Source organism: Mus musculus, chromosome 7 (assembly GCF_000001635.26).
Source record: "Mus musculus strain C57BL/6J chromosome 7, GRCm38.p6 C57BL/6J".
In the NCBI taxonomy this organism is placed as follows: Eukaryota; Metazoa; Chordata; class Mammalia; order Rodentia; family Muridae; genus Mus; species Mus musculus.
Genome location: NC_000073.6, coordinates 32,796,855 through 32,868,943, shown reverse-complemented (window position 1 = coordinate 32,868,943; position 72,089 = coordinate 32,796,855). Strand labels below are relative to the sequence as shown.

Below are 72,089 nucleotides of genomic sequence, written 5' to 3'. Positions count from 1 at the left end.
AACATGTTTTATTTAATGAAGGGCTTGGAGCCTCAAAAAGATGTTCCTATCAGTGAGTTGGAATAACTCCAGGGAGGGCCCACTCAACACCAAGGGAATTGAGGTACCATCAGAATCTCAAAAGAGAACAGGTTAAAATGGTAGGGGTCTTAAGGGCTCAGAACTGGGCCAGGGGAAAAGGAACCTCCCAGTCAGTGCCAGTCTCCAAGGACAATTTATTCATCACACAAATAGTTCAACCCTGCCAGGAGCAGAGACAGTCCAAGTCCAAGAACACAGAGCAAGACAATCAACTCAGTTTTCCCCTCCATGTGTGCAGAAAACAGGTTATAGGGTTTCAAATACTGGGTCAGTTGCAGCTGATACTGTGTCTGGCCAATTCCAGAAGGAGCAGAGTCCTTTAGACTCACTAGGATTAGTACCCAGCATCTTTTTCCACTGAGAAAACTTTATAATTTTGATATTTTCTTTCCCATGGTCTTTCACTTTTCAAGTTTCACATTTCCTTTTCCGTGGTCTTTCACTCTCTTTTTACATGTCTTACCTTCCCTATGAACATACAAGTACTGTCCAGAGTTCCTGTAATTGTACAGTGGAGGAAGAGCAGATGTTATATGGAACAGAAGAAGATGGACATGCACAGAGCCTGTCTTTGGTGATTTGTAATTAAAGTGGTTGACTGTGTTGTAATGCTACCAGAAACCTTTCCAGTGACTTTGCGGTTTTAATGGAAAAGCAAAGGTGGGGCCATAAGTCGTTTTGCACCTTCAAACCTCATTTGAAGAAGATACTTGGAGCACGGGGGTCTGCCCGGCCTGAGAGGTTTGTGGCACAGGCGCCGTCGGGAGCCTTCTTGGCTCCGGGACTCCGCGGAGGGCAGGCTGCACGGGTGACCGTGTGGAATACAGAGTGCCAGCCGTTTCTGGGACGGGCGAGAGTCGCAGAGCTTCTGGGCGGCGCCATCTTCAGCTCCAGACAGCCGGCCACCTTCCCGGTGAGAGCACGGGGGTCTGCCCGGCCTGAGAGGTTTGTGGCACAGGCGCCGGCGGGAGCCTTCTTGGCTCCGGGACTCCGCGGAGGGCAGGCTGCACGGGTGACCGTGTGGAATACAGAGTGCCAGCCGTTTCTGGGACGGGCGAGAGTCGCAGAGCTTCTGGGCAGCGCCATCTTCAGCTCCAGACAACCAGCCACCTTCCCGGCAAGAGCCACAGAGCTTCTGAGGCAGCGCCATCCTCAGCTCCAGACGGCCGGCCTCCTTCTGGACAAAAGCCACAGAGCTTCTCAGGCGGCGACATCTTCGACTCCAGACAACTGGCCACCTTCCTGGCCAAAGCAACACAGCTTCTGGGAAAGATCCTGTTTTGGGCCTTCACCTTCAGCCAGGAGGATGTCCAAACACCAGATAACTGTACACCTTCCCTGAAAGAGGAGAGCTTGCCTACAGAGACTGCTCTGACCACTGAAACTCAGAGAAGAGAGCTTGTCTCCCACGCCTGCTCATAGAGGGTAACAAAATCAACAGAGGAACAATCTCTTAACAAAGACAACTATAACAACTAACTCCAGAGATTTCCAGATGGCGAAAGGTAAACGTAAGAATCCTACTAACAGAAGCCAGGACCACTCACCATCATCAGAACCCAGAACGCCCACTTCGCCCAATCCAGGACACCCTAACACACCTGAAAAGGTAGACCTGGATTTAAAAGCATATCTCATGATGATGGTAGAGGACATAAAGAAGGAATTCAATAACTCACTTAAAGAAATACAGGAGAACACTGCTAAAGAGTTACAAGTCCTTAAAGAAAAACAGGAAAACACAACCAAACAGGTGATGGAAATGAACAAAACCATACTAGACCTAAAAAGGGAAGAAGACACAATAAAGAAAACACAAAGTGAGGCAACGCTGGAGATAGAAACCCTAGGAAAGAAATCTGGAACCATAGATGTGAGCATCAGCAACAGAATACAAGAGATGGAAGAGAGAATCTCAGGTGCAGAAGATTCCATAGAGAACATCGGCACAACAATAAAAAAAAATGGAAAATGCAAAAAGATCCTAACTCAAAACATCCAGGAAATCCAGGACACAATGAGAAGACCAAACCTACGGATAATAGGAGTGGATGAGAATGAAGATTTTCAACTCAAAGGACCAGTAAACATCTTCAACAAAATTATTGAAGAAAACTTCCCAAATCTAAAGAAAGAGATGCCCATGTACATACAAGAAGCCTACAGAAACTCCAAATAGACTGGACCAGAAAAGAAATTCCTCCCGACACATAATAATCAGAACATCAAATGCACTAAATAAAGATAGAATACTAAAAGCAGTAAGGGAAAAAGGTCAAGTAACATATAAAGGCAAGCCTATCAGAATTATATCAGATTTTTCACCAGAGACTATGAAAGCCAGAAGAGCCTGGACAGATGTTATACAGACACTAAGAGAACACAAATGCCAGCCCAGGCTACTATTCCCAGCCAAACTCTCAATTACCATAGATGGAGAAACCAAAGTATTCCACGACAAAACTAAATTCACCCATTATCTCTCCACGAATCCAGCCCTTCAAAGGATAATAAAAGAAAAAAACCAATACAAAAACAGGAACCACGCCCTAGAAAAAAAACAAGAAGATAATCCCTCAACAAAACTAAAAGAAGACAGCCACAAGAACAGAACGCCAAATTTAACAACAAAAATAACAGAAAGCAACAATTACTTTTCCTTAATATCAATGGTCTCAACACCCCAATAAAAAGACATAGACTAACAAACTGGCTACACAAACAAGACCCAAAATTTGCTGCTTACAGGAAACTCATCTCAGAGAAAAAGATAGACACTACCTCAGAATGAAGGGCTGGAAAACAATTTTTCGAGCAAATATGAAGAAACAAGCTGGAGTAGCCATCCTAATATCTGATAAGATTGACTTCCAACCCAAAGTCATCAAAAAAGACAAGGAGGGGCACTTGATAGTCATCAAAGGTAAAATCCTCCAAGAGGAACTCTCAATTCTGAATATCTATGCTCCAAATACAAGGGCAGCCACATTCATTAAAGAAACTTTAGTAAAGCTCAAAGCACACATTGCACCTCACACAATAATATTGGGAGACTTCAACACACCACTTTCACCAATGGACAGATCATGGAAACAGAAACTAAACAGGGACACAGTGAAAGTAACAGAAATGATGAAACAAATGGACTTAACAGATATCTACAGAACATTTTATTTTAAAACAAAAGGATATACCTTCTTCTCAGCACGTCATGGTACCTTCTCCAAAATTGACCACATAATTGGTCACAAAACAAGCCTCAACAGATACAAAAATATTGAAATTGTCCCAAACATCCTATCAGATCACCATGGACTAAGGCTGATATTCAATAACAAAATAAATAATAGAAAGCCAACATTCATGTGGAAACTGAACAACATTCTTCTCAATGATACCTTGGTCAAGGAAGGAATAAAGAAAGAAATTTAAGACTTTTTGGAATTTAATGAAAATAAAGCCACAACATACCCAAACTTATGGGACACAATGAAAGCATTCCTAAGAGGAAAACTCATAACGCTGAGTGCCTCCAAAAAGAAACTAGAGAGAGCACACATTAGCAGCTTGACAACACACCTAAAAGGTCTAGAAGAAAAGGAAGCAAATTCACCCAAGAGGAGTAGAAGGCAGGAAATAATCAAACTCAGGGGTGAAATCAACCAAGTAGAAACAAGAAGAACTATTCAAAGAATTAACCAAACGAGGAGTTGGTTCTTTGAGAAAATCAACAAGATAGATAAACCCTTAGCTAGACTCACTAGAGGGCACAGGGACAAAATCCTAATTAACAAAATCAGAAATGAAAAGGGAGACATAACAACAGATCCTGAAGAAATCCAAAACACCATCAGATCCTACCACAAAGGCTATACTCAACAAAACTGGAAAACCTGGACGAAATGGACAAATTTCTGGACAGATACCAGGTACCAAAGTTGAATCAGGATCAAGTTGACCATCTAAACAGTCCCATATCCCCTAAAGAAATAGAAGCAGTTATTAATAGTCTCCCAGCCAAAAAAAAAAAAAAAAGCCCAGGACCAGATGGGTTTAGTGCAGAGTTCTATCAGACCTTCAAAGAAGACCTAATTCCAGTTCTTCACAAACTATTCGACAAAATAGAAACGGAAGGTACTCTACCGAACTCATTCTATGAAGCCACAATTACTCTGATACCTAAACCACAAAAAGACCCAACAAAGATAGAGAGCTTCAGACCAATTTCCCTTATGAATATCGATGCAAAAATCCTCAATAAAGTTCTTGCTAACTGAATCCAAGAACACATCAAAACAATCATCCATCATGACCAAGTAGGTTTCATCCCAGGGATGCAGGGATGGTTTAATATATGGAAATCCATCAATGTAATCCATTATATAAACAAACTCACAGACAAAAACCACATGATCATCTCGTTAGATGCTGAGAAATCATTTGACAAAATCCAACACCCATTCATGATAAAAGTCTTGGAAAGATCAGGAATTCAAGGCCCATACCTAAACATATTAAAAGCAATCTACAGCAAACTAGTAGCCAACATCAAAGTAAATGGTGAGAAGCTGGAAGCAATCCCACTAAAATCAGGGACTAGACAAGGCTGTCCACTCTCGCCCTACCTATTCAACATTGTACTTGAACTCCTAGCCAGAGCAATTCGACAACAAATGGAGATCAAGGGGATACAAATTGGAAAAGATGAAGTCAAAATATCACTTTTTGAAGGTGATATGATAGTATATATAAGTGACCCTAAAAATTCCACTAGAGAACTCCTAAGCCTGATAAACAGCTTCAATGAAGTAGCTGGATATAAAATTAACTTACACAAGTCAATGGCCTTTCTGTATACAAAGGATAAACAGGCTGAGAAAGAAATTAGGGAAACACCATTCTCAATAGTCACAAATAATATAAAATATCTTGGCGTGACTCTAACTAAGGAAGTGAAAGATCTGTATGATAAGAACTTCAAGTCTCTAAAGAAAGAAATTAAAGAAGATCTCAGAAGATGGAAAGATCTCCTATGCTCATGGATTGGCAGGATCAACATTGTAAAAATGGCTATCTTGCCAAAAGCAATCTACAGATTCAATGCAATCCCCATCAAAATTCCAACTCAATTCTTCAATGAATTAGAAAGGGCAATCGTCAGATTCATCTGGAATAACAAAAAACCGAGGATAGCAAAAACTCTTCTCAAGGATAAAAGAACCTCTGGTGGAATCACCATGCCGGATGTAAAACTGTACTACAGAGCAATTGTGATCAAAACTGCATAGTACTGGTATAGTGACAGACAAGTAGACCAATGGAACAGAACTGAAGACCCAGAGATGAACCCACACACCTATGGTCACTTGATCTTTGACAAGGGAGCTAAAACCATCCAGTGGAAAAATGACAGCATTTTCAACAAATGGTGCTGGCACAACTGGCGGTTATCATATAGAAGAATGCGAATTGATCCATTTCTATCTCCTTGTACTAAGGTCAAATCTAAGTGGATTAAGGAACTTCACATAAAACCAGAGACACTGAAACTTATAGAGGAGAAAGTAGGGAAAAGCCTCGAAGATATGGGTAAAGGGGAAAAATTCCTGAATAGAACAGCAATGGCTTGTGCTGTATGATCAAGAATCGATAAATGGGACCTCATAAAATTGCAAAGCTTCTGCAAAGCAAAAGACACCGTCAATAAGACAAAAAGGCCACCAACAGATTGGGAAAGGATCTTTACCTATCCCAAATCGGATAGGAGACTAATATCCAATATATATAAAGAACTCAAGAAGGTGGACTCCAGAAAATCAAATAACCCCATTTAAAAATGGGGCTCAGAGCTGAACAAAGAATTCTCACCTGAGGAATACCGAATGGCAGAGAAACACCTGAAAAAATATTCAACATCCTTAATCATCAGGGAAATGCAAATCAAAACAATACTGAGATTCCACTTCACTCCAGTCAGAATGGCTAAGATCAAAAACTCAGGTGACAGCAGATGCTGGCGAGGATGTGGAGAAAGGGGAACACTCCTCCATTGTTGGTGGGATTGCAAGCTTGTACAACCACTCTGGAAATCAGTCTGGCGGTTCCTCAGAAAATTGGACATAGTACTACCGGAGGATCCAGCAATACCTCTCCTGGGCATATATCCAGAAGATGGCCCAACCGGTAAGCAGAACACATGCTCCATTATGTTCATAGCAGCCTTGTTTATAATAGCCAGAAGCTGGAAAGGACCCACATGCCCCTCAACAGAGGAATGGATACAGAAAATGTGGTACATTTACACAATGGAATACTACTCAGCTATTAAAAAGAATGAATTTATGAAATTCCTAGGCAAATGGATGGACCTGGAGGGCATCATCCTGAGTGAGGTAACACATTCACAAAGGAACTCACACAATATGTACTCACTGATAAGTGGATATTAGCCCCAAACCTAGGATACCCAATTTATAAGATACAATTTGCTAAACACATGAAACTCAAGAAGAATGAAGACTGAAGTGTGGACATTATGCCCCTCCTTAGAATTGGGAACAAAACACCCATGGAAGGAGTTACAAAGACAAAGTTTGGAGCTGAGATGAAAGGATGGAACATGTAGAGACTGCCATATCCAGGGATCCACCCCATAATCAGCATCCAAACGCTGACACCATTGCATATACTAGCAAGATTTTATCGAAAGGACCCAGATGTAGCTGTCTCTTGTGAGACTATGCCGGGGCCTAGCAAACACAGAAGTGGATTCTCACAGTCAGCTAATGGATGGATCACAGGGCTCCCAATGGAGGAGCTAGAGAAAGTACCCAAGGAGCTAAAGGGATCTGCAACCCTATAGGTGGAACAACATTATGAACTAACCAGTACCCCGGAGCTCTTGACTCTAGCTGCATATGTATCCAAAGATGGCCTAGTCGGCCATCACTGGAAAGAGAGGCCCATTGGACACGCAAACTTTATATGCCCCAGTACAGGGGAACGCCAGGGCCAAATAGGGGGAGTGGGTGGGTACGGGAGTGGGGGTGGATGGGTAGCAATGAAAATGTAAATGAGGAAAATACCTAATTAAAAAAAAGAGTTAGACTGAAAAAAAAACAGACACAATGAATCTTATAGAGGAGAAAGTGGGGAAAAGCCTCGAAGATATGGGTACAGAAGAAATACTCCTGAATAGAACAGCAATGGCTTGTGCTGTAAGATCAAGAATTGACAAATGGGACCTCATGAAACTCCAAAGCTTCTGCAAGGCAAAAGACACCATCAGTAACACAAAAAGAGCACCAATAGATTGGGAAAGGATCTTTACCTATCTTAAACCAGATAGGGGACTAATATCCAATATATATAAAGAACTCAAGAGGGTGGACTCCAGAAAATCAAATAACCCCCTTAAAAGATGGGGCTCAGAGCTGAACAAAGAATTCTCACCTGAGGAATACCGAAAAGCTGAGAAACACCTGAAAAAATGTTCAACATCCTTAATCATCAGAGAAATGCAAATCAAAACAACCCTGAGATTCCATCTCACACCAGTCAGAAGGGCTAAGATCAAAAATTCAGGTGACATCAGATGCTGGCGAGGATGTGGAGAAAGATGAGCATTCCTCCATTGTTGGTGGAATTGCCAGCTTGTACAACCACTTTGGAAATCAGTCTGGCGGTTCCTCAGTTAATTAGACATTATAATACCAAAGGATCCAGCAATATCTCCTCTGGGCAAATACCCACAAGATGGTCCAATGGATGATAGGAACACATGCTCCAATAAGTTCAAAGCAGCCTTATTTATAATACCAGAAGCTGGAAAGAACCCAGATGTCCCTCCATAGAGGAATGGATACAGAAAATGTTGAAAATTTACACAGTGTAGTACTACTCAGCTATTAAAACAGTGAATTCATGAAATTCCTATGGAAATGGATGGATCTGAAGGGTATCATCCTGAATGTGTTAACCCATTCACAAAAGAACTCAAATGATATGCACTCACTGATAAATGGATTTTTGTCCAGAAATTTAGAATATCCAAGATACAATTTGCAAAACACATGAAACTCAAGAAGAAGGAAACCAATATGTGGATGCTTCATCCCCCCCCCCCTTATAATGGGGAACAAAATACTCATGGAAGGAGTTAGAGAGCCAAAGTTTGTAGGTGAGACCAAAGGATGGGCCATCAAGAGACTTCCCCAACCGGGAATCCATCTCATAATCAGCAACCAAACACAGACTCTATTATAAATGCCAGCAAGATTTTGCTGAAAGACCCCTGATATAGCTGTCTCTTGATAGGCTATGCCAGAGCCTTGCTAATACAGAAGTGATTGTTCACAGTCGTGTATTGGATGGAACAGTGGGCCCCCAATGAAGGAGCTAGAGAAAATACCCAAGGAGATGAAGGAGTCTGCAACCCTATAGGAGAAAAACGATATAAAGTATCCAGTACCCCCAGAGCTTGTGGTTCTAGCTGCATATGTAGCAGAAGGTGGCCTAGTCAGCCATCATTGGGATGAGAGGCCCTTTGGTCTTACAAACTTTATATGTACAGCAGAACACCAGGACTAAGAAGAGGGACTGAAAGGGTAGGAGAGGAGGGTCAGGGAAGGGTATAGGGAACGTTTGGGATAGCATTGGAGATGTAAATAATGAAAATATCTATAAAAATTCGAATCAATATACAAGCTTAGGTTCCAGCTTTCAAGAAACACCACTGCAGGAGCTCTATGTACTACAGGAGCTGTATAACGTGGCATAACCTTCAGTTCAGCCTCTCCGTCCCTCTACCCTTTCAAAGCTATGTGGTTCTTGACCTCCCATGTTTCAGGATACCTTTCCACTGGATACATTTTCCCTATGGCTCCTAGGCTTCCCAATGCCAGGATACCCACCTATGCTAACAGAAACACTTATCACTCCCTCTACCATGGCAACTTTCATTTACACTCAACAATCCCACATGTTTGGAAAATATTTACATATTGTCATTCTGGGTCTGATTTATGCACTGTTAAAACATGGCATTCATATACAATAGACTTCTGTAAACCATGAATGAGAAAATTATCTCATTTGCAGAAAATGAGTGAAACTACAGATCACACTGAATCTGGTAAGCTGTTTTATCTGTCTAATAAATTTCCTTAAAAATAAAAAAAAGAAATTAACTCATTTCTAAAGTATGCATTGGAATATTTCTTTATTATTTTTTATTAATTTATTTTCGTGTACAGGTGTTTCCCCATCATGTATGTATGTGCACAGTTTGATGCTTATGGACTGTGGAATAAAAGAGAGGCCATCAGATTCAGTGGAACTGGAGCTATAATTGGATTGGTATATGTTGCTTTGCTAAATAAGAACAAAGTGTACCAATTTTGTGCTAGCTTTCTGGGGCTCAGTGCAAGATGGAGGACTCCCTTCATTGGAGTGGCTTTTCATTTTCTGACCTTTGTCTTGGAAATTCAAACTTCACCCAAATATCTACTTGCATGGCTAATTCCACATAGCCATGGTTAAGATTGTAAGTTCAACTTCCTTCTGATAAGAATCCATTCACGTAGCACCTGAGATTCCTGAAATTACTCCCCATGCTATGAGGTATTTCAGTGCCTTCAGCCTTCTGCCAATGATATTTGCCCATGCTGGATGTTTTTGCCCCCTCTCTTCTAAAACTATGGAATCCATAAATCACCCCAAGTAATATTGATTTATTACCTGGAAGTTGGTCCTGGTATGTTTCTACTACCAAACACACTCACTGGTCTTCTGAACACCTCAGTTTGTCACATCTGCACCATTTGCCCTCATGGACCAATAGCAGCCTACATCCCCATGGACAGACAGAGTCAAAATTGTGTATTATTGATTATTGTTTATTATGATATATTATATCAACTTTTTCACAGCAGGTTGTAAGCTGCCATATAGGAGCTGGGAATCAACCTGAGTCCTCTGAATGATAAGCCTGTTCCCTTAACCACGAACCCATCTCCTTAAATTCACGGACTGAGCTTTCTAAGAATTACTTTTTTTTTTTTAAGACAAGTTGCTCCATCACAGGGTGGCCTCAAAATTACTATGTGGCTTAGGATGACTTTGAATTTCCTATCTTCCTTTTTCCACCGCTAAGTGCTGATTATTCTGGTGTGTACCACCAACATCATAGTTTTGTGCTCTGCAGAGCATCAAATCAAGGGTCTCAAAAATGCTAAGCAAATTTTTTATCTGTCTAGCTACATTTCCATCCCAAGAGTTAAATAACTTCTGATGTTAAATATATGTATATAGTAAAATATATTATAATTTGTCTAATATTTGAATATAATATCGTTATATTTAAAACAAATAATAAGAGTTAAATCATATATTTATACACATACATATACACATGCACAAACACATAAATACACACAAATGTGTGTGTGTTTGTGTGTTTGTTTGTGTGTGTTTGTGTGTGTGTGTGTAATATCAGGCTTATCTCCACCAAAACATAAAGTAATTTGAATGTCCATAGGCAGATAATATGGTTTCCTTCATTTAAGGCCACCAAGAAATTCAAGAGATTTTAGTTCAACTGCTGTCAATATCCATCAATATACAAGTATCATTTGCTATTTTCTACTGCTTCCTGAAGGTTCTTTACCATTTGTATAACTCAGTATCATGGTTGATTTTGCAAAGGTGGACAAGGATACACAGGGCTAAATTGAACTGTATTTAGGAGGAAATTATGAACACAGATTTTTTCCAATGAAATACATTTTTTTTGGTTTAGTGCCCAAGGTTTTCAGGAGACCTCCAATGCACAGTTCCCATCTTTATGAGTTTTGCTGGCATCCACATCTTTTCATTTCCCGAAGAAATATAAAGAGATCTGTGTCCCTGATGCAAAAATTTTGAGGAATTTCATTCTGATGTTAACACATCTTTATAGCATATAAAATGATTCAATTCCACCATTTTTATTATAACTCATTGTCTCTTGGTTACTGTTGTTTCTTTGTCATTACTATTGAAAACTTTATATTTGAGAAATCAGTATATGTACTGTCTCTGAGGGACTTTATTCTTCCCTTTTGTTTGATAATCATTCATTAAGATGTGATTAGATCTTTCTACAGCTGCTTGTCCTCTATGATTGTATGGTGAACCACCAATTATGCTTTATATTTTAATAAGCAAAGAATTGCTTCATCTTATTGGGGATATTTTTCAGTCTTTCTTGTACAGGTACTTTCACAATAGCCTTACATGCTGTAATGTGCAATTAAAGAATCAACCTTCTCAGAACCCAAAGCAGTTACTCATTGAAACCCTGAATATGCATCAATGGTACCCAACAGCATAATTTAGTTTTTCAAATTCTGAAAAATAAAATACATCCATGTGCCAGATTTTATTTTATTTTATTTTATATGGAACCTCTATGGTTATTCCTGGCAGGACCTCTGCTGATGTCCACCCTCCTTAGGTGATTCTACATTGTATCAAATTGACACCTGAAGCTGACTATGACACCACACTCCAATGCAATTTCATCAGGCACAAAGGCACCCCACCTCATTTTGCTGTGGTCAAGTAATTTCTTCCATAATAAACACATTGGTTATGTTGGCAGCAGCTTTAGAGATGGTGGTGGCAGCAGCTATTGCCAGTTAATTTCTTCTCTAATTGACCCAATACAGTGCAACAGAAACAGGATTTATTTGCTACCTTTCCCAATGTTCTGGATTCCCTAATGCAACACACACACACACACACACACAGGACCTTCTATTTTAATATGCCTTAAACTGCTCAATGGCTGGACGAGTTCCAAACCTCTGCATGGCTAACACACTCCTCCTATATTATCAATTTATTAGTAAAATCTATATTTCATTTCTGTTTCTGTAGACCCAGTTGGTTAGACACCTGGGCTGCTCTTCCCAAGCCCTTTTATGTTGGCTGACTCTCTGTCCTTTATGTCTCTGCTATAACAGCTACACTTTTCCGGGCATGAGGGCTAACTCCTGCTTCTCTTTAGCTGTCAAGCATCCATGGATTAGCTGGGTTACATGAAAGGGTGAATATATATGAAAAAGAACTGGTGTGAGAGAAAGATAAAGCCAAGGCAAAATTTATGATCAAGGCAAAGTTTAATTTTCAACTCTGTGTTTATATAGGGAAAGCCTACAGATCCCATCCTTTCTTTCATCTGGATTGAGTTGTAAAGCAAGCTCAGTGGGCAGTCAACTCCTCAAAGCTCCTGTAAGAAATTGCAAATGTGGCAAGGCCAGATGACTCCAGCTAAGTTGTAAAACCATCCTGGATTTCTTTAGCCTACTCAAGACTGGGGGAAGAGCATAATTCCCCTGTTTTGTTCATTAAAGATGAGCAGTGATCACTAGCTGGACAGAGTCACAAGATTTACTTATTTTCCATAATCCCGAATAGGCTATAGAGTGGTTAAGTGAATATGCCTCCCTTAGATCTGTGTCCTTATTGCTCCTTCTTACCCATAATGGATAACAAACATAGATTTTGATGTATGTCTTTGGTTTAAGTTGCTAGAAACACAAGAAAACTCCTACTCTTCGCTGGCTACCAGCCTTCAAAAGCACACTCTTTCACATTTACACCAAACCCACAAAGGACATATGAATATGCATTCAATGCATTTCATCTTAGAGAAGATTAACTGCTATGGTGAACAGTGAGCTTGCTAACAGTGATCCTGTCTGAAGGCAAGCAATGTGTTTTCAAAAGTTAAAAGCAACAATATTAAAGTTGTCTACAGGAATATCCCAGGTACTCAATTCAGCTGCCAAGTAGAAATTATGAAACACAAAGTCTGGTCATGAGTCATATGGGGAGTAGCTTTGAGAATTGATAGAATATACTTACTCACCAGTAAGAGTTGACACTACACTCTAGGTTAACTCAGCTGGCTGATAGGGTTTTTGAGCTGTCTTGATTATTGGTATCATAATCAATAGAAGGCTCAGGATTAGAGGAGAGGTGACTGCCCAGGAGGGCTCTGACTAAGACAGCAGGTGAGGGAGCCATCTTGGGTCCCGAGTCCCTCAGAGAATATTCTGTGAGGTGAGAGTGCTGAGTACAGCAGCAAGTCAGATTCTGGGACAGGCAGTTGTGGGGAGCGGGTGTGGCGGCAGTCCCAAAGGCGCCAGGGACTGCAGCTAAGTCATATGACTTGCACCTGACTTCCTCATATAAGACACAAACATCTTGAGTGCTGCGCAGGTGTACCAGGATACAGGTGAATCCAATTTGGTGGAGATTTGCCCCTGCTGCCCTGATTAGCTGAAGCCTCGTGACTGGCGAGGGGGCGTGGCCTGCAGTGCGTGGGTGAGAGAGAGTATAAAAGGAGTGAGAGGCCCAGGGTTCGGGGGAGATATAAAAACAAGGGAGATATAAAAACAAGGGAGATATAAACAGGGGAGATATAAACAAGGGAGATATATGGAGAAAGAAGAAACAGGACTGAATAAATGTGTGCAGAAGGATCCTGTAGCAGCGTCGTTCTTCCTGGCCTGTTGAGCGCGCACAACAGTTGGTGCCGAAACCCGGGAAAAGAAACATCTTCAGGCATGAGCGAAGACCCCCTGCTACAGGGAGGATTCAGAACTGCATCACGGGGAAGAAGCGGTTAATAAAGTGTTCCCGTAAAACAGACTGTTGAGAAGGATCCGGCGTGGATTCAGAACTCTTCAGCTGGGGAACGGTACTGATGAAGAGAAAGAAGAAAGATGAAGACTGAATAAACTGCTGTTAGAAGGACTGGTGGTCGCATCGTTCTTGCTGGTCGAGAGCAGGCGCGACAATTGGTGGCCCGTACGGGGAACCGACTCCCCCACCGAGTTCAGAACTTTCAGCAGTCAGTGGTTGCTGGCAGGGTAAGTTCACGGTGAGTGAAACTTGCGACCCCAGGAGTTTGGAAAGGACCTCGGATAAAATAGAGGTGAGCATAAAGTTGCCAGGAAGTAGGCACAAAGTAACCCAGGAGTTTGGGAAGGACCTCGGATAAAATAGAGGTGAGCATAAAGTTGCCAGCAAGCAGGCACAAGGTAACAAAAGGTTCCCGGCTTTGGGACAAGTTAAGGTTCCTGGTTTCAGGACAGATTAAGGAACTATGATAACCTCAGTGTAGTGATCAATAGATCCTCGCTGTGTAGTTATGCTTTTTTCTCCCATTGACCCTTTGTGGGTAGGTCTGATAGTTTTGGTCTTGTTTGTTCTGATATATGGACTCTGTTACTGTTTGAATGGAGAGGCAGTCAAGACAGGTCAGAAAATCCTTACAGAGCAACAAGAAAGTATGTCGGAAGAAAAGAAGGGCTTAAAAAGAAAAAGGAAAAAGAAAGGAGACACAGTGTTATCAGGTGGTCAGGAAGGATGAAACAAAAGAGCCGAGGCGGAGGAGGAAGGCGAATTAGCTTCTATGCCTCCTCCCTATGCCTCCTCAGCAGCCACCTATAGGTGGACCTTCTGTCCAGAGATTTGGCGTATTGACTCCCCAGATGGACACAAGGTGATTGAGGTTATGGTCTCATCACCACGAGGTATTGTGTCCATCTCCCCTGGGATCGACCAGATCAGGTGTTGATGTGGGCGAGAGGGTCTGTTTGTGTGTTTCCACAGGACCAGACGGAACCTCTTTGGGTGCCAGAGAGATTGGTGAGACGCTGCAAGAATGAGGCTCCTGATCCAGTTGCCCCTGTGGATGTGGTGGATGATCCCACAAGCACAAAGGATGGGAGCTGAGATGAGAGATCCTTTCGGTATTCCAGAAGCCGATACCAGCTCGACATGATATTCTTTCCACGCTTTTTGATCCCTGAATTTCCCTTAAAGAGATAGCCCCTCTGGCTATCTATCCCTTGCTTCAGGGAAGATGAGCGGGGATGAGAGCCCTGGGATGTATGCTTGTTATAGTGTGTGTGTGTTTTGTGTTTGGCACATGTGTTAGGTGCAGAGTGTGCGGCCTGCACTTTCGCCATGGTAGCGTAGGCTTTTGCTGCAGTGGAGGCGGGACAATCTCCTCAGATTTGGTTTGCCGCTCTAAAAGAAATTATGCTGCGTTATGCCGTGGGGTGCGAGGCTAAGCACTGCACAGAGGATAGCTTGCTGTTGGCATCCTGTGGAAGGCACGTCTGATTGCATGAAGGTTCAGTGTCCTAGTTCCCTTCCCCCAGGAAAAACGACACGGGAGCTGGCCAAGACCTCTCTGGGTGATGAGCCTAAGGGATGGTTTTGTGTAGGGCCCCTATGCTTGCACACTGGGGATCAGACCTCTACCTTCACCCATGAGGCTTGCTTGCAGCAATTAAGATCTGGCCATAGATTAATTAACATCCTGGCCTTTTGATGCACCTGCCACAAGCAAAACACAATCTCCCCAGGTGTGGCTTGGCATGATAGAGAGGTAGTCAGTGATAAGACTCCCTGGGCATGTCACCAACCTAAGACAGGGATCAAACCAATGCTGTTTGTCACCCAAGGACGGGTAAGGGGCATGGCTGCGGGGGGCTATCTACAGACATTCTCTCTGCCAAAAAAGAAAAAAGGGGGAATTGTGGGGAGCGGGTGTGGCGGCAGTCCCAAAGGCGCCAGGGACTGCAGCTAAGTCATATGACTTGCACCTGACTTCCTCATATAAGACACAAACATCTTGAGTGCTGCGCAGGTGTACCAGGATACAGGTGAATCCAATTTGGTGGAGATTTGCCCCTGCTGCCCTGATTAGCTGAAGCCTCGTGACTGGCGAGGGGGCGTGGCCTGCAGTGCGTGGATGAGAGAGAGTATAAAAGGAGTGAGAGGCCCAGGGTTCGGGGGAGATATAAAAACAAGGGAGATATAAAAACAAGGGAGATATAAACAGGGGAGATATAAACAAGGGAGATATATGGAGAAAGAAAAAACAGGACTGAATAAATGTGTGCAGAAGGATCCTGTAGCAGCGTCGTTCTTCCTGGCCTGTTGAGCGCGCGCAACAGGCAGTAGTCACACAGCTTCTTGGACACACCCCTCTTCCAGCTCCAGACATCCAGGCACTTTCCCTGCCAGAGGAGAGGTTTCCTCCCGGAAGGACTCTGACTGCAGGAGCAAATGAGTGAGCCATCATGGGTTCCAGGTCCCTCAGAGACCAGTCTGTGCAGGTCAGTTCTTCGGAGGCTGTGCGAGCGGACTACAGACGGGACACAGCTTCTGGGACAGGCAGAAGAAACACAGCTTGTGGGAGAGACCCCATTTTGGGCACCAAACATCCAGCTGCCTTCCCTGCTATAGAAGAGGTGTCCACCCAGGAGGGCTCTGACTGCCAGAGCAGGTGAGGGAGTCATCTTGGTTCCTGGATCCTTCAGAGACTAGTCTGCGGAGGTGAGCATGTGAACTACAAAAACTACATAGCTTCTGAGAAAGGCAGAAGTGACATAGGTTCTGCTAGAGACCCCATTTCAGGCTCTAGAAATCCAAGCACGTTCCCTGCCAGGGGAGAGGTGCCCTCCCAAGGAGGACTCTGAATGCCAGCGAAGGTTAGGGAACCATCATGTGTCCTGGGTGCCTCAGAGACCAATCTGCATAGGTCAGTTCTGCAGAGGGTGAGTAAGGAGACACCAGAAGCAACACAGCTTCTGGGACAGACACTATTTTGGGCTCAAGATATCTGAGCACTTTCCATGACAGAAGAGAGTTGTCCACCATGGAGGGCTCTGAATTTCAGAAATGGTGAGAGAGCCATCTTGCGTCCTACGTTCCTCAGAGAGCAGTCTGAGCAGATGAGCACGCAGACTGCAGAGGAAACACATCTTCTGGGACAGGCCATGCTTTGAGAATTCATCATCACCAAGAAGGCAGACATCTGTGCACCTTCCATGCAAGGGGAGAGCTTGTCTGCAGAGAGTACTCTGACCACTGAGAGTCAGGAGATAGAGCTGGGATCCCAGGACTGCTGACAGAGTCTAACAGAATCATAGGAGGAACAAGATTCAACCAGAGACATCTCTAACAAATAATGCCAGAGATAAACAGATGGTGAAAGACAAATTTATGAATGTAACTAACAGAAACCAACACCAATCACCATCATCAGAACCCAGCACTCTCACCTCAGCCATTCCTGGATAGCACAACACACCGAAAAATAAGACTCGGATTTAAAATCATATCTCATGATGCTGGTAGAGGACATCAAGAAGGGCAGTAATAACTCACTTGAAGAAATACAGGAGAACAGTGCTAAAGAGGTAGAAGCCCTTAAAGAGGAAACAAAACATCCCTTAAAGTGCTACAGGAAAACACAACCAAACAGGTAATGGATTTGAACAAACCATCCAAGACCTAAAAAGGGAAGTAGAAACAACAAAGAAAAGCCAAAGTGGGACAGCTCTGGAGATAGAAAACCTAGAAAAGAAATCATGAACCATAGATGAGAGCATAAGCAACAGAATACAAGAGATAGAAGAGAGAATCTCAGGTGCAGAAGATTCCATAGAGACCTTGGGCACAACAAACAAAGAAAATGCAAAATGCAAAAAGATCCTAACTCAAAACATCCAGGAAATCCAGGACACAATGATACGACCAAACCTAAGGATAATAGGAGTAAATGAGAATGAAGATTTTCAACCCAAGGAGGACTCTGAATGCCAGCGAAGTTTAGGGAACCATCATGGGTCCTGGGTGCCTCAGAGACCAATCTAGAAAACTTGGATGAAATCGACAACTTCCTAGATAGATACCAGGTACCAAAGTTAAATCAGGATCAGATTAACGATCTAAACAGTTCCATTTCCCCTAAAGTAATAGAAGCAGTCATCAATAGTCTCCCAACCAAAAAAGCCCAGGACCAGATGGGTTTATTGCAGAATTCTGTCAGACCTTCAAAGCAGACCTAATTCCAACACTCCTTAAACTATTTCACAAAATAGAAAGAGATGTTACTCTACCCAGTTCATTCTATGAAGCCACAATTACTTTGATACCTAAACCAAACAAAGAACCAACAAAGAAAGAGAACTTCAGATCAATTTCCCTTATGAATATCAATGCAAAATTACTGAATAAAATCATCGCACACCAAATCCAAGAACACAACAAAATGATCATCTATCATAACTAAAGAGGCTTCATCCAAGGGATGCATGGATGGTTTAATATATGGAAATCCATCAACTTAATTTACTATAAAAAAAAAACCTTAAAGACAAAAACTACATGATCATCTCATTAGATGCTGAAAAACATTTGACAAAATCCACACACATTCATGATAAAAAGTCTTGTAGAGATCAAGAATTCAAGGTCCATATCTACACATAATAAAAGCAATATACAGCAAATGAGTAGCCAACATCAATAAAGAGAGATACTCAAAGCAATCCCACGAAAATCAGAGACTAGACAAGGCTGCCCACTTTCTCTTTATCTATTCAATATAGTACTTGAAGTCCTAGCCACAGCAATTTGACAATAAATGTTTATCAAGGGGATACAAATTGGAAAGGAAGTTGTCAAAATATCACTATTTGCAAATGATTTGATAGTATATGTAATTGGCCCTAAGAATTCCACCAGAGAACTCCTACACCTGATAAACACCTTCAGGGAAGGTAGCTGGATATAAAATTAACTCAAACAAATCAATGGCTTTTCTCTACACAAAGGATAAACTGACTGAGAAAAAAATTAGGGAAACAACACCCTTCTCAATACTCACAAATAATATAAAATACCTTGGGTTGAGTCTAACTAAGGAAGTGAAAGATCTCTATGATAAGAATTTCAAGTCTCTGAAGAAAGAATGCAAAGAAGATCTCAAAAGATGGAAAAATCTCCCATGCTCATGGAATGGCAGGATTAATATAGTCAAAATGGCTATCCTTTGAAAGTAGGATAGCAAAAACTATTGTCAACAATAAAAGAACCTCTGGTGGAATCACCAGGTCTAAACTTAAGCTGTACTACAGAGAAATTGTGATAAAAATTGCATGGTACTGATACAGAGACAGACAGGTAGATCAATGGAATAGAATGGAAGACCCAGAAATGAATCCACACACCTATGGTCAGTTGATCTTTGATAATGGAGTTAAACCATGCAGTTTGAAAAGGATAGCATTTTCAAAAAATGGTGCTGGCACGACTGGTAGTTATCATGTAGAAGAATGTGAATTCATCCATTCTTATCTCACTGTACAAAGCTCAGGTCTAAATGGAAGAAAGACCATCACATAAAACCAGAGACACAGAAATTTATAGAGGGTAAAGTGGGGAAAAGCCTCGAAAATATGGGCAGAGTGGAATAATTCCTAAACAGAACAGCAATGGTTTGTGCTGTAAGATCATGAATCGTCAAATGGGACCCAATGAAATTGCAAAGCTTCTGTAAGGCAAATGACACAGTCAATATGACAAAAAGGCCACAAACAGATTGGGAAAGGATTTTTACCAATACTAATTCTGATAGGGGACTAATATCCACTATATACAAAGAGTTCAAGAAACTGGACTCCAGATATTCAAATAACCCCATTAAAATAGGGGTATAGAGCTAAACAAAGAATTCTCAGCTGAGGAACATCGGAGGGGCTGAGAAGCACCAGAAAAGAATTTTCAACATCCTTAATCATAAGGGAAATGCAGATAGAAACAACCTTGAGATTCCACCTCAGACAAGTCAAAATGGCTAGGATTAAAAACTCAGGTGACAGGAGATGCTGGCAAGGATGTGGAGAAAGAAGAGCACTCCACCATTGCTAGTGGGACTGCAAGCTGGTACAACCACTCTGGAAATCATTTTGGCAGAACCTCAGAAAATTGGACATAGCTCAACCAGAAGACGCAGCAATACCACTCATGATACTATAATTAGATGATGTTCCACCATGTAGTAAGGACACAAGTTCCACTATGTACATAGCACTCTAATTTATAAAGACCAGGAACTGGGAAGAACTCAAATGTCCCACAACAGAGGAATGGACACAGAAAATGTGGTACATATATAAAATGGAGTACTACTCAGCTATTAAAAAACATGAATTTATGAAATTCTTAGACAAATGGATGGATCTGGGGGATACCATCCTGAGTGAGGTAACCCAATCATAAAACTCAATAACATATGATATGCACTAACTGAAAAGTGGATATTATCCAAGAAGCTCACAATCCTTCTTAGAAGGAGGAACAACATACCCATGGAAGGAGTTACAGAGAAAAAGTTAAGAGCAGAAACTAAAGGAACGACCATTCAGAAACTGACCCACTTGTGGAACCACACATTAGTAACCAACAAATCTAGACACTATGGCAGGTGCCAACAAGATCCTGCTAACAGTAGCCTGATATAGATGTCTCCTGAAGTGCTCTGCCAGTTCCTAGCAAATACATAACTGGATGTCCACAATCATCCATTGAACAGAGCACAAGGCACCAATGAAGGAGCTAGAAAAAGTACCAAAAGAGCTAAAGGGGTCTGAAGGCCCATAGAAACATTAATTTGAAATACCCAGTACTTCCAGATCTCTTAGGAACTAAGGCACCAATCAAAGAAAACACATGGTGGAAATTGTGGTTCTAGCTGTATATGTTGCAGAGTGTACTGGCTGGTTTTATGTGTCAATTTGATACAGGCTGGGGTTATCACAGAGAAAGGAGCTTCAGTTGGGCAAGTGCCTCCATGAGATCCAGCTGTGGGGAATTTTCTTAATTAGTGATCAAGGGGGAAAGGCTCCTTGTGGGTGGGACCATCTCTGAGCTAGCAGTCTTGGGTTCTATTAGAGAGCAGGCTGAGCAAGCCAGTAGAAGCAGGTCAGTAAGTACCATCCCTCCGTGGACTCTGAATGAGCTCCTGCTTCCTGGCCTGCCTGAGTTACAGTCCTGACTTCCTTTGGTGATCAACAGCAATGTAGAAATTGTAAGCTGAATGAATCCTTTCCTTCTCAACTTGCTTCGTGTTCATGATGTTTGTGCAGGAATAGAAACGCTGATGAAGACACAGAGGATGACCTAGTCAGTCATCAATGGCAGCAGAGGCCCTAGGTCTTATGAAGGTTATATCCCTCAGTATAGGGCATGCCAGGTTTGTTAATGGGTGTAGTTTGGCTGGGTGGAATGGGGGAGCAGGGGGAAGGGGGCAGAGATAAGGGATTTTTGGAGGGGAAGCTGGGAATGGGCATAACTTTTGAAATGTAAATAAAGAAATAATAAAAATATTTTTAAAATGTAAATGATTCTAAAAATTTTTTTTGTTCTAAAGCTCTTGAAATCAAGTTTTTTTTCATCTCTTTAAATCTTCAAAGATATCTTTTGTGTACATATAAAAGCATATTATATTATAAATAAAAAATTAGCTGATTTAATATTCTTTTAAAATAAAAACTGAAAATATTGCCATTAAAGAAAAGAAATGAAGAAAGATGAATTCACATTAATGTTCCCTTTTGCCAAAGAACTGCTATGGGTGCATGAGAAGAAGCAAGAACACAAACACCCAACTCATCATAGTCTATATAATGTATCTGTTGTTGTCTAATAGCTTCATCTACTTTCTGGAAAGGTATTCATCCAGCATTGCTTAATTGTTGAAGAAAATTAAAAATTGCATCCCTTTTACGAATACCAAACAGAGGTTTAAGTTCTCCTGAGGTAAGGTTAAGATAATATATTAGCCAATTAACTTTCCCTAACAGGTTTTGAAAAGCATTTAAAGTAAGTAAATTATGTTTTCTTAAATGAATATTCTGTACCAAAATTTGCTTAGGATATAACTGATGTCCCAAGTATTGAAAGGGATATGGATTTCTAATCTTTTCTGGAGAAGCTTTAAATCACCAAGCTTTCAAAGTTTGTTGTATAAGAGCAAAGGATTATAGTACAATGACTTCAGAGAAATCAGCTAATATAATACCAACCATATAGTGAATAATATACACTGAAAGATTCAAAGTCCTAACTTCTTTTATTGAAGCAACAAAAATTTTTTGACATAATGTAGGGCTATTGGCCATTCTTTGAGGCAAAACTTTCTAATGTTATCACTTCATGGGTTCTGTAAAATTACAATCAAGCTCACGAAATGTGAATCTACCACACTCAACAGAATGCAAAGGAATAGTATAAAAACAATCCTCAAAATCCATAATAATTCTATATGCATTTCCTTAAAGGCAACTGGAGTAGGCAAGTTAGGCTCTAATGCCTTCACAAGTTCCATAGTCTCATCAACCCTTAACACAGCCTGATCTGTCCTCCTAACTCCAAATATGTGTGAGTTAGAGTCCTGAGCCTGGGGTCAAACTGCAAACTGCAGCCAATAGAACACTGGCAGTTCAACCACAATCTTCAAGGTTCCCTTGCAACATCAGAGTACAGCCACAACTTTGGAAAGCAAAACTCACATCAAACAAACATTTCATTCTCTCCAAAATCAATACCATGGGTATTACCCCCATGCTACAAAGTTTGGCTACCAGTTCCTGCAGACGAACGCATAATGGTGCAGCCTCCAATACCTCACCACAGAGACATGGCCTTAAATCCTATGTTTTATGAGGCTGGTTTCTAGGATAAGAATTACATACAATGTTGCCTAATTTAGAGGTATCTTTAAAGTCCAGTTTGCTTGGTCTATAAAGCTCATGTCAGGTATTGTTTTCTCTCTCTTATTCTTCCTTCCTTTCTTTCTTTCTTTCTTTCTTTCTTCCTTTCTTTCTTTCTTTCTTTCTTTCTTTCTTTCTTTCTTTCTTCCTTCCTTCCTTCCTTCCTTCCTTCCTTCCTTTCTTTCTTTCTTTCTTTCTTTCTTTCTTTCTTTTTCTTTCTTTCTTTAATTCTTTCTTACTCTCTTTTCTTTTCTTTTCATAAGATTTATTTTCTTATGTTATTCATATGAATACACTGTAACTGTCTTGAGGTACACCAGTAGAGGGCATCAGATCCCATTACAGAGGGTTGTGAGACACCATGTGTTTGCTTTGAATTGAACTCAGGATCTCTGAAAGAGCAGTCAGTGCTCTTAACCATTGAGCTATCTGTGCAATTCCATGTTGTTTTTCTGAAGGATTCCAAATCTGAGTTACCAGTTTTAAACCAAATTTCTCTAACCAACATTACAAAATTTTAATCATCCCCAACAATTTATAAGCCAATAATACCTAGTCAGGGCATGCATAATATATTTTAAAATCAGTCAGATGTTGCAGTATTTCCCCTGTCCAGACACATTAGTGCAGTAGCAGTCCTGTGATTAGACAGGAAAAGGAAGACAGAGCCAGGAACTAGGGAGAGAGATAGAGAGGTAACAGGAGGAGGGAGAGAAGCCAACATGGAGACAGATGAACACGAAGAAGATCCTGATTTTTTAAAACTACCTTTACATGTTTTGTTTTTTGTTTTCTGTTTTATTTTTGTTGTGTTTGTTTGTTTGTTTGTTGATTTTTTGAGACTGGGTTTTGCTTCCCTGGTTGTCCTGGAACTCACATTGTAGACCAGGCTGGCCTCGAACTCAGAAATCTGTCTGCCTCTTTCTCCTGGGTACTGGGATTAAAGGTGTGTGCCACCATGCCCAGCAATAGAGAGGTCCCACAGGGCATGGTTTTAAAAAGCCACGAGTAGTTAAGATTTTCACAAGGTTAGAAAAATTGGGTTAAAGCTTTATCTTTATCACTTGGCTCAGAAATTATTGTATTGACATCTAGTAAATTGTGATTTTACTATTATATATATCTGATTGGATAATTAAGCTTTGAGAGTCATGTTACTATTGGGAAATTAGGTGTTGAGATGGCTGATCATGGGGTGTGTGGGCAGCTGTGTAGAAACTAGATAAACTCGATAGATTGGAGAGATTAGCTCAGAGGTGAGAGTACTTGGAGCATGACTGTGCGGGAACATAGTGTTGTGGTCTGCCAGCACCAGTACTAGACTGGGAATGTGGACCCACAGAACAATAGAGGTGGTAGTTTGACATATTAAATATTTCCTCCAACAGTCAGAAATAAACCTAAAGTAGCTGAATATGTTTAATTATTTAGACAAAATAAAATTTTCTACCTTTTCCTAGCTGTAATTTCAAGACAGGAACACCTTGTTACTTTATGAACCCAATAATGACAGTCACAAAGATTTTTGTAAAGGAAATAACCGTCAGCTTCCTTACCATAGAAGCTGAGAAGCTGCTGGTCCTTTTACACTTTAAGAGGGCTTGTGCAGATAATCAGCCCCTAGCAGCGTTTCTCCAGCTGTGCTAGACTCCTAGCTGTAGGTTTAGGGGTCCAAAGACCAACTGAGACTATTTTTTTTCAGTGAGTTAAAAACAAATCAAGGGGTGAACAACCAGCAGTTAAGTTTTAACAATGTTTTTTCTTTTGAACATGAAACACAGTGCAACAAAGAATGAAACAAAAACACAGACAGAAAATGACAGACATGGGCAGATTAGCATGCCAAGGACAGACAATATACAGAGAGGGGAGAACTAGATGTGCCAAAGGGACTTAGATATCCTACCTAAAAGAACCAGAACCAGAAATAAGCATTCCTCCCTTAGAAGCCAGAGAGGAGCACCAAGTCTCCTGACCTCTGTCTGTCTTTAGAGGAGCTCTGAAACAGCTTACATTTATTGTCAAACCATCCCTGGGCAATTGGGAAGGACTGCTTTTCTGAAACCTATTCTCTCTTATGTCTAGGGTGTAAACTAACTCTACTCAGGGTCCAAAGACTAGGAACATCTATGAGAATTATCTCTGCACTTCCAGTTTCCAAGGTGTCATTCATTTTATACCACTTAATAGAGCTCCAATGTTAAGATGAGATCTGACAAAGTCAGCTCAGTCAGTCAAAAGGTTCTCCAGGGCAGGGCAAGGATTAAAAAGAAAAAAGAAAATTAGACAACATTGTAACATGACCCCAGCCAGTTCTGAGACTGAAGAAGGTGTGTTTTTTCCCAAGTCTGTTTGTATATCATTTTAATTACAGGCAAGTAATAAGGTCAGTTCTAGGTGAAGGAACAAACAAGGCAATACACACAAATGTTTAAGGAATAAGCAAGGCAGTAAACAAAGTCCCATAATCAATGTTTCTAGGGGCTTAACTGGATGACCAAGATATGTGAGCCTACTTCCCTATCCTAGCCCAAAGTCAAATACTTGCATGAAGCCTACTTCCTTGTCCTGGCTCAAAGTCAAATTCCTACCAAGTTATCAGAATTGGGTCTAAAATCTCTCTACATCTTTCTGAGTCTGATTTATGCACTGATACAATGTGGCATGCATATGCAATAGACTTATACTAATCCTTCTCTAACTTGTCTGGGGAATTCAAACCTCACCCATACCTCTACTTACAGAATTCCCTATGACCATGATTAATATTGCAATTTTAACTTCCTTCTGATAAGAACCCATTCAGCTAGCACCTGAGATTCCAGAAATTATTCCCCATGCTATAGGATAGTTTGGTACCTACAACCATCCACCAATAAACTTTGCCATTCCTGGATATTTCACCCCCCTCTCTCCTAAATGTATGTAAACCATAAATCACCCCATGTAATGTTCATCTATGTCCTTGTACCTGGTCTTGTTATTTTTCTATTTCCAAAACACCTCCTTTTTCCATCATGTACCATATCAGTCTAAATTCCCAAGGCAGAGAGAGTCAAATCATGTATTACATATTATTGTGTATTGTGATGGATTATGCCATTTTTATCATAGCAGGTTGTGAGCAGCCCTGTGGTAGCTGGGAATAAACCTGGGTCGTCTGAATGATCAGCTAGTTCTCTTAACCATTAACACATCTATTTAACTCCAAAAGTGAGCTTTTTATAAAATAATTTTTAAGTGGAGCTTTGCTGTAACTCAGGGTGCCCTCAAACGTGCTATGTAGCTAAGGATGACTTAGAACTTCTGATCATCCAATCTGTACCTCCATGTCCTGGTTACTCAAATGTATGCAACCATCACATTTTTGTCGAGTTCTGAACATTAAACCCAGGGACTAGTGCATGTTAGTCAAGAACTCTGTACATATAGCTACATTTCAAGCCCAAGAGGTAAATTTTATATATATATTATATATATATTATAATAAATATAATATATTGATTACAAATAATAAGAGTTAAATTATATATGTATATATATATGTGTATATATATATATATATATATATATATATATATATATATATATATATTAGACATATATATATCACCCAATAATACAGGGAATTCTGGAACAACTCATCTCTATATCCACAATATACGGGTGACATTTGTCGTTTTCTTCAGCTTCCTGAGTATGCTGACCAACTTTTATAGATCAGTATCATGGCTCCTTTTGCAAAGCTGGAGGAGGATGCATAGTGCTAAATCTTACCCAGGAACAGAAGCAGAGCTCCAGCAATGGATTCTCTCTGGCACAGGATGTTGTCTATGGAAAAAGATCTGACCCTTCCAAGGCAACTTCCAAAAGAGTCAAGAAAAATAATGATCTTGTAGGATGTGGCTGAAAGGTAGGAATGTAGTTAGGCTTATAAGAAGCTACAGTGGGACAGCTGTGGCTTCAAAGTTTCATGCTCCTTGAAACTTTCCACACAAAGTCACCTCTAACGGGGCAGTATTAGGAGATGGGGCTATTCGTGTGTGATAAGAATCCACTGTACCTTTTGTTAGCTACTTTGTGGGTTCTTCTTTCTTCCACGTTCCCTCATCCTCTTTCTTCCACCATTTCAAACTCCTAACACTAGATGAGAGATTTTTTGTTCGTTTATTTTTTTTTCTTTTTTGGTTTGTTTTGAAAACAACATGGAGGGGAAAGGAAATAGATCCCAGAATAAAATCAGCGGTCAGAAAGGTGGCAATATTATCATTAGACTACTTCTTGATAATTTGGGCAATGACCTCATGAGGAAACATTGAACTTTCTTGTCAGGATATATAATTTCTTCTTACTATTTCTATTTTACACCTGACTACTTAAAAGACCATGACCAACAACAATCAACCACCCTTCTCAGGACCATAGCAATTATACAGCCTCTCAAATGTCCCCAGAATTCTACACATCACAAATCACATAAACTATTTGTAGCTGGCAAAATTATGCCTGTGCTAGAGAGTGAAGCAAATCATAGTCTAAACAGTGGAAAATGTGAGGCTCCCCTCACATCCTACACCTGGGATTAAAATATCTCTGTTTTTTTTTTTTTTTAGGAACCAACATTTCAAAATTCTCATAAAATTTACCTGTATCAGTTTTAAGCAATTAACTCTGCAATACTCATGAAGAATTTGTAAACAGAAATGCTTTCACTAAAATAAGCACTTTTTTGATTCACTGAAGAAGGTTTTCAGATGACCTCCCCCACTCAATTCAAATCTTTACGAGTTTTCATTGCATCCAAAGTTTTTCATTTCCTAAAGAAAATGTAAAAAAAAAAAACAAAAAAAAAAAAAAACAAAAAAACACTGTTCCCAGTGCAAAACATTTGAGGAATTTCATTCTGTGGTTAACATAATCTTTATGTATATAAGAAGACAGACATGTGCAGTCTTTTCTATAACTCATTGTGTCTTGGATGCTATTGTTCCTTTCTTAATAATATTTGTAAAATGTAAAGTAAGCAGAGCACTATTTGGTCTGTGCCCATGGATAAATTAGGCTTCAGAAAGGAGAAAGCACAGTGGACCCTTTTGTTTTCCCATTGCAGGCTTTTTTGTTGTTTGTTTTTTTCTCACACACACATTTCCATCAGCAATTTTTTCCAGAGTCAAAATAATTTCCCCAATATTTCTTAACACAGTTTTAGGAAGAAGAGAAAGAACAAAACAGAAAATCCCCTCTCTTAGTAGAATAAGAGATGCACCACTAGTTGTGGCCCCAGTAAATTTTTAATGGAGTCTCAAAAAAATATCCATATCTTCATCTCTTCATCCCTTTATCCCTTCATCCCCTGCTTTTTTCTCCACTGCAGTTGAAATCCCATTTTCCATTCTGCTTTACATCTATGCTGGGAATCAGTAGCTTTTGCTGGTTTATGGTTTGTTCTTTATTCCATTTTGTTCCCCTCACCTTCTTGAACTGTTTCAACCCCATAACACTAGATAGAGGGGAAAAAAGGAAAGAGAACAGAAGACATCTCCAAATAAACGCAGGGGTTTAAATGAGATGATATCGTTTGTCTACTTCCTGCTGATCAAGAGTGTCTAGTTCCTTAAAGCAAGTTTGATTTCTTTGTTTGTTTCTTTGTTTTGTGTAAAAAATCTGAGCTCCTACCATATTGCTTAGTCTTTTACAGTCCTTGGTGACAAGTGAGTATTTTCTGTGCACTCTAGGTGCATAACACTGATAAAAGTGTACTAAGCATGATCAAAATATTAAAAAAGAAGCTGAGCAGTAGAGGGAATGTCTTTAATCCAAGCACTCATGTGGTAAATACATGTGAATCGTAGTGAGTTCATGGTCAGCATAATCTACACAGCAAGTTCCAGGCTGGCCAGGACTAAATAGTGGAAATATCTGAAAAGAAGAAAGAAAAGGAGAGGAAAAACAGAAATGAAAAGAGGAGGAAGAAGAGGAGTAACAAGAGGAGGAGGAAAATGACTAAAAGGAAGAGGAAAAAGAAGAAATTTAAAGGCTGGGTCTTGGTGGTACATTTCTTAAATCCTAGAAAAAAGGGACACATGTAGACAGCTCTCTCCACCTTTCAGCACAGCCTAGTCTATATCGTGAGATCCTATCTCAACCAAAAAAAATTCAAATGGGAAGTATCAAATAACATCAGGAATGAAGGAAAGAACATCACTTAAGTCCCAATAGTAAAAGAATAACAAGTGATGATAAACACCTTTCTATGATGGAAATGAACACTGGCCAATCAAGTACATTAGAACAATATTTCTCTAAAGTTAAATTCTTTCAATGACTGGAGTAAAGAAGCTTTCTTCTTAACTGTATCAGGGAGAAAAGAGTTACTACACCCAACAGTAAACTTATTTGCAGATAAATATCCTACATGAAAGTTTGTATGAAAATCCACTAGAATTTTAGGAAATCCCAGCTAAACAAGTAGAGCTGTTCATCAGATGAAGGGGCTCTGTGTTTTTTAATATGTAAAGAGAAGCATGGTAGAAAAGCCTTCTCTGACTTAAATGTGTAGTTAGGAGAGTTCAGTCACAGCATCTACATAGTCCCTAGAGCACCCTTAGCTTCCAGAAGGCAGGAGACCTCCTTCAGAAGCAACCTCTGGCTAGACAATGGTTAGTTGTAGGCCAAGGCCACAGATATCAGGCCCCAGTCTACTTAAGATGGCCTCCTAATGTGCTGTGTGATTTGAATCTGATTCCTTGTGACCTGTGGTGGAAACTTGGTTACCATCATAAGGTCTCAAGATGTAATGTGATGGAGAACAGGAGACAACTGGAAATGTGATTAGGTCTCTGGAGTGTTGCCATGGAAAGGTACAAATGCTATAGATTGGGTGAATACTGGAGACAACCCACACACTGACTTGGCGACAAGTCTTATGCAATTTTCTGTGTCTATGTTGGTGATGGGGTCCACAACAGAAGCTAAGAGGTTAGGCTACAGGACTGTGGATCTGGAGACTTTAAAATGATTAGTTTTTATGTATTTATGTATTTATGTATTTATGTATTTATGTATTTATGTATTTATGTATTTATGTATTTATGTATTTATGTATTTATGTATTTATGTATTTATGTATTTATGTATTTATGTATTTATGTATTTATGTATTTATGTATTTATGTATTTATGTATTTATGTATTTATGTATTTATGTATTTATGTATTTATGTATTTATGTATTTATGTATTTATGTATTTATGTATTTATGTATTTATTTATGTATTTATGTATTTATGTATTTATGTATTTATGTCTTTATGAATTTATGTATTTATGTATTTATGTATTTATGTATTTATGTATTTGTGTATTTATGTATTTATGTATTTATGTATTTATGTATTTATGTATTTATGTATTTATGTATTATTTATGTATTTATGTATGTATGTATTTATTTATTTATTTATTTATTTATAAATACTCAACCATGGTTATTTTATCATAGTCTTATGAAAAAGAATAATACATTTTACTCTTTTCAGCGCATACTCTATAATGATAAAGACTGTACATGTTGGGCCTTCCATGAGCCTGTACATCATGAGGAAAAAAAAAAAATATATATATATATACACACACACACGCATTATTCCGGGTATGAAGATCTGACTCATTGATGGAGCAGTAAGGCACATGGCCTTGAGACTGGCCACAGACAACTATTTGGTGACTGGTGTGGGAAACGACTTCCTGCCATGTCCACAGAGAAGAGCCACAGGACAGATCCTAAAGCCCTAGGACCTTGGGTCCCCACTCCATGTACCACCCAGTGGGGAAGTACCTGTGTTCAGAAATGGGTAGTTGATATTAGGATAACCTGAATTCTGTTCTGGCCAGGTCCCTCTCTGATATCCAGGCTGAAATTCTGTTCAATGTGAGGGGCAGGAAGCCACAAAAGCTTTTGAAATAGGTACTTTTATTTTATTTTCTACATGGGACCCACTGTGACACACAGACATGCATAACTGGATAATGTACCAAACACTAGGGAGCAGGGACAGATTCTGCTATCTAAAGCATGGGTGGTCCTCAACAAACTCTTGGTATTCCTGGTCCTACTCAGTTCCATGTTCCTGGGGAGTTCAGTCTGGGAGGTCATCTATGTGCCCTGTGGACCCTGTCCCATGAGGGTGACAGAAACTCTAGAATAATTACTATGGTATCTTAGCATTCTCTAATGCATTCTGTATGGCATTTTGGCAGCACCACAATTGAGCTTTGACACCTCAATGTACTAGAGGTTGTCACTGCAATATCCTTCAATCAAATCAGACCCAAACTTGAATCCAAAAATCCAGACTCCCCAATGAATTGCAAGGTTTTTACTGTTGGATTCCTGTTCTTAGACACCTGAAGGGAAGGGCTATAGCCTGCTGCATCTATGCAGGTGAGAAGGCAAATGGCTTCCTTGAGAGCAGAGTTGTAGCCATCAACATAGTGGGCTGGCTTCTATTTTTTCCTGCAAACAGAAAGCTAAGTGAGACTTCAGGGGTGAAGGAGACCTCATGCCCCACTGACCATGCACTGAGACACCGTCTAGAAAGACCTGCAGCCAATTTTCAATTGCTCTTCTATCTGACCAGGACCAAGGAGCCTTGACCCCAACCTGTTGAGACAAGCTTTGAAAAGAGCCCCAAATCCAGCCAGATGGGAGGAGCCAACTTGGGAGACAACATAGTCCCAGTGGGACCAAATGGAGAGGAGCTGACATAGCCCCATGTGTGCCACTGTGCAGCTGGGGCTGCAAAAGCAAACTGACTCCTGTCACATGTTGATAATGACCCTCAAATAACTTCAGGTAAAGGCAGGGCCTTAACACACCTGTTCTAGGGATATGAGGGGGTTCACTTTAATTCTACCCTTGAATGTCAACATGTGGAGTCCACAAAGTGATCTTCAAAGCTCAGAGAACAGGATAACATATGACTTTTTTGGAGGTGGGGTGATAGGCTTGAATATTGTGGATAAAATAACTAGGCTAGAGAAGGGTGCCAGGTGCCAAGCTTCTATAGCTAGACTTGGAAGGGTGTGTCAGGAAGTCTGAGGGAGGCCAAACTCAGGCAGGTATCTACTGTGGCTTAGCTGAGGTGAGCAGCCAGAGCCAGCTCAGGCAGTCCTAGAGCTCCTTCCTGCCCCATTCTTCTGACATTCTCAATCAGATGTTTCACATAACTTGATTCTCAGTGAAGCTTCAGTGGTGTGCACAAGCCCTGCCCCTAACCAGACACATAGAGACTCACAATGAAACCATTTGCATGTGCCTTGTCTTCCTCCATCAATGTGCTGTCAACACATTGCTTGATTTTTTCAGTATTTTCCAATATTTCAGGATCATCTTTATATTGTTTCACATACTCAACATACTCTTCTGAGGTTCCGTTTAAAAATAGATGAACATCCTCTTTCATAGCTGGGCAAATGCCACAATCTGGAACACAAAGAAAAGGTGACCCTCACTTGAAAGACCTGCATCAGTATATCCCAGAGGATAGAGGGTGTGAGAGCCTAGATAGCTTGCATCCCTGACCCCCACATGGTAATACCCACCTCCCCATGAAGAGAGGAGGAGCAGGGCAACCCCAAAGATCACCACAGCACCAGCAAGCATCATGATATTGGTGGCAGGTGTTCTTACACAGTTTGTTCCAATTCTTTAACTGCACTGTTTGGCTCAGTGGGCAGGGAGGGGCCCATATCTGAGCCTCTCCATGCCCCTCCCTGTACACATCTTAGAACTTCCTGAGGGTGTGTGTTTGCATCATTGAGAGATATGTATTTTGGCAAGAGCCTGGTCAATAACCTATTTCAGCTTGTTTGCCTTCTTAGTGATCTTTTTAAGATATGACAAATGTCACTTGTCAATTGACAGCCAAAGGGAAAGTCTGACTAGGGATAGGATCAAATGGTCTCTCACTCAGAACTCCATAATTAAACCTGTGTCCTCCTGTCACACACCGAACCTCAAGAGCAATACTCATAGTCAGTTCTAAACAAGCCAAACTTCAGACCACTGGCCACGTGACACTTGCCCTGTCTTTGTCTGCCCCTAATTCCATATGCTTTCTTCCTTCCCTTGAACCAAGCTCTTCAACCCATGCTTATCCTACTGTTGTAGGCATCCTTCAATTTGACCTTTTTGTTGTTGTTGGTATGCATTTTCTGAGATAGCGTCTCTCTACACAGCCTTCCTAAAGAATGACAAAAGAGCTGTCAAAAGAACCCTTTCATGAAGCTTAAAATGGCAATTCCAAGGGGGGCAGTGAATCTCCTATCTGAGTGACTGGGCTTAAGGAGTCTGCTTCCAGGGTGTGTGAAGCAGGGGACCTACCTTCTACGACCAGGCTGTCCTGGAAATACGTAGAACAGGTTATTCTTGGACACACAGAAGTCTTTGTGACTCCCTCCCATGTGAATAGTGGAATAAAAGGCAACTAATTTCACTTCTGCCTAAACTTAACTCCTTAAACCCATTGTTGAGGTTTTCTGTTTTTGTTTGTTTGTTTGTTTGTTTTGTAACTTTTTGTTTTGTTTTGTTTTGTTTTTAAAGAGGATCTTGCCCAGGTTGGTCCTGACCTCATAAACTTCCTGAGAAATGAGTGTGTGGTCCTGCCTGCCTGCCTAACTATCTGTCTTCTCTTTGTCTGTCTGTGCGTCTGTCTGTCTCTCTGTCTGTTAATGTGTATGTGTGGTAGATTCAACATTCTTAGGGGCTGGTGGAAATCATTGTCAAAATCAGTTAGCAATGAACAGGTATGGTAATTCTCACCTTTGATCTCAGTATTTTGGAGGAAGAGCTTTCCTATCTTTGTGAGCTAGAGGTCAGGCTGGTCTACACAAAGAGTTCTAGGCTACCCAAAATTACACAGGAAGACCCTGTTAATAAACATCATTAGTGTGCTCATTATGTTCTCACTTCAAGTGCCTTGTGCTCATTATCTCATAGCTAAGCAAGGATATTTCAGTTCTGAGCTATCTGGCCTTCTAATTGGTCACTGCCAGACTATGCATTGCTGCTCTAGCTATTCTGACTACTGATCAAAAAGCCTGCTTTATGGTCATTTTCAATATTCCACAGCTATCCTGTAAAAATTAGAGTCCAATCAAAGTTGGAATCCCAAGCTCCAGAAGGCTCAGCATCAGACCATCTGTGCCAGTGTGTTCCGCTGATCTTTGCTACCACAGAATTCCAGATGACCCTTCAACCCCCTCTACCTGGGCCTGTATTAGAGCATCTCCCACTGCACAGGGACATCAGGGGACTGTTGGAAGGGTGCTAAGAGGCAAGACTGTAGTAGGCCCCCTGCTCCACCCACCTTGGAAGTGGACTGCTTAAGCCCATTCACTCAGATAGAGAGAAATTGTCACCCCTGGCATTGCCATTTTAGGCTTCATTAAAGGGTTCTTTTGACAGTCTTTTGTCCTTCTTTAAGAAGTGTGGGCTGAACAAACACCAATGGAGGAGCCTGAAGACAGCAGAGAAAAGCCTGAGGCAGACATGTGAAGGCTGAAGGGTCAGCAGGATGAGCTATGAAATCTGCCAAGAGTCTTACTGCTCTATTATAGTTGAAGTATTTGACGGGGGAAATGCAGGAAAGAGTAGGTAGGGTCATGGAATGAAGAGAGAAAGAGGAAGACTCTGAAGAAGAATACAATGGATCCAGAGGACAGGATAATTAGAACCAAATTGCCAGAAGTGGTCTAGGAATTTGTACAGTCTTTGGAGACTACACTAGGGCCTGGAGACTCGTCATGGCAGATTGCCAAAAAGGCTCAGCTTCCTGTCCATGCTGTGGAGGAACTGCAGCACAGGTAGGCCTCAGGGTGCCATGCTAGTAAGAGGACTGCTCAAGAGAGCATACCACTGCTGCCTCTACCACCTGCTACCAGTTGGAGTTAGTCTCTTGCTGTTGTGTATTCAAATGCTAAGTACTGGACCCCAGGAGTTGGAATTCCCCAAACCTCCAACTACTTGCCAATCTCTAACATATTCTCACAAACACAAGATGTTGCTTAGAAAATTCGTTCACCTAAATCTCTCACTATCTAAGAAAATGTGACTGCCAGGCAATGATGGAGAGAGGAGAGGTATTCTGTGACTTTTTTTTCTGGGCTGAGTGTCACAGGTAGGGATCATAAGGCAAGAAAAGAGGAGAGAAGAAGAGGAAGAAGATGGAGAAAGGGGAAGGCTGCCATGGGGCCTGATGTCTCAGGAGCACATGACCAGGAGCTGTGGACCATGAGAACAGGCTGATGGAGCAGAAATAACCCTGGGCAACACTTAAACAGCAATTAACATCAGTCCTATGGATGGTATGCAAGTCAAAATAGTACACAACCTGTCTGATCTAGGTTTACAGCCTATTAAATTATATACAAATCTTTGTGTCTTATATAGAGGCCAGCTAAAATATATATTTCATTTATAGCCACTTTCTGCTCCTTGTTGTGAAACATGATGGGCAATGAAGAAGCCAAGCCAGCCTGGGAGAGCATCCCCATACCTGAGCACAATTTTTTCTTTGTGATTGAGGGTATCCCAAAGAGGTAACTGGGACACCTGCCTCAACTTCCAACAAGTGGGGATCACAGGGGAGAAGCACTATATCTTCATCTCATTGATTTTGACTTTGCCAGTCATCAGACTGCTCTGTGTACACCTGAAACTGGAATTTACCATTTAACCAGTGTGTTTATTATTTATAGAGTCTGTACATTAGCTATGACACCTCTTTTCCATAATTGTGACCCAAGAGAGAACCAGGGCCTTCATATGCTCTGCCCTCCCTGCCTGAAATGCTTTCCCTTCATATTCCTGTGAAATTTGTCACCTAAATTCCCAGACTGAATCAAAAACCAACATAACATAGGGAGGGCCAGCTACAGCTTTCACCATGTTTAAGGCAAATACCAAATACCCACATTGAACCTTTGTCCCTAGTGTGCCAACACTGAGGAATGTATGGTATGTCTTTGAGAAGGAATATAGAGCCTCTGCTCTCTATCTTCCACAATCCCCTGTTGCCTTTCTGCAGTTCACCCTGTGTTCAGATTACACAATTCCCAGGCTACCTGAAGTTGCCCTATTGTATACCTTCAAGATTACAGACCATGAAGCAAGTTAAACTCTTTCCTACATAAATAACCTAGTCTTGGTTCATTTATCATAGCAACACAACCTGAATTACAACCCTACAGTCCACATGGAATCCTTGTATATAAGAAGACACCTGATCTTCACCATAGCAAAGGCTCTGAATCCCGTTTCCTCTCCTATAGCTCCCCTTTCCTTGGCTGACTTTTGGTGTTCTTTAGATGTCTGAATGCTCAGTAGAGTAAAGCCTTCCTCTCTCCCAGAGTCAGCACACATAGGAGGTCTTCACAAATGCTGGTTAGACTGGCAAAAGGGCTATCTCACTTCTCTCAGGTCTATAAACTAGACCCTACTTAAAACAAGCAACACTATCTTGTCATATAATCAGCCTTCGTTTCAAACTACTCTTCCCACATGCCTATGTTACATAAGTGTTTATGCCTAAGTAATTTGGTTGGTATTTAATTTTAAAAGTAAAGGTTATCTGTGTTTTGATAAGGCACAATTAAGTAGTTTGTTGTAAAAGGCACTTGACTGTCACAATCTGTACAGCACATGGTGACAGAATGAACTTTACTGAAGGCTTAAATAGTCCAAAGCCTTTGAATTTTACTGGTTATCTGAGCCAAACAGGATTTGCCTCCTGTAACTGTTTGGTCAATTAGGTGCCAAGTACTGAGATCTAATTGTGAGCTCTCTGCTCGGTCCACTGGTCGTTGTTTTTATAACCTTGCATGTCCTGAGGGCTGAGATGGACTGCAGAATGTGCCCACTAGGGGCTTCTCTCTTCTGCACAGGGTTGGGAATAGAGACAAATGCATCATGTGGTTAAGTAAGTGTCTAATGACCAGTGACCCTTTGCTACTCTAATTTGATCATGGTGTTGTATCACTGTAACAGTAATCTTAATTAAGACAGATGACATTTATATCTGTTCATACAAAGTGGCCAGGAAAAACACTGAAGGCCTTCAGTTGCTCTCCACCATGTAGATGTGTGTATATACATTATATCTGTTTATTCATAAATATATGCATATGTGTGTGCTTATTTGACATTTTATTTAGTTTGAATGTATGTGTATGGGGATTGTGCCTGCATGAGTGTCTTATGTAATACTGAATGCTTTCCCTGTGGAGGTCACAGGAGAGCACTGGATCCTCTGGAACTGGAGTTACAGAGGGTTGTTAGCTACCATGTGGGAACTGGGAAGTGATTCTGTGTCCTTTTTATAGCTGAGACCACCTTATATTTTTTGAGACAGGGCCTATTACTGGAGCTTGCTAATGGCTAGATGGACTGTCCAGTAAGCTCTCTGGTGCTGGAGTTACCAGGGGTAACTTTGTGCCTAGCTGTCCTCACAAGTTCAGAGGGTAGGAAACCATGGAATCAAGAGTGTATGCCAATCAACTACTCCACTTACTGGCCTGTCCCCTAAGCTCACCCTGCTGCTTTCTTGAGAACATATAGCTCACAGTGAAGGACTGAAGGGGGGTCTGCTCCCAGGAGAAAATCTACAGATGCTCTGGAATTCTTCTGTGAGATGCAAGAATACTTACTTTCATCCATGCTCATTTATATGCCACACAACCATTCACAAAAGCATGGTTTTATAGGTTATTTCAAAATTCTACTATAATCCAATATCATGTTGTTTAGTTTTTTTGTTCAAATTGTTTTATATTGGTCAATTAGGAGCCTGTTCATGCTTTCTCATGCCAGTTTCCACAGAAAATTCTAGATGTCTGTTCATGTGTTTGTGTACTTGTGTATGTGCCTGTGTATGGACAGTGGTACTAAGATGTATGTGTGTGTGTGTGTGTGTGTGTGTGTGTGTGTGTGTGTGTGTGTGTGTGTGAGTGCTTGTGCATGTGAAGTTCAGACAACAATTTGAAGGAATTAATTCTCTTCCTTTACCAGGTGGTTTCTGAGATTTGAACTCAGGTCTTCACCTTCAATCACTGCATCTTTAATCACTGAGCTATCTCAACATCTTTCCACACGATGTTTTGAGACCAAGTCTCTTATTGAACATGAGGCTCACATGGAATTAGACATATATGCCAACACTCTTATGGGTTCTAGGGTTTGAACTCTGGACTATATGCTTGCAAATTAAGCAATTTGCACACAGAGCTATCTCTTTGGTTGCTCATGTTTATGAGTGTAGTGCTGTAAGATATCCCTAGGGCTTTGCCCATGCTAAAAAAATCATTGCCACTATTGTAGAAAACTAGTGACAATATGCCAGGTGAGAAGCAACATTTCTAATCACAGTTTGAAAAGGTACAGTCCATCACAGTCAGTTAGGCACAGTGAAGGAACTTGAGGTGGTTGTTCACATTTACAATCAGGAAGCAGAGAGTCATGAATGGTTCGGCTCAGCTTGTTTACATCTGTCCTCCCTATATGTAACCATAGTACACGCTTCCACATAAAAGTAAGTCTACCCACCTCAATTGAACAAACCTAAAAACACCCACTCAGAAATTTGTTTCTATGGCAACATTCAACCCAGTCAGAATGATCATCGAGATTAATCATCACACACTGCAAACAGGGTGAGCATCAATTTAAGACCTGCTTGTCTTAAGAAGCATGAACTAACACACACAGCTGACAATCATACCTGTGCTGGAAATATCTTCCTTAGGGTAAGTATGTTGCTCTGAACTTGAGACACTCTATACACACAGCACTTCCTGTGTTCTGAGGAGCAGTGTAGTTTACAGGCAAGCAGGCACAGTACCTTGAGGGGTTGTGGACTTCAGAGTTCATATTCAGGGTTGAATACCGCACTGTACCACTCACTGCTCTCACCACAAGGACAATACTGTTCAAACCACTTTAAGACATGGTTCCTAACAGAGCTGAGAGTGGACAAGGTGAACATGACAAAAGGAATGAGCAACTGGGGAGTGAAGCACAATTTGTGGTACAAAAGCATCATTAGCCCCCAAGGATATTCACACTGCCAAACAGCTGGGGACTACCCTGGCTGAGTGTCACAGAGAGGTATATGGTGCCTCCTTGTCCTCAGCCTTTCAATACAAAGGTCTCAGTAGTTTGGACAATGGGAACAAGAATAGGTAAGGAGTTTGACAAGGAAGCACAGGCGACAAGTAAAACAGGACCATAGGTCATTTTGTTCAGAACTTGGGCTGCTTGCAAAGATCAGCTCTAAACCCTCTTTGGCAAAGGTACAAACAACTCTCCAGAAACTGATGACATCAGGCTGTCTCAGGCTGTTTGTTCTTCAGAGTGGGAGGGGCCCCCATGCTGCTGCCTCTATACAAGTTGAAAGGAGATCCACAGGTGCTAGGCTCTATCCCAAATGGTGTTTGGAACTCCTGGAGGCATGTTTGCAGAAGGGTGTGGCTGGGCTCAGAGCTATAATGGTTTATAAAGAAGAGGAGCTGCTGTGAGAGGAGCATTTAGCACTCTTCACCATGAAAGGGACCCTTCTGCTGGCCTTGCTGGTGACTGGAGAACTGAGCTTCCAGACAAGTGAGAGTGGTACCCTTGTTCATCCCATCTCAGTCCCATGGAGATATCTAAGTGGGGCCCTGAGACAGACCTAGGTATCCTTGGGAGGACAATGGCAAGGAGCTTCAGAAGACAATTCATGCTTTCTGCTCTGAGTTAAAATTGTTGGGTTTGTGGGGCGTGGAGACAGAGGTGTGCTGGTGATGATACTCATGATGAAGGGAGTTTAAATGCACAGTTGAAGCTGAGGCAAATGTTGGGCTTAAGTGAAGTTCAAATATCAAGGTCTGTCAACTCATGGATGTTTTTCTGCTAGTCCTGAATATTTCATGTAAACCATGCTGTTACTGTGAGGCTGAAGCCTTTTGGAGGGTTTGACTATGAGAAAAGTCAGTTAAGGCATTTGTAGATTGTACAAGGAATACTGAGCCTCTGCTTTGACTTTTAACAATTTAACAATTCTCTTTTAACGGTATTTTCTCTCTGTGTTTGCAGCAGAATCACTTGTTCCTTTTTTCAATGTCTATGCAAGTGTTCTCTCTGGAAAAAGATTGTATCAAGAACTCCAGACATTCAATGCTACTGCAGAGGTAAAGGTGGCCTTGGAAAAAAATCTGTGGCTGCTAGAGGAAAATTTAAGAAACATGTTACTGGAACCTCAAATTAAGGCAATTTTCTGCCTACCTCCACTCACCCATGCAACAGATGTTGTAAGGCTGTGTACTGGTGATAAATGCAACTATTACTGCATGTCATGTGACCTGCAAATGAGAAGTGAAACCCTTGCCCACCCTAGTACACGTAAAGCAGCTTGCCAGTTACACAGCCAGCCTGTTCCTTGTACTATCCTGCAGTTCACTCCCACATGATGGGTAAACATGGGCTTCTCACCCATAGTAGGAACAGGGTAGTCCTTCGGGTGGCCTCTGCACAGGTTTGGTACCCCCAGCTTTAGTCTAAGATGCTTGAAATTTCTCTCCAGTGTCTATTTTGGAACATGGCAGGGGTCTATTATTCCCCAGCCATCGATGAATCCCATTTCTGGGGGCATCATCTGTGCTATAACAAAACCTCCCACCACATCTAAAATGTCATACCCACCCCTGGGAGTGCCTACAGTTGCTCACCACTGTTGTCTCTTGTCCTCTCTTGTTTCAAGCATAACTGGATTGCAGACATGTATATTTTGAACAGTGCAGCTCTCACCCTATTTCCCAAAGTATTTTACTTGAGTATCAGATCTTGAAAAACCATAGTGCTATCCAAATTGATTTTCCCCTCACAAGTTCACATGGAGGACATATTTTTAACATGGCTACACAGCCAATGTGCCTGGAGAGAGGTACTCAGGTGTGGGAGATATCAACAAACTCATTCTCAGCTCTACTTTCCTGCTCTAGCCCTAGCTCCCATCATATTTTCCAGAACCTTTTCCACATCTTCCCTGCTGGCTATGGTGATTTTCAGGCTTCCTCCTGAAGGTTGTGAGTGGTATCAAGTTCCCTTGAGGCAGAATTTGTTACTGGAGACCTGAATCACTGCATGGGATTTTCTTTGCTGTGCATGAGGAGCATTTTCTTTGTGGGTGTTTGAGGAGCCCTGCTGAGGTCTTATACCTTGCCTGTAGACAAAACTGTCCCTCTCTGCATTTTTGTTTTCCAGGAAGCCATGATTGCCAGCCAAGAATCCCAGTCAAACTATGAAGTTGACAATATAAGATCCATATTAGACTATATTTCCAGGCTATTAGGAGAGTAGATGTTAATGTGTTTTGGGTACCCATCTTTGCAACATGTCTGATCCACGTGCCATCTTGCTGACCTGTCCTCTTTCTTTCCTGAAGTTGGATTCCTGATACTGTTCCTTCATCATTCAGTCTCTTAGACTGATTCTAATAAAAGCTTGCAACTCTGTTCTGTGACCTGTGACTATGTGATGAACAAGGTCTTCAGGGGATCCAGGAGATACTAAGAGAAATGACTTGTATAGTCACTGAGAGCAGGGTGACTGCTTCTGTTTAGACAGGTGATCATGAGAGAGCCTTTCTGATCTCATTTTTATTTAATTTTTGCTGCTGTATAGAAATTTTTGCTGCTGTGTAGACCAGGCTGGCCTTGAACTCACAGAGATTCATGTGTCTCTTCCTCCCAAGTGCTGAGATTATAGATGTGAGCCCGCATGCTCAGTTTACTGGAGCTCTGTGAGACTCTGGAGACTAGGATTTTCAGAGGGAAAATAGCATGTAAGTAGCCACAGGATTCACCAGGTCGTCAGGATAGAAAAGAAGTGGAGAAACACTTCCCTCATGCGATGTCTCTGGGCTATATCACAAGACTATGAAATCCTTGTGTCCAGTTATAACAGGAGAGTAGAGCAGAGATCACATGGGTGTGCTTCTCAGATAATCTTGGTCTGATAGTGACATTTATCATTTGACACAACCTGGCTAATATAGCAGTTTCTAAGACAGTGAAGTTTACACTCTGAGACCCTACCTCAAAAACAAACCAAGGGGCTGAAGAGATGGCTCAGCAACTAAGAATGCTGGCTGCTCTTACAGAGGTTCTAAGTCCAATTCCCAACAACCACATGGAGCATAAAAACCATCTGTGACCCACTTCAGCTGTGTCTGAAGACAGCAACAGTTTACTCATGTTCATAACATGAATAAATAAATCTTTAAAAGAAACTCAGAACTTAATAATATACAAAAAAATTAAATGGGGAAAGAGATAGAAGTTAATGCCCAAAATGAAGAAAGAGTGAAGTGTTTGGAAGAAGGTTCAATGGGTAGAATGCTTCAGTGCATTATTGGGAACCTGAGTTTGACTCCCAGAACCCCTGTAAAGCCAGACTTGTTAGCATGTGTCTAGAGTCCTAGTGCTCCTGTTGAGAGTTTGGGGGCACAGGTAAATTCTCAAAAGTTTGTAGACCAGCTACCCTGGCATTCCACAATATCAGAAAGTCAGAGGTCTGTACTAAACAATGGCTTAGGATTGTCCTCTGATCTCTACATGCATACCTGCTCTCCCTTATACACTGAAACACAAAACAGCAATCCAACAAGTAAAAGGGAGAGAGGCCTGGAAATCCACGTAAATTAAAATGATGAACTCCATTTGTTAAAATGGACATACAACATATTAACAAGACTCTTATTCTGTATATTAGTGGCAAAAATTGAAAAGACTCATTGAACAGAGAAAGTGCCTGTGAGCAGGGTGAGGGAATGAAAGTCATACAAACATGACACATTGGTCAGTGTGTAAGACTGATAAGCATGGAGCCATTCATCTGTTTCCTGACGTGACATAACAACACCTATGGCTTCCTCAAGAAGGCTGACTGGTCCTGTGAAAGGCCAAATGGCCTTCATAGAGAAAAGCTCTCACAGTCAAAGCAATGACTCTGAGAAAACAGAACATCTTCACCTCTTAAGACCCTAGACAGTATTTGTCCAAAATACCATCTCAGGACAAAGCATGGTCCCAAATTTGAAACCTGTTGAGATTAATCAAACCAGTAAATCCAAGAACAGTTTCCTGTGCCCAAGGAGTCCCCAAGAAAAGGGTGATGCCTCTTCCTCATGTTTTTATCTCTCCCACTCAACAATGGGCTGTCTAACAGCTTTGTATGTCATTTCCTATGTGCCTTCTCTTGATATATGTAGGTAGTATGTTCCTTCATTGTTGACTTTCTCGTTCCATCATATCTAGAAGGTAAAGACTCACATGTAGAAATGAGACATGCATCAATGATGATTATTTTATTTACAAGTTCTTCTGAAAGGGGAAAACAAATCAATGAACACCCTGATAATCAGTTAGGAAAGAAGTGAAATATGGGGTCACATTAGAAACAGTGAAGGTATTCATTATCATGCCTACAGTGATTTCTTGGTTTTATACATTAAATAACATCTACCATATGGGTCAGTGGTGGAGCAGGCCTTTAATTGAAGCAGCTTTGTGGCATAAACAGAAATATCTCTGAGTTGGAGTCCAGCCTGGTCAACAGAGAGACTTCCATGACAGCCAGGGCTACACATAGTCACCCAGAATCACACTACAAAACCAACAACAACAACATCAACTACAACAAGTCTCTCACATTTTATAATTTATGCACAGTAGAGGGCACAGAAATTCTGCTTACCGAAAGCTTAATAAAAGAAATGGTCCAGTACAAAAGAAATTATTTTTAAAACCATCACAAGAATCTGATTTCTTCTATATGTTATAAATCCAGAGTTTGGCCAATGCCTATTCCTTGTCTTTGAAGAGATTCTTACTTTGACCAGACAGTAATGACTGACTTTGAGTTCCAGGTTAACGGATTATCATCTCTTCTTTCTCCACTTTCTGCTCTGTGTAGCCAGAAACATTTAAATATTTCCCTACAAAGACATAGCCAGAGAAGGCTGGAGACTGCCTGTGCGCCCTCATCTCTCACAGCACAGTACTAAGAGCCTTCTGTTGCAGTAAATCTCCATCCCAAATATGCCTAGGCAATGAAAACATAACACAATTAATATGAATACATGCTGTGTGCCTAGATTGGGCAGATCTACTACTACATTACCATCTTCAACATCAAGTGACCCTATATAACTTGTTGTTTCACCAAGCCATTTGCTTCTGCTCCTCTTCTTCTTCATCCTACTCTGCACCTTCTTCCTCTTCCTTTTTATCCTTCTTTCTCTTCCCCTACCTTCTGCTCCAAATTCCCTTTATCTTCCCAATCATCAGCTCTTGTTTATTTTACAAATTAAGATGGGAAGCAAAAATACAGGTAGTCATCTAAGTGCTGACTCTGTCCTTCTTCCTAACTCCTCACAGGAGAAAAGAATTAACATCAAATATAATTAGCCTCAGGGCTAACCATAACAGCCTTCTTGGGTTTGCTGCCCTCAATTTTTACTAATTAAACATCATGTTTGGCTATATTTGTGGCAACTTGTAATGTGCTTATTCTACACCTGATATCCTTGAAGGATTATACATGAAGTCCTACATGTTATGCTTCGAATACTATGTGACATGACACATACCACCTCCCAACAGTGTGCAAGCTTCAGTCCCACAGACTAGTAGTGATAGACCTCTTGAAAGGGATTTATGCAGATTACAAGAACAACATGGCTACTGACCCCTCTCACATATCTGTCCCCCATAGCTTATATATCCATGTTTATGTCAACGTATGGGTGATGGCTATATCACAAAGGCCACTATGGCAGTCATTTCTGCTGCCAGGCATTAAGCTGTCTCTATAGCTCACACACTCCATGAACTTCAAGGTCTTACTCCAAAGTAAATCTTCTCCTATTGAAGGAGAAAGAGCCAGTAGCTCAAGGTCTCCTTCAGTGTGAGCTCTTTAATATATGAAGAGGATGACATTTTGATGGTTTGTATATGCTTGGCCCAGGGAGTGGCACTATTCGTAGGTATGGTTCTGTTGGAGTAGGTGTGGTCTTGTTGGAGTAGGTGTGTCACTGTGGGTATGGGCTTTAAGAATGTCATCCTAGCTGCCTTGAAGCAAGTATTGTGGTAGCAGACTTTAGATGAAGGTGTAGAACTCTCAGCAACTCCTGTACCATGTCTGTCTGAATGCTGCCATGTTCCTACTTTGATGATAATGGGCTGAACTTCTGAACCTGTAAGTCAGCCCCAATTCAGTGCTGTCTTTATAAGACGTGCCTTGGTCATGGTGTCTGTTCACAGTTGTAAGACCCTATCTAAGACACTTTTAAAAGAGAGACTTGGGTGGGATGTGGAGATGGAGCAGAGACTGAGGACCAACCAATAATGGGTCAAATTTGAAATCAATCCCATGGGCAAGTATAAGTCACTCGCACTATTAATGATATTCTAATCTGCTTGCAGACACAAGTCTAGTACAGTTGCCCTCTGATGACCCACACTACCATCTCGCCAGCAAAACGCACGCAGGCCACTCGGATCCTTCTGCAGTACAGCTTTAATACATCTCGAGAGATAGATGATCAGCTTCAGGAGAGGAGACCCAGAGAGCAGAAAACCCTTCCCTTTTATAGGCTGCGAAAAAACGGTTGGAGACGTTCACCACTGGGATTAGCTGCCTACTATCAGTCAGTTAACACCACGAGAGAGGCAGGGTTCAGGTAACGGAACGATACCCTGATGCCTGCACACATTTTACTACAAGAAACGGATGTCAGCGCCATCTTGTAATGGCGACTGTGAGGGCGGCTCCTCACACTCTGAGAAGCTCCAAATAGCATCTGACTCAGACAGATGCAGACACCCAGAGCAGAAGAGTGGATGCTGCTTGGGTACTCCTATAGAAGAGGGGGAGAGAATGCTGGAAAGGTACAGAATTGTAATCTCACTAAGTTAGCACAGATGAGAAAATAAATACTTTTTCTAAATTGCCAAATATAATGGACTGGACATTATAGGCATGTCATACCTTATGATTTTCATAATTGTCACAATGTTATTCAATATATATATATATATATATATATATATATATATATATATATATATATATTTATATATATATATATGAGAAAGGAGCCATTTATTGAATAAAAAAGGGGAATTTTTGAGGTTTTGTCTTGCTGTCTGTTGTAATGCTAAAGGTAGACTCACCACCCACCCAAGAATTGGAGTCTGCATGTAGACCTGTGATTCTCTCCCCAAGTTATTTCTGATTGGTAAATAAAGATGCCAACAGCCAATAACTGAGCATAAGAGACATAGAGGTGGTTTAGGTTTCATTGGATTTGGATTGGAAGAGGACCTATGGGAGAAGAAGATGGTGCAAGGGAAGTAGCTGCCACATCCAAGTATTGGGTTTGGTTTCAATTTTTCCCCAATGTATGAGTAGGAAACTCAAACTCAGTGTTCTGTTAGAGTCCAATAGAGAACATCTTTGCTGACTGACTACCTTAAAACCAACTAAGAAAAAAAAATTTCGTTTTGTTTTGTAATACTGCTTGCCCCTCATATTTTTGAAAATTAATGTGAAAAAAAAGCAATCTGAAAAGAAGTCCAGACGACATCCTTGTGGAGAGCTCTTAGGAACACTTCTAGAAACTTGGCAGTAATTTTACATTGGACATGTTCAGAAAATTAGTCTCAGATATGTTGATCATCCTAATATGCCTCTAGAAACAGTGATCTTGGTACTTTTGTTTATTACCTTACTATTTCCTTAACCTAGAAATTATCTTATTACTTGCATATCATTAAAATGGTATAAAAACAGACTGGGAAAATGTAAATTTACTTCAGCATCAGAATTGGCTGCAGTCATGTTATAATGTTGTCTAATTGTCTTTTGATTTTTGATCATCATTCCCCCCCTGGAGAACCCATTGACTATCTGAGGTGGCTTGGTCACATACTTAGACAGAATATAGTTCCAAGACACCATGTTCCTCTTTGCTAAGCAATGTCTCAAAACAACTGTTCTGTGGGGACTGGGTCTGCATCTTTTTTAGTTTCCCATTTTCTTTATTGAGACAGGGTTTTTTTTTCTGTAGCTCAGGCTGTCTTGGAACTCACCACAGATACCCTGATGGCCTCAAACTCACAGAGATATTCCTTCCTCTCCATAATGGTACTGGGACTAAGGGTGTGTACCAGCACTACCTGCCAGAAGCTTTTTTATATCAAGGTCATGATAACATTGTATGCAGTACATTGATCCTGGCATATTCATTTGAGGTCTGTAGCTTTAGTTGACATTTTGTTTCTATGTTTGTTTGCCTGATGTTTTTTCATTATTGATTTTTCAAAAGATTTTTTTAAGTATATGTTTGTCTAGGTGGTGGTGGTACAAGCCTTTATACCCTGCACTTGAGAGGCAGAGGCAGGCAGATATTTGATGTTGAGGTCACCCTGGTCTACAGAGTGAATTGCAGGACACACCTCCTTTGCAGCAGCAGGAAGGGTCTCTTCCAACAGGAGTCCAGCAACTGTGCTGATGCCTCCTTTTGTAGACATATTCACCAGTCTGGAAGTGTTAAGGTGTCTGGGCATTCCTGGAACATTTAAGGTAGACAATTTAGACCAAATCTCATGTTTTATTGACTGAAGGGCTTGGAGCCTCAAGAAGATGTTCCTATCAGTGAGTTGGAATAACTCCAGGCAGGGCCCAGTAAACACCAAGGGAATTGAGGTGCCATAAGAATCTCAAAAGAGAACAGGTTAAAATGGTAGGGGTCTTAAGGGCTCAGAACTGGGACAAGCAAAAAGGAACCTCCCAGTCAGTGCCAGTCTCCAAGGACAATTTAATCAACACACAGATAGTTCACCCCTGCCAGGGGAAGAGAAAGTCCAAGTCCAAGAATACAGAGCAAGACAATCAACTCAATTTTCCCCTTCTTTGACTGCAGAAAAGAGGTTATAGGGTTTCAAATACTGGGTCAGCTAAGGCTGCTACTGTGTCTGGCAATTCCAGAAGGAGTAGAGTCCTTTAGACTCACTAGGATTAGTAACCAGCATCTTTTTCCACTGAGCAAACTTTATAATTTTGATATTTTCTTTTCCATGGTCTTTCACTTTACAAGTTTCACATTTCCTTTACTATGGTCTTTCACTCTCTTATTACATGTCTTATCTTCCCTATGAACATACATATACTGTACAGAGTTCTTGTAGTTGTACAGTGGAGGAAGAGCAGATGTGATATGGGACAGAAGAAGATGGGCATGCACAGAGCCTGTCTTTGGTGATTTTGGAATTAAAGTGGTTGACTGTGTTGTAATGCTGTGTCTTTGCAGTTTTCATGGAAAAGCAAAGGGGGGGCATAAGTCATTTTGCACCTTCAAACCTCATTTGAAGTAGAAACTTCAGGGTTCTTTGGCAAGTCAATTACTTTGGATGGTGTTATTCTTGGGCATACACCTGAAAGATTGTGCTGAAAGGAGCATAGATGATAGGCTAAGGCAGACTCATGAAGGAACTTTTCAATGAAGCAGACACAGATGAAAGAATGTTCTAATAAAGAAAGAATGTGAAAGGACAGGTGACCAAGGATCCTTTGTTGAATATACACATGCATTGTTCTGCCTTATATAATGTAGTTGAGCTCCATTTGTTGGGTACCCCTAGAGAGAAATACCAAAAAACTTCTGGTGGTGTGCTGGGCATTTATTTACCAATAAAAGCCAACTAGGGAAAGGTTCCTTCAGTTTCTTACATGTGGATGGACATGCAGATTCTTGTGAAGTTTTTGGGACCAAAGGAGCATAATTCAAGCAGCATAGGCCATATCTAAAAAGTTGGTCCACCTTTCATTGTATATTTGAGTTCCATTTATTGGGACTCCACAGAGAGAAAGGCACCAAAAAAGTTTTGGTGTTGTACTGGTGCTTCTTACTGCTTCCTAAGACTCGGGACGATTTGCAGACTGATGACAGCCAAGTCAGACTCAGATGCTGAGGCAAGACACCTAGCAAGGCAAGATGCATGGAGGACACATGAAGTTTGGAGGGAGCATAAATAGGGCCCAATAGACTGTAGAAAGAGATTGGCTTGCTTGCATAGCTATACACTTCTTGGTCTTTGCTGACCTTCACTTTGATGTGAGAGGCACAGATGTGAACTTCTCCTGCTTTTCCTCTTGGTGCTGGACTCACTAGATGGATGACTCATGCAGATTTGGCCATGTCCTGACCATTCCTTGTATGTAGTGCCTCCACTTCTGGTAAACCAAACTTCTGAACTGGACTTCTGGTATAACCTTGAAGCATTTGTGAGTGGATTAAGCTGCTCCTGCTACCTGGGAATGGGAATGGTGATTTCCTGACAAAACCTTTCAGATTTGCTCCAAAGAATCTTTTTTAAACAGGTCTATTTGCCCTTTATCCTTTCATTTATACTACTTCTGGCTGAGATGGGTAGTAAAGAGGTTAAAGATTTAAGAACCATCATTAAAAGGAGGCATTGGCAGGACAGTGGTGGCACACACCTTTAATTCCAGCCTCTGATCTGGCATGTGCCAGCAATGTCCTTGCAAGGAGACCAAGAGAGGCCTTTAAATGAAGATATGAATGTGAAGCTTGGATTGACTTGGAGACCCCAAGATATTGGCAGTCCCAGAGCAGTGGTAAACCTGTTGAGGAGAGCTGTTAATTGGGAGTGGACCCAGCCCAAGAAAAAGAAGTGTGTTGCAGTCAACAAAGTTGAAAGAAATTGGACATCTGAAGAGTGCTTTGACAACACACATCAGAATGCAGAGTTTGGAGATTTCTCAGCTGGTTTTCTGTTTGGTTTTGGTCCAGTATTTCCTTACTATGCTCCTTTTGGAATGGTAAGATTTATCCTGTGACATATTTGTGGGAAGTATGTGATTTACTTTTTATCTTTATTTTACATGGAATTACAGTTAAGAGATTTCATGAAACTCATAAGAGATTTTGAACTTGTAAGCGTGTAGGAGACTATCACAGACTACAGGGTAAAGCTGTCTCTTTCCTTCCTTGTGTGTTCTTCATTCCACCCTTATCCAACTCTTTCCTTATAACCTTTCATATTCCTAACAGTAGATAGAAGAGAGAGAGAGAGAGAGAGAGAGAGAGAGAGAGAGAGAGAGAGAGAGATCCACAAATTGATTCAGAGTTTTCAAAGTTGGTCATTTTATCATTTCAATACTGTCTGCTGATTAAGGGTTGAGTCCTTTGGAACGAGTTTGATCTAAATCATCAGCATATAAAATGTTATTCTTTTTTCTTCTTTGAGCATGACTACTTAACAATATATGACCAACAACAGCCAGCAACTAACAAGCAAACGCCGAACTCTTGTGGTCCTAGTGTTTATATACCTCTGAAGAGTCCCCAGAATTCCAAATATCACATATTCACAGAAAATATTTCCAGCTGGTAAAATCATACCCTTGCTAGAGCACAAGGTAAGTCACAGTGAGTAACACTTAACAGTCAGCAAAGAGCAACACCCTCCCTAAGTACCTAACTAGGGTAAAAAATTAATTAAATTTATAAACCCTAATCCAAATCCATTTGGAAGTTAAGACTCAATACAATACAGGAGAAGGAAAGAGGATAACATCACAGATAATCAGGAACTAGCCTGCCACCTTCATATGCTTAAAAGCCATCTTATAGTAAAGACAAACTAAATTCATTCATGTTAATGATTAATCAAAGCTCTGTATCTTAAGAATTGAACTAAGTCCTACCTGTAACCTTAACTACATGTGGCTCCATACTTCCTGTTCTAGGACTATCATGTCTATATTTCAAACGTTTTTTGAAAACATCTTGCAACACTATCTTTGTTTCAGAAAGTTTATATGGTCCCTTATGCTACGACTTCTAACTATGAACACCCTGTTACTCACAGCTTGCAGTCATATTTTTGATTCAAGATATCATTAGGACTAATTTCTTTTCCCTAACTATTTTACGTGCCAAATCCCTTATCTCCAAATTCTCTACCCATGGGCTGTATAGGTCTTGTCTTCTTCATGTCCAACTTAGGGAGAGGCAGAATGTATACATAAATAAATAGCTCAGTTTAATTAACTGCATACTTTAATTAATATGACCATGACGATTTGGGTGGGTGTTTTTTTTCCCTCCCATCTTTTAGATTAACAATACCAACAATATTAGAAAGATCATAAATAAACTCTTCTAAACCCAATGTCACACTAGATTGGAAAATCTAAAGAAATAGATTTTATGTATAAAAACTACAAAGGCTAACCCAAGGCATGATATGTAATTATGACTACAATGTAACTTATAACTTCAATGTAACTTATAACTACAATGCAACTTATGACTACAGTGTATCTTAAAACTACAATGTAACTTATAACAGAAATGAGATTGAAGCAGTAGTGAAAAGTATCCCGGGTAAGATTAGCTGGGTTCACTGCTGACTTCTCCTAAGCCTTTAAAGAACTAAGAATAATGAATCTCGAGATATTCTACAAAGTATATTAGCAGAACTCAATTAGTGAAGCCAATATTATTCTGATACCAAGTCAAAGACACAACATAAAATGAAAATTATAGGCTACTCAATGATGAAAATAGACACAATATTCTCAGTAAAGTTGTGTTGTACTCAATTAAAGAACACATCATTCCAGAGGTGGCTCAATGTACATATATGCTCAAGTGTTGTCACAGACTCAAAGGAAGAAATCACAGGAGCATTTATTTAACAAGTGCAGGCTTTTGTTAAAATCCTGTCTACCAAGTCTTTGTGTCTTTTATAGAGGCTAGCTAAAATATATATTTCATTTAGAGCCAGCTTCTGCTCACTGTTGCCAAACATGGAGGGCAAAGAAGAGGTGGAAGCCAGCCTGGTAGAGCATCCCCCTACCTGAGCACAATTTTTATCTTTGTGATTAAGGAGATGCCAAACAGGTAACTGGGGCACACCTACCTTAGCTTCCCACAAATGGAGATCACAGGTGGAAAGCAGCATGTCTTCACATCATTTCTTTCGACTTTGCTGGCCATGTATTTGCTCTGTGTAAGCCTGTACCTGCAATTTACCATTTAACCACTGTGTTTGTCATTTGCAGAGACTTTGTACTAGGTATGGCACCCTTTCTCTGTAAGTGTGACACAAGCAAAAAGCAGGGCCTTCATATGCTCTGCCCTCATTGCCTAAAACACTTTGTCTCCACCTGCCTGGGAAATTTGGCTCCTAAATACCCAGTCTGCATTAAAAACCAACATGTCAGATGAAAAGGCCACCTATGCATCAACATGTATGAGGCACACACCAATACCCACGTTGAGTATTTGTCCCCATTGTGGCATGTCTAGTCAGTGATCATATCATGGGTGCTTGAGAAGCAGAGTGGAGTCTCTGCTCTCTGTCTTCCACAATGCCCAGGTATCCTTCTGCTGTGTACCCTGGGATCAGACATCATAAGTCACTGGCAACCTGAGCTTGCCCTATCCTTGACTTTCAACATTTCAGATCATGAAGCAAATTAACCTCTTTCCCAAATACATTACCTTATCTTGGGTCTTTTTACTGGAGGGAGATCAATTACCAGAAGTAACATCTACAGATCCTCTGGAATTCTTCTGTAAGTTGTAAGAACACAGTCTTTCATTCATGTTCATTTATTTTTTTTCAAAATGTTATTATATATTTTCATCATTTAGATTTCCAATGCTATCCCAAAAGTCCCCCATATCTGCCTGCCCACTCCCCTACCCACCCATTCCTACTTCTTGGTCCTGGTATTCCCCTCTACTGAGGCATGTAAAGTTTGCAAGACAAAGGGGTCTCGCTTCCCAATAATGGCCAACTAGGCCATCTTCCGATACATATGCAGCTAGAGACAGTAGATCAGGAGGTACTGGTTAGTTCATATTGTTGTTCCACGTATAGGGTTTCAGACTCATTCATCTCCTTGGGTATTTTCTGTAGCTCCACCATTAGGGGCTCTGTATTCCATCTAATAGCTGACTGTGAGCATCCACTTCTGTGTTTTCCAGGCACCTGCATAGCCTCACAAGAGACAGCTATATCAGGGTCCTTTCAGAAAAAAATAGCTGGCATATGCAATGGAGTCAGATTTTGGAGGCTGATTATGGGATGGATCCCCTGGTGTGGCAGTCTCTAGATGGCCCATCCTTTCATCTCAGCTCCAACCTTTCTCTGTAACTCTTACATTGGGTGTTTTGTTCCAATTTATATTAAGGGGCAAAGTGTCCAAACTTTGCTCTTTGTTCTTCTTGAGTTTCATGTGTTTTGCAACTTGTATCTTATATTTTGGGTATTCTAATTTCTGGGCTAATAGTCACTTAACAGCGAGTACATATCATGTGAGTGCTTTTGTGATTCGGTCACCTTACTCAGGATGATGACCTGCAGGTCCATCCATTTGCCTAGGAATTTCATAAATTCATTCTTTTTAATAGCTGAGTAGTTCTCAACTGTGTAAATGTACCACGTTTTCTGTATCCATGCCTCTGTTGAGGGACATCTGGGTTCTTTCCAGCTTCTGGCTATTATAAATAGGGCTGCTATGAACATAGTGAAACATGTGTCCTTCTTACCATTTGGAACATCTTCTGGATATATGCCCAGCAGTGGTATTGTGGGATTCTATGGTAGTTCTATGTCCAATTTTCTGAGGAACAGCCTGACTGATTTGCAGAGTGGTTGTACAAGCTTGCAATCCAACCAGTATTGGAGGAGTCTTTCTCTTTCTCCACATCCTCACCAGCATCTGCTGTAACCTGAATTTTTGATCTTAGCAGTGCTGACTGGTGTGAGGTGGAATCTCAGGATTGTTTTGATTTGCATTTCTCTGATGATTGAGCATGCTCAACATTTTTTTCAGGTGCTTCTTAGCCATTCAGTATTCCTCAGGTTATAATTCTTTGTTTAGCCCTGAGCGCCATTTTTTAATGGGGTTATTGGTATAGGTTTCTATCCACATCCTCTGTTCTAAACCAATGCCCTGTATGACTGTTTCTAGGGCAGTACCGAAGTGATCTTATCATTATGGATCTGTGGCATAATTTGAGATCAGCAATAGTGATACCTCCAGACATATCACTAGCTCTCACAACTGTTGGGAGCCGCGCCCACATTCGCCGTTACAAGATGGCGCTGACAGCTGTGTTCTAAGTGGTAAACAAATAATCTGCGCATATGCCGAGGGTGGTTCTCCACTCCATGTGCTCTGCCTTCCCCGTGACGTCAACTCGGCCGATGGGCTGCAGCCAATCAGGGAGTGACACGTCCTAGGCGAAATATAACTCTCCTAAAAAAGGGACGGGTTTTCGTTTTCTCTCGCTCTTGCTTCTTACACTCTTGCTCCTGAAGATGTAAGCAATAAAGTTTTGCCGCAGAAGATTCTGGTTTGTTGCGTCTTTCCTGGCCGGTCGTGAGAACGCGTCTAATAACAATTGGTGCCGAATTCCGGGACGAGAAAAAACTCGGGACTGGCGCAAGGAAGATCCCTCATTCCAGAACCAGAACTGCGGGTCGCGGTAATAAAGGTTCCCGTAAAGCAGACTGTTAAGAAGGATTCAACTGTATGAATTCAGAACTTTTCAGCTGGGGAACGAGAGTACCAGTGAGTATAGCTTTACGAGGTAAGCCTGGCCTTGAACTTTCTAAGGAAATTCAAGACAGTCTATCAGAAGTAAAGTGGAAAATGTTTGGCCTTGAATTTTTTCTAGTGTTAGAAGCCCTTTTGTTCCTTTTCACATGTTATCAAGTGGTTAAGGCAGGGAGGATTCTAGAGGAAATTCAGGGCAATCTATCAGAAGTAAAGCGGGGAGAGAGAGTAGGAACAAAGAGAAAATATGGTACACAAAATAAGTATACAGGCCTTTCCAAGGGTCTTGAACCCGAGGAAAAGTTTAGGTCAGGTAAGAATACCTGGGGAGAGATTAGAAGGAAGGAAAAGAAAAAAGAAAAGAAAAGAGATCGATTAGCGGAGGTCTCTAGGAAAAGGAGCCTGTGCTCATCGCTGGATGGGCTCGGGGAGCCAGCTCTTGGTAGCTCTGAATCAGATGATGAATTCTCCTCTGAAGAAACAGACTGGGAGGAAGAAGCAGCTCATTATGAGAAAAAAGGGTACCAGCCAGGTAAAGTGCTAGCTAATCAGTTAAGGAAGCCAAAAGCGGCTGGCGAAGGCCAGTTTGCTGATTGGCCTCAGGGCAGTCGGCTTCAAGGTCCGCCCTATGCGGAGCCCCCGCCCTGCGTAGTGCGTCAGCCCTGCGCAGAGAGGCAGTGCGCAGAGAGGCAGTGCGCAGACTCATTCATTCCCAGAGAGGAACAAAGGAAAATACAACAGGCATTTCCGGTCTTTGAAGGAGCCGAGGGTGGGCGTGTCCACGCTCCGGTAGAATACTTACAAATTAAAGAAATTGCCGAGTCGGTCCGTAAATACGGAACCAATGCTAATTTTACCTTGGTGCAGTTAGACAGGCTTGCCGGCATGGCACTAACTCCTGCCGACTGGCAAACGGTTGTAAAAGCCGCTCTCCCTAGTATGGGCAAATATATGGAATGGAGAGCGCTTTGGCACGAAGCTGCACAAGCGCAGGCCCGAGCAAACGCAGCTGCTTTGACTCCAGAGCAGAGAGATTGGACTTTTGACTTGTTAACGGGTCAGGGAGCTTATTCTGCTGATCAAACAAACTACCATTGGGGAGCTTATGCCCAGATTTCTTCCACGGCTATTAGGGCCTGGAAGGCGCTCTCCCGAGCAGGTGAAACCACTGGTCAATTAACAAAAGTTGTCCAGGGACCTCAGGAATCCTTCTCAGATTTTGTGGCCAGAATGACAGAGGCAGCAGAGCGTATTTTTGGAGATTCAGAGCAAGCCGCGCCTCTGATAGAACAGCTAATCTATGAGCAAGCCACAAAGGAGTGCCGAGCGGCCATAGCCCCAAGAAAGAACAAAGGCTTACAAGACTGGCTCAGGGTCTGTCGAGAGCTTGGGGGACCTCTCACCAATGCAGGCTTAGCGGCCGCCATCCTTCAATCTCAGAACCGCTCCATGGGCAGAAATGATCAGAGGACATGTTTTAATTGCGGAAAGCCTGGGCATTTTAAGAAAGATTACAGAGCTCCAGATAAACAGGGAGGGACTCTCACTCTTTGCTCTAAGTGTGGCAAGGGTTATCATAGAGCTGACCAGTGTCGCTCTGTGAGGGATATAAAGGGCAGAATTCTTCCCCCACCTGATAGTCAATCAACTGATGTGCCAAAAAACGGGTCATCGGGCCCTCGGTCCCAGGGCCCTCAAAGATATGGGAACCGGTTTGTCAGGACCCAGGAAGCAGTCAGAGAGGCGACCCAGGAAGACCCACAAGGGTGGACCTGCGTGCCGCCTCCGACTTCCTATTAATGCCTCAAATGAGTATTCAGCCGGTGCCAGTGGAGCCTATACCATCCTTGCCCCCGGGAACCATGGGCCTTATTCTCGGCCGGGGTTCACTCACCTTGCAGGGCTTAGTAGTCCACCCTGGAGTTATAGATTGTCAACATTCCCCTGAAATACAGGTCCTGTGCTCAAGCCCTAAAGGCGTTTTTTCTATTAGTAAAGGAGATAGGATAGCTCAGCTGCTGCTCCTCCCTGATAAGACCAGGGAAAAATCTGCAGGACCTGAGATAAAGAAGATGGGCTCCTCAGGAAATGATTCTGCCTATTTGGTTGTATCTTTAAATAATAGACCTAAGCTCTGCCTTAAGATCAACGGAAAAGAGTTTGAAGGCATCCTTGATACCGGAGCAGATAAAAGTATAATCTCTACACATTGGTGGCCCAAAGCATGGCCCACCACAGAGTCATCTCATTCATTACAGGGCCTAGGATATCAATCATGTCCCACTATAAGCTCCATTGCCTTGACGTGGGAATCCTCTGAAGGACAGCAAGGGAAATTCATACCTTATGTGCTCCCACTCCCGGTTAACCTCTGGGGAAGGGATATTATGCAGCATTTGGGCTTTATTTTGTCCAATGAAAACGCCCCATCGGGAGGGTATTCAACTAAAGCAAAAAATATCATGGCAAAGATGGGTTATAAAGAAGGAAAAGGGTTAGGACATCAAGAACAGGGAAGGATAGAGCCCATCTCACCTAATGGAAACCAAGACAGACAGGGTCTGGGTTTTCCTTAGCGGCCATTGGGGCAGCACGACCCATACCATGGAAAACAGGGGACCCAGTGTGGGTTCCTCAATGGCACCTATCCTCTGAAAAACTAGAAGCTGTGATTCAACTGGTAGAGGAACAATTAAAATTAGGCCATATTGAACCCTCTACCTCACCTTGGAATACTCCAATTTTTGTAATTAAGAAAAAGTCAGGAAAGTGGAGACTGCTCCATGACCTCAGAGCCATTAATGAGCAAATGAACTTATTTGGCCCAGTACAGAGGGGTCTCCCTGTACTTTCCGCCTTACCACGTGGCTGGAATTTAATTATTATAGATATTAAAGATTGTTTCTTTTCTATACCTTTGTGTCCAAGGGATAGGCCCAGATTTGCCTTTACCATCCCCTCTATTAATCACATGGAACCTGATAAGAGGTATCAATGGAAGGTCTTACCACAGGGAATGTCCAATAGTCCTACTATGTGTCAACTTTATGTACAAGAAGCTCTTTTGCCAGTGAGGGAACAATTCCCCTCTTTAATTTTGCTCCTTTACATGGATGACATCCTCCTGTGCCATAAAGACCTTACCATGCTACAAAAGGCATATCCTTTTCTACTTAAAACTTTAAGTCAGTGGGGTTTACAGATAGCCACAGAAAAGGTCCAAATTTCTGATACAGGACAATTCTTGGGCTCTGTGGTGTCCCCAGATAAGATTGTGCCCCAAAAGGTAGAGATAAGAAGAGATCACCTCCATACCTTAAATGATTTTCAAAAGCTGTTGGGAGATATTAATTGGCTCAGACCTTTTTTAAAGATTCCTTCCGCTGAGTTAAGGCCTTTGTTTGGTATTTTAGAAGGAGATCCTCATATCTCCTCCCCTAGGACTCTTACTCTAGCTGCTAACCAGGCCTTACAAAAAGTGGAAAAGGCCTTACAGAATGCACAATTACAACGTATTGAGGATTCGCAGCCTTTCAGTTTGTGTGTCTTTAAGACAGCACAATTGCCAACTGCAGTTTTGTGGCAGAATGGGCCATTGTTGTGGATCCATCCAAACGTATCCCCAGCTAAAATAATAGATTGGTATCCTGATGCAATTGCACAGCTTGCCCTTAAAGGTCTAAAAGCAGCAATCACCCACTTTGGGCGAAGTCCATATCTTTTAATTGTACCTTATACCGCTGCACAGGTTCAAACCTTGGCAGCCACACCTAATGATTGGGCAGTTTTAGTTACCTCCTTTTCAGGAAAAATAGATAACCATTATCCAAAGCATCCAATCTTACAGTTTGCCCAAAATCAATCTGTTGTGTTTCCACAAATAACAGTAAGAAACCCACTTAAAAATGGGATTGTGGTATATACTGATGGATCAAAAACTGGCATAGGTGCCTATGTGGCTAATGGTAAAGTGGTATCCAAACAGTATAATGAAATTTCACCTCAAGTGGTAGAATGTTTAGTGGTTTTAGAAGTTTTAAAAACCTTTTTAGAACCCCTTAATATTGTGTCAGATTCCTGTTATGTGGTTAATGCAGTAAATCTTTTAGAAGTGGCTGGAGTGATTAAGCCTTCCAGTAGAGTTGCCAATATTTTTCAGCAGATACAATTAGTTTTGTTATCTAGAAGATCTCCTGTTTATATTACTCATGTTAGAGCCCATTCAGGCCTACCTGGCCCCATGGCTCTGGGAAACGATTTGGCAGATAAGGCCACTAAAGTGGTGGCTGCTGCCCTATCATCCCCGGTAGAGGCTGCAAGAAATTTTCATAACAATTTTCATGTGACGGCTGAAACATTACGCAGTCGTTTCTCCCTGACAAGAAAAGAAGCCCGTGACATTGTTACTCAATGTCAAAGCTGCTGTGAGTTCTTGCCAGTTCCTCATGTGGGAATTAACCCACGCGGTATTCGACCTCTACAGGTCTGGCAAATGGATGTTACACATGTTTCTTCCTTTGGAAAACTTCAATATCTCCATGTGTCCATTGACACATGTTCTGGCATCATGTTTGCTTCTCCGTTAACCGGAGAAAAAGCCTCACATGTGATTCAACATTGTCTTGAGGCATGGAGTGCTTGGGGGAAACCCAGACTCCTTAAGACTGATAATGGACCAGCTTACACATCTCAAAAATTCCAGCAGTTCTGCCGTCAGATGGACGTGACCCACCTGACTGGACTTCCATACAACCCTCAAGGACAGGGTATTGTTGAGCGTGCGCATCGCACCCTCAAAGCCTATCTTATAAAACAGAAGAGGGGAACTTTTGAGGAGACTGTACCCCGAGCACCAAGAGTGTCTGTGTCTTTGGCACTCTTTACACTCAATTTTTTAAATATTGATGCTCATGGCCATACTGCGGCTGAACGTCATTGTTCAGAGCCAGATAGGCCCAATGAGATGGTTAAATGGAAAAATGTCCTTGATAATAAATGGTATGGCCCGGATCCTATTTTGATAAGATCCAGGGGAGCTATCTGTGTTTTCCCACAGAATGAAGACAACCCATTTTGGATACCAGAAAGACTCACCCGAAAAATCCAGACTGACCAAGGGAATACTGATGTCCCTCGTCTTGGTGATGTCCAGGGCGTCAATAATAAAGAGAGAGCAGCGTTGGGGGATAATGTCGATATTTCCACTCCCAATGACGGTGATGTATAATGCTCAAGTATTCTCCTGCTTTTTTACCACTAACTAGGAACTGGGTTTGGCCTTGATTCAGACAGCCTTGGCTCTGTCTGGACAGGTCCAGACGACTGACACCATTAACACTTTGTCAGCCTCAGTGACTACAGTCATAGATGAACAGGCCTCAGCTAATGTCAAGATACAGAGAGGTCTCATGCTGGTTAATCAACTCATAGATCTTGTCTAGATACAACTAGATGTATTATGACAAATAACTCAGCAGGGATGTGAACAAAAGTTTCCGGGATTGTGTGTTATTTCCATTCAGTATGTTAAATTTACTAGGACAGCTAAATTGTCAAAAAGTCTTTTTCAGTATATGTTACAGAATTGGATGGCTGAATTTGAACAGATCCTTCGGGAATTGAGACTTCAGGTCAACTCCACGCGCTTGGACCTGTCGCTGACCAAAGGATTACCCAATTGGATCTCCTCAGCATTTTCCTTCTTTAAAAAATGGGTGGGATTAATATTATTTGGAGATACACTTTGCTGTGGATTAGTGTTGCTTCTTTGATTGGTCTGTAAGCTTAAGGCCCAAACTAGGAGAGACAAGGTGGTTATTGCCCAGGCGCTTGCAGGACTAGAACATGGAGCTTCCCCTGATATATCTATGCTTAGGCAATAGGTCGCTGGCCACTCAGCTCTTATATCCCATGAGGCTAGTCTCATTGCACGGGATAGAGTGAGTGTGCTTCAGCAGCCCGAGAGAGTTGCACGGCTAAGCACTGCAATGGAAAGGCTCTGCGGCATATATGAGCCTATTCTAGGGAGACATGTCATCTTTCATGAAGGTTCAGTGTCCTAGTTCCCTTCCCCCAGGCAAAACGACACGGGAGCAGGTCAGGGTTGCTCTGGGTAAAAGCCTGTGAGCCTAAGAGCTAATCCTGTACATGGCTCCTTTACCTACACACTGGGGATTTGACCTCTATCTCCACTCTCATTAATATGGGTGGCCTATTTGCTCTTATTAAAAGGAAAGGGGGAGATGTTGGGAGCCGCGCCCACATTCGCCGTTACAAGATGGCGCTGACAGCTGTGTTCTAAGTGGTAAACAAATAATCTGCGCATATGCCGAGGGTGGTTCTCCACTCCATGTGCTCTGCCTTCCCCGTGACGTCAACTCGGCCGATGGGCTGCAGCCAATCAGGGAGTGACACGTCCTAGGCGAAATATAACTCTCCTAAAAAAGGGACGGGTTTTCGTTTTCTCTCGCTCTTGCTTCTTACACTCTTGCTCCTGAAGATGTAAGCAATAAAGTTTTGCCGCAGAAGATTCTGGTCTGTGGTGTTCTTCCTGGCCGGGCGTGAGAACGCGTTTAATAACACACAACTTCATTGCCATATGTTTCCATTTGAATTTTTAGAGTGTCTTTTTAAATTTCTGTAATGAATAATACAGGCATTTTGGTGACAATTGCACTTTCACAATATTTACACTTTCAGTACCTGAGCATGGAAAGTCTTTTCATCTTCTGTATTTCTCCATTTTGCACTGTTTTAAAGCTTGTATTGCAAGCTTGTATTCCATTTCCTTGATTTGGTTTATTCCAAGGCATTGTGATATATTTGGGGTGATTTCGAATATGATAAGTTTTCTGTTTCTTTTTCACCTATGCCTTTCATGGGTATATAAAAATGTTACGTACATTTGTATGTTTATTTTATATTCTGCACATCTGGAAGTGCCACTTTTGAAAGTGTTTATCTCTATGTGTTTCTGTTGGGGTCCAGGTGTTGCCTCACAAACCACATGCCCATGGATCTCAGTCAGACAAGGATAGTTTATTGAGGTCTATTGGTTGATCAAGGATGCAGACCAGATTCAGGAGCTAGCTATGACCATGAGGCAGGATTCTCCATAGCTTGTGAGCCTTGCAATCCATAAAAATCTGTGCCAACTCTCTCCACCATTCAGGAACAAGGGATAGGCCACTTCCTTAAGAACATGTCTTTGTTGTACATTTACTCTGCTCTCATTGCCTGGGGCTGTTGAAATGTGGAAGAAGGCTTGCCTTACCTAACATATATTTCTTAACTTCTAATCAGGATGTCTATACCTATACACATGTCTCTTTCTGCCTAATAGTAGGATGTCTATCCCCAGGGAGGTCTTAGTAACTTTATTTGACCCAAAGCCAAATGGAAGTCTTATTCCAAATACCTTATTATATTGGTGTAGCTATCTATCTTATGGTGGGTTACATTCCAGGGGCATAATCCTATTTTAAGGACAATATATATATATATATATATATATATATATATATATATATATATATATATATATATCATGTACTAGGTTAACCTGTCCCAGTGTCCCCATGGAGCCCACATTGAAAGAACTCAATTGCTTAAGATAGCATTGACATCTGACATTTCTAGTATAACTCCCTTCTTTTTTTATGGTGAAAAAAAAAGTGTATATTTAGAATTAGCCATCTAGACTCAGTTTAGATGACCCTAATCTTGTTGGCAACATCTACAGCATCATAATCAGGAACTAAGTGAACATATGCCTTCTTCTCTCTGTCAGGCCTTGTCAGGGTACGGACTTTGGTCACATCAATATCATAGAGTTTCTCCACGGTCTCTTTGATCTGGTGCTTGTTGGTTTTGACATCCACAATGAACAAAAGCATGCTGTTTTCCTTTATTTTCTTCATGGTTGACTCCGTGGTCAGCAGCAATTTGATAACAGTATAGTGGTCAAGCTTGTTTCTCCTGGGCTCACTATTTGAGGATATTTTGGCTCTCTCTGGAGCCACAGGGATTTGGGCTGCCAGAAGGTGGGTGATGTTCTGATCTTCTTTTTGTGGCTGTGGATGCATTTCAGCACTGCCTTCTTAGCTTGCATGGCCTTTGCTTTGGCTTCATCTTTGGGAAGGGCCATGGCTTCCTTCTTCGCTTTTGGTGCCATCTTCGTGAAAAGGCTATTTCTTCCTTCTAAAATATATTTACAGTACATTTTATTTATTTCTTGATTCTATGGAGTTTAATATGTCTGTGGATAAATTGTGGATGTCAAGGCCAGCAAGCAGCAGATCAAAGAGGCCCTGGAGAAACTCTATGACATTGATGTGTCCAAAGGCCATACCCTGAGAAGGCCTGACAGAGAGAAGAATATGTATGTTTGCTTAGCTCCTGATTATGATGAGATTATGATTATGATTATTATGATAAAATGGCATTGAAATCTCACATTTCCATTTATTTTCTATTTTTTTTTCTTTTTGGAAGACATGTAGCCTTGTTTTCTCTCCTCTGATCAGCAGGACTTTGCCTGCTTCATTGCCCTGCAAGGTCTTTAGTATCTTTGGAATTAAGCAGCATCTCTAAGAAAGCAGAGAGGCATTGAGAGAACTTAGGTGGCAAAACAAGCCTGCACATTAGCATGCTGTTTAGTTAGGTTTTGTGTAGCCGCCCACAAGTCTGAAGCCAGCTGAGCCAGAATTTGACCTTGCTGCCACTAAAGAGATTATCTAGGGTGGAGCCTTCCTCCATAGATCACTCTATTGTTCAACCACTGTTGCTGTTCCTCTTCAAGATACTGCTACCAGCTGAGAGGTCCAGGGATCTATTCCAGAGACTATGCCCTATCCTGCACGTCATCACCTGCAGCTGGTTCCAGGCTCCAAAGATGAATTGGTGGGAATGGACTTTCCTTCCTCTTTTACAAAGCATATCCGGCCCTTCTGGTCAGACCCAGCACCCGGTCACCTTGGTCGCAGAGTTGGCAGACACCCCCAAGTTCCCCAGAGCACTCTCCACAGGATCTTAGGACCTCTGGTGAGTGGAATAGAACTTCTGCCAGGAGGAAGGTTCGAATGCCAGATATCTGGACACCTTCCCTACAAGAGGAGACCTAGCCTGCAGAGAGTGCTCTGACCACTGAAACTCAGTAGATAGCTAGTCACCCAGGTCAGTTGATAGAGGCTAAAAGAATCATGAGAGGAACAAGCTCTAACCAGAGACAACTATAAGAAATCACTCCAGAGAATACCATATGGCAAAAGGCAAACCTAAGAATCTTACTAACAGAAACCAAGACCACCCACCAACATCTGAAGTCAGCACTCCCAACTCAACCAGTACTGGGCACCCCAAAACACCCGAAAACCTAGACACGGATTTAAAATCAGAACTCATGATGATGGTAGAGGACATCAAGAACAACTTTCATAACTTACTTAAAGAAATACAGGAGAACACTGCTAAAGAGTTACACGTCCTTAAAGAAAAGAGGAAAACACATCCAAACAGGTAATGGAAATGAACAAAAACATACTAGACCTCAAAAGCAAAGTAGACACAATAAAGAAAACCCAAAATGAGGCAACAGTAGAGACAGAAACCCTAGGAAAGAAATCAGAAACCATAGATTCAAGCATCAGCAAGAGAATACAAGAGATAGAAGAGAGAATCTCAGGTGCAGAAGACTCCATAGAGAACATCAGAACTCCTAAAGTTCATAAACAGCTTCGTTGTAGTGGCTGGATATAAAATTAACTCAAACAAGTCAATGGTCTTTCTCTACACAGAGGATAAACAGGCTGAGAAAGAAATTAGGGATACAACACCCATGTCAATAGTCACAAATAATATAAAATACCTTGGAGTGACTCTAACAAAGGAATTGAAAGATATGTATGATAAGATCTTCAAGTCTCTGAAGGAAGAAATTTAATCAGATATCAGAAGATGGAAAGATCTGCTGTGCTCATGGATTGGCAGGATCAACATTATAAAAATGGCTATCTTGCCAAAAGCAATCTACAGATTCAATGCAATCCCCATCAAAATCCAACTCAATTCTTCAACGAATTAGAAAGAACAATCTGCAAATTTATCCAGAATAACAAAAAAATTTGGATAGCAAAAACTCTTCTCAAGGATAAAAGAATCTCTGGTGGAATCACCATGCCTGACCTATAGCTGTACTACAGAGCAATTGTCATAAAAAACTGCAATGTACTGGTTTAGTGACAGACAAGTAGAACAATGGAATAGAATTGAAGACCCAGAAATGAACCCACACACCTCTTGTCACTTGAACTTCGACAAGGAAGCTAAAACCATCCAGTGGAAAAAAGATAACATTTTTAACAAATGGTACTAGCACAACAGGTAGTTATCATATAGAAGAACGTGAATTAAACCATTCCTATCTCCTTGTATTAAGGTCAAATCTAAGTGGATCAAAAAACACCACATAAAACAAGAGACACTGAAACTTATAGAGGAGAAAGTGGGGGAAAGCCTCGAAGATATGGGCAAAGGGGAAAGATTCCTGAATAGAACAGCAATGGCTTGTGCTGTAAGATCGAGAATTGACAAATGGGACCTCATGAAACTGCAAAGCTTCTGGAAGGCAAAAGACACCGTCAATAGGACAAAAAGGGCACCAACAGATTGGGAAAGAATCTTTACCTATCCTAAATCAGATAGGGGACTAATATCCAATATATATAAAGATCTCAAGAAGGTGGACTCCAGAAAAACAAATAACCCCATTAAAATATGGGGCTAAGAGATAAACAAAGAATTCTCACCTGAGGAATACCGAATGGCCGAGAAGCACCTGAAAAAATGCTCAGCATCCTTAATCATCAGAGAAATGCAAATCAAAACAACCCTGAGATTCCATCTCACACCAGTCAGAATGGCCAAGATCAAAAATTCAGGTGACAGCAGATGCTGGCGAGGATGTGGATAAAGAGGAACACTCTTACATTGTTGGTGGGATTGCAAGCTTGTACAACCACTCTGGAAATCAGTCTGGCAGTTTCTCAGAAAATTGGACATAGTACAACCAGAGGATCCCACAATACTTCTCCTGGGCCTACATCCAGAAGATGTTCCAACAGGTAAGAAGGACACATGCTCCACTATGTTCATAGCAGCTTTATTTATAATAGCCAGAAGCTGGAAAGAACCAGATGCCCCTCAAGAGAGGAATGGATACAAAAAATGTGATACATTTACACAATTGAGTACTACTCAGCTATTGAAAAGAATGAATTTATAAAATTCCTAGGCAAATGGTTGGACCTGGAGGGCATCATCCTGAGTGAGGTATCACAAACACAAAAGAACTCAAATGATATGTACTCACTGATAAGTGGATATTAGCCCAGAAACTAAGTATACCCGAGATATAAGAAACAATTTGTAAAACACATGAAACTGACGAAGAACGAAGACCAAAGTGTGGACACTTTGCCCCTTCTTAGAATTGGAAACAATCCCCCATGGTAGGAGTTACAGAGACAAAGTTTGGAGCTGAGACAAAAGAAGAATGGACCATCTAGAGACTGCCATATCCAGGGATCCATCCCATAATTAGCCTCCAAGCGATGACACAATTGCATACCCTAGCAAGCGTTTGATGAAAGGACCCTGATATAGCTGTCTCTTGTGAGACTAGGACGGGGCCTAGCAAACACGTAAGTGGATGCTCACAGTAAGCTATTGGATGGATCAAAAGGTCCCCAATGGAGGAGCTAGAGAAAGTAACCAAGGAGCTAACGAACTGCAACCCTGTAGGTGCAACAACATTATGAACTAAACAGTACCCTGGAGCTCTTGGCTCTAGCTGCATATGTATCAAAATATGGCCTAGTAAGCCATCACTGGAAAGCGAGGCCCATTGGACTTGCAAACTTTATATGCCCCAGTACAGGGGAACAGCAGGGCCAAATAGTGGGAATGGTGGGTTGGGGAGTGGGGGGAGGGTATGGGGGACTTTGGGGATACCATTGGGAATAATTGAGGAAAATACATGATAAAAAAAAAAAAGAATCACGGGAAGAACAAGCTCTAACCAGAGACAACTATAACAACTAACTCCAGAGAATACCATATGGCGAAAGGCAAACGTTACAATCTTACTAACAGAAACCAAGACCACTCACAATCATCAGAACGCAGCACTTCCATCTCACCCAGTCCTGTGCACCCCACCACACCCGAAAAGTCCTTTAAGAAAAATAGGAAAACACAACCAAACAGGTAGAAGTCCTTAAAGAAAAACGGGAAAATACATCCAAACACGTGATGGAAATGAACAAAACCATACTAGACCTAAAAAGCAAAGTAGATACAATAAAGAAAATCCAAAAGGAGGCAACGGTAGACATAGAATCCCTAGGAAAGAAATCTGGAACCATAGATTCGAGCATCAGCAACAGAATGCAAGAGATGGAAGAGAGAATCTAAGGTGCAGAAGACTCCATAGAGAACATCAGCACAAAGAAAACACAAAATTCAAAAAGATCCTAATTCAAATCATCCAGGAAATCCAGGACACACTGAGAAGACCAAACCTATGGATAATAGGAATAGATGAGAATGAAGATTTTCAACTTAGAGGGCCAGCAAATATCTTCAACAAAATAATAGAAGAAAGCTTTCCAAACTTAAAGAAAGAGATGTCCATGAACATACAAGAAGCCTACAGAACTCCAAATAGACTGGAAATTCCTCCTGACAAATAATAATCAGAACAACAATTGCACTAAATAAAGATAGAATATTAAATGCAGTAAGGGAAAACCGTCAAGTAACATATAAAGGCAGGCCTATCAGAATTACACCATACTATTCACCAGAGAGGATGAAAGCCAGAAGATCCTGGACAGATGTTATACAGACACTAAGAGAACACAAATGCCAGCCCAGGCTACCATACCCAACTATTGAAGTGCAATTTGTCACTTATGTAGATTACTCTTTGCCATTTCTTCTGTTAGTTTGTAATACGATTCATGTGCCTACAGGATTGTTATGGCAAAAGACTCCTCTAATGTGGATACATTCGAGGATTTCTCCTAAACACAATAACTTGCAATATTATGAAGCAGTAGCCCAGATGATTATCTTTGGAAGGAAACAGGCACTAACTTATTTCAGCAAAGAGCCAGATATAATTTTTCAGCCTTACAACATAAGTCAAGAAACTTGGCTGAAACAGCATAGTCAGATGGGTTGCTTGCTCAAATAGGTTTTAAGGGAACTATAGACAGCCACTACCTTCAAGATAGATTGATAAACTTTTTAAATGTACATGAAGTGATATTTCCAAAAATGACTTCCTTACAGCCTTTATATAATGCTCTATTGATTTTTACTGATGGTTCCTCTAAAAGGGCGAGATGGATATCTTATAAATAATCAACAGGTAATCATAAATACTCCTGACCTCTCATTTCAAAAAGCAGAATTAACAGCAGTACTGAATGTCTTTTAGTATGTGCATGAGGCTTTTAATATTTTTACTGATTGTTTATATGTTGCACAATCGGTACTCTTATTGAAGACCTGTGGTACGTTTAACTTTACTACGCCAGCAGGATCCCTGTTTTCACAATTACAAAACATCATTCTTGACTGAAAACACCCATTCTATATTGGCCAAACACGATCTCATTCTGGTCTTTCTGAACCTTTAGCTAAAGGCAATGATTGCATCAACAGAGTTCTAATAGGAGAAGCCTTAATTTCAGATCCTGTTGCTTTGGCCAAACATGATCATGAAAAATTTCTTCTCTCTAGCCAGACCTTGAGCCTCCGACTTAAGATCACAAAGGAGCAGGCAAGAATGATTGTAAAACAATGTCCTAAATGTATTACATTATCTCCAGTACCACATTTAGAAGTTAATCCATGAGGTCTTATGACTAATCATATTTGGCAAATGGATGTAGCTCATTGTGCAGAATTTGGAAAATTAAAATATATACATGTTTGTATTGATACATGTTCCGGATTTCTTTTTCCTTCTCTGCATACTGGTGAATCCTCCAAAAATGTAATTGATCATTGCCTACAAGCCTTTAATGCCATGGGATTTCCTAAACTTATTAAGACAGATAACGGGCCATCCTATTCTAGCAAAAAAAAAATTTTTTTTTTCATTTTTTAAAGAATTTGGCATCAAACATAAAATTGGAATTCCTTATAACCTCTTGGAACAAGAAATAGATAAACGTGTTCATCACACTTTTAGAAATTGGCTTTTAAAAACAAAACAGGGGCAGTTATATCCCCCGAGGTCACCAAAGGCACATCTTGCTTTTACTTTATTTGTTCTAAATTTTTTGCAAACTGATGTTAAAAGTCAGTCTGCAGTGGATCGCCACTGGCATCAGTTACTTCTAGTTTATATGCCATGGTAAAGTGGCAGGACCCATTTACTAATGAATGGAAGGGTCCAGACCGGGTCCTAATCTGGGAAAAGGGCTTGGTCTGTGTTTTTTCACAAAAAGAAGATGGACCTCGATGGCTGCCTGAGAGATTAGTTCGACAACTAGACACAGATCCTTAATCTTCTAGTAAGTAGAACTTTAACCTTGATTATGGCTAAAAGTCCTCTTTAGCCAAAAAGTTAAATTAGAGCACAGCCTCCACTCCCAGGGAAGCTGTAAGCCTTTTTGCAATTCTCAAAGTCACCTCCACCACACAGGGAGCTCTAAGTCTAGCCTGATCTTTGCTAATTTGCAATTGAATGGAGTACCTGGACTTCCCCAAAAGAAGCTTTTGTACTGTGCCTTTCACTGTCTCAACTTTGTTTTTTTTAAGCAGTTCAGTTAACGCCCTTCACCCTGATTGAGGCTGACACGTATCCCCGCCCACAACAGTGAGCAAGTGGCAGTTATTAATTTTTATCAAGAGGAATTCTAAGTATATATTGTGACTTTGGTCTGATTTGGGAATAAGGTGCGCTATGAGGGCTGGTTAGTCAATGACAGGCAACAGATCCCAGAACATACCAATCTAAGACAGGGGTACATGCCAAAAGGCCATGGCTGTTAATAATACACCATAAAGACATGCTTGTATGAATTATGACATAAACTAGCTATATGTAACTTCCTATGAAAGAATTGGATGGTTTGAGAGGATCTGAGATCCTAAGGCAGGCACACTTGCCATCCACCATAATTCCCAGGCAGGACTATGAAGCATAAATAAATTTTATGCATCAGTCCAGCTTTTATTAAATATTAATAACAGGGAGGAGATGTAGCCTCCCTCAAGCCTGAAGCAGGCTAAGCCAGAACTTGACATTACTGCCACTAAGGAGATTATCTAGGGTGGAGCCTTCCTACCTAGATCACTCTATTGTTCAGACACCATCCATGTTACTCTTCAAGATACTGATATCTGCTGAGATGCCCCAGAGCTATTCTGGAGATTATTCCCTATCCTGTACATCATCACCTGTAGTTGGTTCAGGGTCCAAAATTGAATTGGCAGGAATGGAATTTCCCCCCTCTTTTAAAAATTGTGTCTGCCATTAACCATTTGGACCTTGAGCAGACTAGTTGTCTTGGTTCCATTATTTCTCAACCTGCCTAGGGTCCCTCTTTTCTTTAAGTGAAAAGATGCCTTCCAGGCTTGAACCTGGACATGAGAGGTGCAGGACGTCCTCAGGAGTTTGGCAGGCTCCACTTCATTCTAACTTAGAGTTACACATGCCAAATTTGTATTTTCGTCGTAGTCCTCCCACCCCTAACACATCTTCAAGAAAACCACACAACTAAGAAAACTGTTCTCCTGACCACCTAATCTTAAGATGACAATGTATGTTTTCCATTTGGCAATCTGACACTAATTTTTTTAAAAGTGAATTTTTGCTAGATATTGATGTTCCAATATGTTATAGATAATTTTAATCTCAACCTGGGGTTTCCAACCAAGCTTTGATTCTTTAGTTCCTGGATAAAATACACACAGAAACTTTATATTTACGATAAGCTTTAATAAACATGAGAACTATGCTATTAGAATCTACTTTCCTCAATTATTAACTATTACTTATTGTGTTTCATTTGGGCTCTCCAATTGGCCAGCTCTCAAGATCACATTTTTCTGGTTCACTTATGCCATGGTGGTTTCTCCTTCTTCCTCCTGCACCTTCTTCTCATGGTCCTCTTCTGACCCCAAGCCTGAGAAAACTATACTCCATCTATGTCTATTATGCTCAGCTATTGGCTGTTGGTATCTTTATATACCAATCAGAAATGACTTGGTGCAGAGTCACAGGTCTAAGTGGAGATTCCATGTCTTGGGGGACCACATTTATCATTAAATTGGACAGCAAGACCAAACCTCAACAAAACCCCACATTTAAACCAAGGTAGAAGCCTCCTAAAATATACAGTACTACAATATCTAATCACACAATTTATGCTAGAAGGTGTATTTCCATGTAGTTTTGCAATTACATTTACATTTACCTCAGCTTGCTTCATGAGTGTAAAACACAGAACCTATGAGGGGCAAGTATCTCTCAGTGGAGCTCAGAACCGACTTGTAGACTGTACCTCACAGTAAGTTATATGGTTGAATCATAATTTAGTGCAGAACCAAGGAATGGGGTCATAAAACATGAATTCATGTAGTCTGGCATAGTAAGAAAGATCCTTTTACTTTTAACCAGTAACTCAGAAAATAAACTGAAATTTGTGTTTTATTTTTATTCAAATAGTGTTTTTCTATTAGTTTTAGGTATGGAGATGTAAGTGTTATTTACTTGAGTAGATAGGCTCTCTGAGAAGCCAGAAGAGAACATGTTTTACAGTCATTGCAAGCTAGATATCCAGGGTTCACCCATATGCCACCAACTTTTCTTGCACTTTTTCTATATCAGAGCCTCTTATTTACAATATGGAGATTCTAGGTATTTATACATTTCACCAATAATGTTGTCTCAGGACCATACTGGGTATAACTGAGTGAATAACTGTGTTTCTAGTTACTTTGTATTGCACAACTTACTTTCTTAAATAAGCTTTACTCCTGACATAGATTTTTTTTCAACCACAATTACCAGTGAATGTAGAGTCATTTTCTAGTGGGGTAAATATCCTGGTATGCAGAGATGCATCAGTGGCTAAGAGCTCTACCAGAGGAACAAGGATTCTCGGTACCTACGACAGCTTATATCTGTCTATATCTCCATTTCCAGAGGATCCAAGGAGACCCTCTTTTGGTCTCTAGCTCACAGAGACAGTCTCATGGTAACAAGACATTCATGCAAACATGATAATACAGAATTAAAATAAATGTATTTTTTAAATAGCATTTAACACAACCCTACACTCTCACAGTAACAACTTACTGCTTTGCATACATTCTGCATCTGCAACTCCTATGAATACCTGTTACTTTGAAAATGACTGACTACAGAGACATGTTTTCTATGGGAATCTAAGATTGCTTAGAGTTGGTGTCTCCATCTACTCAACTCAACAGCATTCGCCTAGTCTTTCCAATCATGAAATCATGATCCTACTTGGAATTTTTTTCATTGCCCTAACATACTAACTGACTCTACACAATGGCCTTTAATTTTTCTCTCTCTCTCTCTAACTCTCTCTCTCTCCCTCCCACCTTACTTCCCTCCCCTCCCTCTCTCTCTCTCTTTCTC

At 41.1% G+C, this 72,089-nt stretch overlaps 2 protein-coding genes and 1 pseudogene across 3 annotated transcripts; 1 reads left to right on the top strand and 2 right to left on the bottom strand.

Annotated features, from left to right (window-relative positions):
• Positions 1-31,192: 31,192 nt before the first annotated feature.
• Positions 31,193-32,374, bottom strand: Scgb1b15 (secretoglobin, family 1B, member 15). The gene is made up of 3 exons (NM_001370879.1): positions 32,311-32,374; positions 32,004-32,191; positions 31,193-31,222 (listed from the first exon to the last, which is right to left on the bottom strand). The coding sequence occupies exons 1-3, from the start codon at positions 32,372-32,374 to the stop codon at positions 31,193-31,195; spliced, it is 282 nt and encodes a 93-aa protein (NP_001357808.1).
• A 6,916-nt stretch (positions 32,375-39,290) lies between these two features.
• Positions 39,291-41,261, top strand: Scgb2b15 (secretoglobin, family 2B, member 15). 2 transcript variants are annotated; one of them, NM_001281523.1, is made up of 3 exons: positions 39,291-39,361; positions 39,836-39,930; positions 41,003-41,261. In NM_001281523.1, exons 1-3 carry the CDS (start codon positions 39,304-39,306, stop codon positions 41,096-41,098), a joined length of 249 nt encoding a protein of 82 aa, NP_001268452.1. In that variant the 5' UTR covers positions 39,291-39,303; the 3' UTR covers positions 41,099-41,261. The 2 variants fall into 2 exon arrangements, with proteins under 2 accessions (NP_001268452.1, XP_001004117.2); XM_001004117.5 differs by having other exon boundaries at positions 39,304-39,361; positions 39,836-40,008; positions 41,003-41,250.
• Positions 41,262-62,109: 20,848 nt separating this feature from the next.
• Gm28408 lies at positions 62,110-62,576 on the bottom strand (annotated as a pseudogene).
• Between the last annotated feature and the right edge of the window lie 9,513 nt (positions 62,577-72,089).

Excerpts from the sequence above, each read along its gene's own strand:
- Scgb2b15 (XM_001004117.5), top strand. The coding sequence starts at position 39,304 with ATGAAAGGGACCCTTCTGCTGGCCTTGCTGGTGACTGGAGAACTGAGC. Across the intron at positions 39,362-39,835 it reads AGAACTGAGCTTCCAGACAA|CAGAATCACTTGTTCCTTTT; the intron begins GTGAGAGTGGTA and ends CTGTGTTTGCAG. Across the intron at positions 40,009-41,002 it reads TACTGGAACCTCAAATTAAG|GAAGCCATGATTGCCAGCCA; the intron begins GCAATTTTCTGC and ends TTTGTTTTCCAG.
- Scgb1b15 (NM_001370879.1), bottom strand. The coding sequence starts at position 32,374 with ATGATGCTTGCTGGTGCTGTGGTGATCTTTGGGGTTGCCCTGCTCCTC. Across the intron at positions 32,192-32,310 it reads CCTCCTCTCTTCATGGGGAG|ATTGTGGCATTTGCCCAGCT; the intron begins GTGGGTATTACC and ends TTTGTGTTCCAG. Across the intron at positions 31,223-32,003 it reads CACATGCAAATGGTTTCATT|GAAAAAATAGAAGCCAGCCC; the intron begins GTGAGTCTCTAT and ends TTCTGTTTGCAG.